Here is a 52504-nt window from a genome sequence, read left to right on the forward strand (position 1 = left end):
AGAACAAAGGGCTTGGAGATCCTCGAATGTGAGGTGCACCGTGCGAGGCACTGTTACTCAGCCCACGTCCAGACTGTAACTCGCCATCCACGGTATGTGCCTCGGTGCTTGGGAACCCAGCCCGGCCCTCCGCGGGGAATAAATGGTCCCCTTTTGTTTAGAACGGGCACAATCCGCCGTAGTTTAGCGGAATTAATCACAGGCACAGGCATTCTTTCCCCGCTAGTAGCAGCCTGAGTCATAAAGATGCCAAAGTGGCCACCCACTTATTGAATATATACAGCTAAGTGCTAGGCGAGCAGGCCCTGCCGGGACCCACTCCCTCAGCTCGGTGCAGCGTGGCATAAAGGACTCTCTCCACTTGATGTAGTGTCATTATGGGGGCACCAAAGACAAAGTTCTGGCCCAAAGATGTTACAGGGGAGGAATGAGCTGGCAGGCTCCATGAGATGGGCTTATAGGTCAGGCACGGGTTAGGTGCCCTAGGTGCACTTCCTGACTCTGCCACAGATGCCCAGGGTAACCTTGGTCAAGTCACTTAGGGTCCAATCTTGCAACTTTTTTTCCTGCGAGTGGAGTGCTGGGCCCCTCCTGAAGTCAGTGGGGGTTGGGAGTGAAGCTGCAGGATTGGGGCCTAGTCTCCTAGTTGCCGGCCTCAGACTTTACTGGGCCCTGGAGACTGAACCATCCCCCTTATGCTAAGGGCTGGTCTACGCTACAAAGCAAGGGGTGAAAATTTCACCCCCTGAGAGATGTAGCTAAGCCCACCTATGCCCCAATGCAGACAGCGCTTGGTCGCCTCTCAGGGAGGCGGCAGTACTCCAGCGACACAAGACCCCCTACCGTCACTGTAGTAAGTGTCTGCACGAGTGGGGAGGGGTCCTGGGAAGCTGTACAGCTCTGGGGACACAGACACTATCGGACTCCAGGCCCATCGCTGCTGATGTCCCGCTCTGGATCCCTTGTTTGGACCCCGTGTCCTGCGGCCCTAGCCCTCTTCTTCCATTCTTTGTCACCTGTGTGGCTCCACCCCCCACAGGAGGGGGCGGGGCCTTTTGTTACTCTGCGGGGCTCCGCCTACTGGCCCAGCGCTCAGCTAGGCTGACGCCTTTCACCTGAGCTGATGGCCAGTGGGTCTGAGTGTGAGTGTGGGGGGGGGGAGTGTCAGGCAGCAGGTCGCCCCATCGTAGGGCTGTAGCTCGCATTTCCCTGTGCAGAGCGGTCCAAGGAGGGGTTGCCAGAGAAACCACTTCACACCCCAGCTGCCTTTAATTGTCACATCTACCCGTGGGAGCCCAGACAGTACCCTGCTAGCAGAGTGCCCCCGGGACAGACTCGGATCCCGGTGGTCCATCGGTGGCCCCTCCCTCAGGGAGCCAAAGGAGAGTCACACCGAGCTGGTCTCAGCTGAGTGTCTCCTTACTCCAGTCAGGCTGCTAGGAGCCATGCTGAGCCAGTCTTTACTGGGACTGGCCTCCCTCTGGCTGAGCTGAGCCGGTCCTGCCTGGGAGCCGCTTCCTCTCACTGCGTCAGTAGACGTCACCTTGAACTGGTCTCCGGCCCGCTGGGAGTCCCCGGAGAGAGGAAGGCTGGCCTGACAATCTGGCTCAACCACCCCTTTGCTCAGTTTCATCCCATTAGGTCTACTTATACCCTTCGGATCCCCTGCGCCTTCCCTCTCCCACCTGGGGGTTTACACCCTTCAGCTGGCCAGAGCTGTAATTCAGCTCCTCCGTTCTTTCACTGTGGTTTTTTGCTATTGACAGAAATGATCCTGTTTAGCACTACCCTTCCTCAAGCTCCTTCCCCGCCACGTGCTTCATAAAGCCCGGCGGTTGGGCCAGCAGGCCATAGGGGTTTTATAGCCAACAGCATTAAGTATTTAACTGCTCAGTTGGGTGAGTAAATCAGGTTGTTTGTTTGCTGTACAATTAAAAATGAGCATTCTGGGCCTGGTATAAATGTGCGCTGGTCTAACTTTCCACTACAATTCTCAGGTCCACGAGGGGAGTTGATGGCTTGGGGGGGGATGTGACGAAGTGGGACTGTTCTTAATGTTTCCTCTGAATACTGTGTGAGTGCCTCAGTTTCCCCTATGCATTTCTTAAGTCTCTAGGTGGTGGGGAAAGGCCAGTGTGCATAAATCACTGACACTCTGTCTCCCTGGCAACAAATGGCCAGGGCCCCTTCCCCCCCTGCAAGGAAATAGCTAAAGGTGAACAAAGAGATCAGGTGACCTCCTGGCCCAGGAAAGAGACAAAGCCGGGAGAAGGAGGGGCTGGAGGGGGTTTTCAGGGTTGGAGCTACCTGGGGACTAGGAGTGAAGGCAGACGTGGGTGTCTGGCTCTCTGAACCCCATAATGGACCCAGCCAAAGGGTCCCGTTCGCCGCTGTACCTACAAGCTCTGTTTTAGACCGTGTTCCTGTCATCTAATAAACCTCTGTTTTACTGGCTGGCTGAGAGTCACGTCTGACTGCGAAGTGGGGGGTGCAGAACCCTTTGGCTTCCCCAGGACCCCGCCAGGGCGGACTCGCTGTGGGAAGCGCATGGAGGGGCATATGCTGAATGCTCCCAGGAGGTGAAGCCGTGAGAGCTTCTTGCCCTGAAGACGGTCTGCTCCGAGGGAGAGGAGGCTCCCCAAAGTCCTGACTGGCTTTGTGGGGAGCAGTTCCAGAGCATCGCCCGGGGACTCCGTGACGGGGGGGGTGTAGGGGGAGGGGTCTGGAAAACACTTTTTCTCCTAGCAAGCAATGTTCTTCCTTCTCTCTCTCAGGGTCCAAATGGCTCAATAACCTGCTTGTCTCTGGTTAATGGGACACAGCTGGGTAGTTTGTCTCAGGGCTCAGGGATTGTTTTACAACATGGATATTAACAGAGAAGTTTTCTTTGTTTGATTGATTGAATTTTTTTTCCATTTCAGTGAGAAGAATTTTTTTTTGTTTTTTTGTTCAGACCTTACCATCCCCCTGCGGAGTTTGCAACTCCCACTGCAAACCAGGGCTTCTGGGGTGAAAACCAAGAAGTGAAACTGGCCTGAAATGACTATCATCGTTTGCAGTGATGTTGTAGCCCTGCTGGTCCCAGGATATGAAAGAGACATGGTAGGTGAGGCCATTTCTTTTATTGGACCAACTTCTTGAGGTCTGGGGAAGGAAAAAGAGTTCTGTGAGCTTGAAAGCTAGTACCTTCCGCCAATTTTATTGGTCCAATAAAAGATTATCTCACCTACCCTGTCTCTCTAGAAATGACTAATCTGGGTCCTTGACCTGCCCGTGCTGAGTGAAATGAAGAAAGCCAGTGAACAGCATCAGTGCTGGGAAAGTACATTCCATTTAAAAAGAAATTCTTTCAATCGTAATAATACACGGTATTAGCTGGAACACGCAGATACGGCAGAGCTGAGAAGAGCCTAGTTAGATAGTGAGTGACTGAAAGGCTGGTCTTATATGGGTCAGGCCCTGGACTGGGACTCAGGAGATCTGGCCTCAGTTCCTAGCTCTGCTACTGACTCGCCCTCTGACTTGGGCAAGTCATGTAATCTCTGTTCGCCTCAATTCCACATCGGTGAAATGGGGAAAACAATTTTTCTCTTCTCCCCGCACAATCTCCCACTGTGTATCTCGTCTGTTTAAATTATAAACTCTTTAGGGCACAGGCTGCCTCATGCTACCTGTCTGTGCAACACCCTGCACAATGGGGCCCTGGTCTCCACTGGGGCTTTTTCGTGCTACTATAATACACATAAAGAGATTTTTTTTAAAACCTGATTTTATTACTTTAACCTCACACGGTGGCTGCATGGTTCCCTGCCAGCATAGCCTGCATTGCGCTGGCATGGGAAGATTGTAACACACACATACGAAGATTGTAACACACACACACAAAGATTGTGACACACACACACACTGTAGGACCTGTGCGCCACAAGGACAGCCTGGCTCTCACGCCAGTGTGCAGGCCCAAGGACTGTCCTGGGGTTGTGTAATATTGTGAAGTGGTGCAGTTGTTTCAGAAAAGACTCTCAGTAATGAAATCAATTGACTGTAGCACTCTCCACCCACCCTACCACTGTCTGCTAATAAGCTCAGCAGTGCTGTGAAGCCAAAACGAAAGCAGCCAGCTGGCTGGGCACATGCCAGCCACAACAAATCACAAGAAGATGCGGTTCAGTTTGCAATGACGAGGCCAGTGCCCAGTAAATCTCCCTTCGCCTGCCCTGTCCAGTTTGCGGGGGCAGCCGAGTTAATGTGGTCAACGGGTGCCCTGCGTTCCCAGTCTCACCGATGCACCCAAAGCCACTTGGGTTTGCAGCGAGCTGCCGACCCATGACTTAACATCGGACTCTCAGTGAAACATCTCACATAAGCATAGAAATGCAAGGTGAAAACCACTATTCTGAAAAAATAACAGGAGTACTTGTGGCACCTTAGAGACTAACAAATTTATTAGAGCATAAGCTTTCGTGGGCTACAACCCACGGCTGCTACTCTGAAACTATTCTGAAAGGCGTCCAGACGCACCGGCTGTTAGCAGAGCAGTTAGCAAAGCATTAGAACGCAGCAGGTGGCGCGTTTCAAGGGTTTAGCATGCGCTGCAGGCGATCCGTGGCTTCATGATATACAGGTGCTGGGGCCCTGAGCCAACCATGTACGCGTGATCTTGGACAGGGAGCTTGCAACCAGCACCTTTTGCATCGCTGGTTTCTATCCAGTGAACGGTGCTGACATATTGCACCCTGCAGGAGGCAGTGCTGAGACCAAACTCTTGTGTCAGATCATTGGCTGTTTTCAGCAAAGTACGTAAGCGCCTGCTTAAAGTCCAAGTGGCTTCAATGGGACTGAAGCCTGTTCTTAAAGTTAAGCATGTGCTTAAACGCTCTTCTGGATCAGAGATGGTATTGCTGTTATGAAGTGGAAATGATCGCATCAAAGCCCATAAGCATGAGCAATACAAACTCATGAAATTCTCCCAACAAAAGGTGAAGCTACTTGGAATTAGAATCTGTTGGTGTTTTGTGCCTTGCAAATGGGCGATTTGGCATAAACGAAACATGCTCCGTTTTGCAGACGTCTTGCTATACATGGGACACTTTCCCGCAGGAGTTGAGCTTAAAGGGGAGTCGGAATCCACCACTGTCACCTTGAATAATAAATATTGTTTGTAGCAAAGTAACACTGGAGAGTTCCCAGTACTGACCCCACACCCGTGTGAAATGCAGCAGTGGGACATCAGCAGGACGTGCCACTCAGCCAACCCCGGAAGCTCCCTCTTTGTCCATAGCGGTCTCCCTGCGTCCAGGGAGAAGCCAGGGTGGGTTCTCTGACCCATGGTGCCGTCCACCCCGGAGCCATCTTGCCCTGAGTAGTCACTCCAAGGGGGAGTTCCAGGAACGAGGCATCTCAGCCGTAGCCTGTCAGCAGCATCTGCGTCAGCACTGTAAGAACGGCCGTACTGGGTCAGACCAATGGTCCATCCCGCCCAGTGTCCTGTCTTCCGACAGTGGCCAATGCCAGGTGCTTCCGAGGGAATGAACAGAACAGGTCAATTTCGAGCGATCCGTCCCCTGTCATCCAATCCCAACCACCTCCATGAGCGGTAACCAGCCCCTTGAGAACGCTGGTGTCCAGGATAGCGACAGAGGTCTGATGAGACAAAGTCCTGGATCTTCTTTCCAAGGGAATATGTCCATACAGAGAGCCCTCTCCGCCCCCTTTAAAGCCGTCCAAAGGCAGAGTCAGCAGCTGGCTCCTGTGTTAACCACGCGATGCTGGGCATGGGGTGCAGACGGCAGAGCTTTTTGCTGCTACGTCTCTGGGTTGAATCTGGCCCCCTCTCAGCAGCTGCTAAAAGGGGTCGCCATCTGGTAGCTGCTCAGTGTGCAAAAGGGGCTGGTGGTGAGTCCTCTCATTAGTGCAAAAATGCCCACGTCCCCCCAAACAGCATGACCACCGGCACTAACTGTCCCGTCAGAGGCCAGGGATTGGGCCTGAAGACTGCACTCCCCTAAAGGCAGTCCTGGGGCAGACTTATCAGTGACTCTTGTTTATGATGGAGAGTAGTTTTAAAGGCACAAAGGGCAGCAAAGTGCCCAACTCCCAAGGGAAGCGCCTAACTCCTACCTGTGCCCTTGAAAATCTCCCTCCATGTTCCCTATGTGTATTCGGTAGCATCCAAAGACCCCAGTCAGGCCTCATTGTGCCAGGCGCTTCACAAACACTTAAGAAGGCTTGGTCCCTGCCCCAAAGAGTTTATGATCTGATTTAAGACAAACGCAACAAGTGGCTGCGAGTCAACAGGAGTGAGGGAGAGTGAGGGAATTGATGATGATGTTATTATGGTGGGAGGCACCAGGTGGCGCTGTTACATGTAGTTTTACAAGTTGCTTCCTTGGGGGGGAGTGCGAGCAGGGTTCACTGTTCAGTCTTTGAAGAAATGCTGCAGCTTTGCAGAGCCAATTGCGGTGGGGGGAGCAGTGGCAAGCAGCGTGGGAGTTTGCTCTCTGCCTTACTCTCTCTGACTAGATGACTCTTGAGGCACAGTCACTCCCTGAGACTGGGGCACTGGTGTTTTGGCTGAGGTTCCTGACAGAGGGTTTTGCCTGAATGCTGTTTGTGACCACCTCTGTTCCAGGACTGGGGTCTAGAATGTAAACAAACAAGCTGTATTCCGAGAGTGCCACTGATTTCTCCTCCAATGGGAAGCCGACCTGCCAGGTCCCAGCATCAGCTCCCGCTCAGCAGAGGGACAACAGTAAGATCAGGAAGCTGCATAGGTTAGTTACATGCACAACTTGATAGTTCCTAGGCCTGGATTGCTACAGAGGAAGCTTGCTGTATTGCTGCCCCCAGATTCTCTCTCATAGGAATTGCCATCGTGGGTCAGATCCAAGGTCCAGACACCCAGTGTCCTGTCTCTGACAATGGCCAGTGCCAGATGCTTCATAGTAGCAGATGTGGGATAATCTGCCCCCCACATAGATTTTAGCCTGAAATCTAACAGAGCTTGGCTTAAGCCCTGAAGCACAAGGTTTCATATTCATTCCAAAATGTAGTTGTCATTAATATAACATGGGATATTTTTCATATCCATATAAAAGTCTGATCCCAGTTTTGAATCCTAAGGAGTTTTTGGCCTAACTGACTTCATGTGGCAGGGAGTTCCCCAGGCTAATTACACATTGTGTGGAAAAAATATTTCCTTTTGTCAGTTTTGAATTTCCAACCTTTGTGTTTCATTGACAGGTTCCTCTTTCCTGTGTTGGAAGCCAGGGAGAAAAGAAACTCCCGGTCTCTCTTCTCTACCCTGGTCATTATTTCACACACTTTTATCAAGTCCCCTTTTATCCGTCCCCCCTCTAAGGGAACAATCCCAATCTTGTCAATCTCTCTTCTTTCTCTCACCCACACTAGTTTGACAGCAGTGTCATGGCTCTGGCTGTGACAGAGTTACTTCTGCACCAGCGTGAGAGGGGAATTGGGCCCAGGCAGTGTAACCAAAGCAAAACGGGTGGGAAATATAATGTGTTTGCTGGGAGATTCTAAATACAGAGCTGCAGAGTTGTGTTCGGCGCGACAGCTCTCTGGAGAGCTTTGCTGTGTCAGGGAAGAACCGCAGCCTGCGCCAACAGAGGCTGCAGAGAGCAGGCTAGCAGAAATGATCATTGCTAGGAGCCTTAGGGGAAAGCCTTAAAGTACGGGCTGGTGCCGAAAGAGGAAGCTCATCCACTGTTAAAATAGCGGTGACTGGGGATGTTGATTACAGAGAAGTGACTAAAGTGCAGTAATTTAATTCCAAAGGGGAGAGCAGAGCGTGTGATTCGGAGGGTAGGTTAACAACTGCTCTTTTATTGCTTTGACATTAGGCAGAAGGAAGGCATGTTTGAAATCAAGACTCTGGTAATGCCGGCTCGAGGCGGGCCCAGTCCAGGTGGGTACAATGTATGCTGCTGCACCAGAACCCCAGCGCACTTCAATCCTGACACACAGCATCCGCTGCTAACCCGGCCCCCTGTTATCCCAACCCTGGGCTTCTCCATCTCCACCTACCCGATAGCCCCTCTGCTATCCCAGCCCTGGGCTCCCCTCCACCCCAGCTCTGCCAATGCCCCTCAGTCCCAACCCACAGCATCCCCTGCTATCCCAGCCCCCTGTTATCCCAACCCTGGGCTCCCCTCCACCCCAGCTCTGCCGGTGCCCCTCAATCCCAACCCACAGCCCCCTGCTATCCTAGCCCCGGACTCCCCTCCACCCCAGCTCTGCCGGTGCCCCTCAATCCCAACCCAGAGCCCCCTGCTATCCCAGCCCACTGTTATCCCAACCCCAGGCTCCCCTCCACCCCAGCTCTGCCGGTGCCCCTCAACCCCAACCCACAGTCCCCTGCTATCCCAGCCCCAGGCTCCCCTCCACCCCAGCTCTAACAATGCCCCTCAGTCCCAACCCACAGCATCCCCTGCTATCCCAGCCCCCTGTTATCCCAACCCTGGGCTCCCCTCCACCCCAGCTCTGCCGGTGCCCCTCAATCCCAACCCACAGCCCCCTGCTATCCTAGCCCCGGACTCCCCTCCACCCCAGCTCTGCTGGTGCCCCTCAATCCCAACCCAGAGCCCCCTGCTATCCCAGCCCCCTGTTATCCCAACCCCAGGCTCCCCTCCACCCCAGCTCTGCCGGTGCCCCTCAACCCAAACCCACAGTCCCCTGCTATCCCAGCCCCAGGCTCCCCTCCAGCCCAGCTCTGACAATGCCCCTCAATCCCAACCCACAGCCCCCCGCTATCCCAGTCCTGGGCTCCCTTCCACCCCAGCTCTGCCGATGCCCCTCAATCCCAACCCAGAGCATCCCCTGCTATCCCAGTCCCCTGTTATCCCAACCCTGGGGTTCTCCATCTCCACCTACCCGATAGCCCCCTGTTATCCCAGCCCCAGGCTCCCCTCCAGCCCAGCTCTGCTGATGCCTCTCAATCCCAACCCACAGTCCCCTGCTATCCCAGCCCCAGGCTCCCCTCCAGCCCAGCTCTGACGATGCCCCTCAACCCCGACCCACAGCATCCCCTGCTAACCCACCCTGGGCTCCGCCATCTCAACCTACCCCACAGCCCACAGCTATCCCACCCTGGGCTGCCCCATCTCCACCTACCCCATAGCCCCCAGCTAACCCACCCTGGACTCTGCCATCTGCCGGGAGAAAAATTGTTCTCGTTAACCTCTGAGGACGGGACAAGAAGCAATGGGCTTAAATTGCAGCAAGGGCGGTTTAGGTTGGACATTAGGGAAAACTTCCTAACTGTCAGGGTGGTTAAGCACTGGAATAAACTGCCTAGGGAGGTTGTGGAATCTCCATCATTGGGGATTTTTCAGAGCAGGTTGGACAAACCCCTGTCAGGGATGGTCTAGAGAATACTTAGCCCTGCCTCAGTGCAGGGGACTGGACTAGACGACCTCTCCCGGTCCCTTCCAGCCCTACGATTCTATGATTCTGTGACTGACTGGCACAGGCAGACCGCTGCAGGCTAATGGTACATGAGGCTGGGGACTGCAGCACGCCAAAGGAAGTGGAGCATAAACTGAGCTTTACAAAAAGATGTTCACAAATTGAGCTCCCGGCGAGGGATCCCTGAGCACAGGAGCTGGCGTGACCTGACGTGGCCTACGGGACAGAGCCAGACACCACAGGCCTGTTAGATTTGCCACAGCTGAGGGCAGAGTACCGGGAAGCGTTCGAAGGGATCCCGTGGGGAAGGAGCGGGCAGCGCTCGGATGAAGCACGCCTGAGCTCTCTGAATGCTCTGAGGGGGAAGGAGTGGGGAGATGGAGGGCAGGAGGCACTCCGAGGGCAGGCATGGAGTCAGAAGGGATCTCACTCAGAAGCTGGCATCCCATTCACGCCTCCATGCAGCTGGGAGACGGCACCTCGAGGGGCAGAGGGGCGGGAGGCGGGGGAGTTTGGGACTCTAGCAAAGGGCCCTGGCTCTACAGGGAAAGCTGTTGCTGAGTGGTCCACCTGGCACTCTCAGGTGGGATGGGCCACAAGGGCTTTGGGGTAAGTGAAACCTCCCCATGGCCAAATTCCTGCCCTCGCTCAGAGCGATCTGGGGTTGATACAAAGCCCCTGGGAGTCACAGTCAGAGAGTTTCAGGCCAGAAGGGAGCAGCTCATCTAGCCCGACCTCCTGGACAACCCAGGTCACCAACCGCTCCTCCCCTCGCACCCGCACCCCAAGCCCAACAACCGAAGTGTTGCAGCCCCCAGGAGACTCGCTATTCCCCATGGGCAGAGATAGGAGGGGCCGAGGCGTGCCAGTCCCCAGGCCCCCGCACTAGCAGGGAAATGATGACATGAGATATACTGAGCTAATCCCGGCAAGTGACCCGCACCTACACGCTGCAAGGGAAGGCGAAAAACGAACAAAACCCCAGGCCAATGGGAGCCTTTCCGCTGATGTCAAGGCCTGCGTCTGATGCAGCCGTCCCCAGGGTGCGTGAGCACCACTCCTCCGGAGCCAGGCCAGGCTGCTGCCCGCGGTACGACATGCAGATCAAAGGCGTGAAGGCGCGTGACTCAAAGGGCAGAAGAGCTGCTAATCCAGCTCTCTCCACTCCTACGTAACGAGCCCCAGATGGGTGGGTGTCTTCCTCCGCTTGGCACCGGGAAGGCAGTGCCCATGGTACCCCATGCCCATGTTAGCCAGCACTTCTGCACCCCCAGGGCAGACCTGAGAGCCTTTTGTTAGCAGCGAGGGAAGCAGGGCCGATACAGTTTGATGTGGGGCACTGTGAATGGCTTCCTCTGACAGCTCTTGGCATCCGCTCTTCACCCCTGCCGCCGTCCAGGTGCCAAGCAGAGGGGGACGCAGACATCTGCAGCTCGTTACCTGGAAGCGGGAAGAGCTACATCATCCTCCCTGCTGCCCTTTCTTCCACGCACCCTTGCTCCTTTGATCTGCTCTTCATGCCGCTCCCTTGCTCAGCCGCGCATGCCTGCAAGGAAGACGGCATGGCACCTGACATAACACTATAGGTAGCTCCCTGGTGGTCAATAGAGCTATGCCGATTCACACCAGCTGGGCTCAGATCCTGCCCCCACTGAACTTCAGGGAAGTTTTGCTGTTGAGTTCAGTGGCCAGAGGATCAGACCCATGATAGCCACGCTAAGGTTAGCAAACATGTCCCAGGCCGTGTCTTCTCTACAGTAGTAACTGTGTGTGTATTCAGCAGGGACACGTGGCTGTGGGCAACATGGTTTCTTGTTGCCAGTGTGGACAGAAAACCATGTCAGGCAGCGGTACTTGAGGCATGTCTCTGCCTGGCTCGGGGAAGTTGGTTACAGCCTGCTTGTTCTCTGGCCTGATGATATCAGGGTTGAGGTCTGTAGCACTGACGGGACCTTCACCATGTTCCAAAGCCCTGGGCAGCCCCGTTATGGTCCCATCAACACAACCAATCAGAATGGGGATGTCTCTGGATCCGGGCCGGCCACGCTGTGAGTGGGTCGCCTTTCTCGGTTGCAACTGTAGTGTAGATGGGAGCTCCTTAAATTCCAGCCCAACACAAATGGGCCCTAACTGGGCAGAGAGTTCAGACGCCATGTCCCGTCATTCCTTGGCCCCTTGCTGCAGTTGCCAGAGGAGCTACTGGCCGACACCAGTTATAACTGGGTATTTTTTGTGCCAGGGTGGACGCCTTCTGCAGAGAACAGTGAGACCCAGCAAGCTTGTTCCATGCAGGCACCGCACAACAGCTATCAGGTAAGAACAACCTGTCAATCACGGGTAACTTGGCCTGGCCCCGGATCCGGGGCGGAGGGGACTCACGTGTGTGACATGACAAAGAGCAGTGCTAGGGTCTCTCTCCCAGGCTCTTCCCACATGGGGGGCTGGGGTCTTTAATGACCATTGCATGGTGGGTGGAAGTATCTGATTTCCTTGTGTCCCTTTCCTAGCTGCACTGGGCCCAGGGAATCTCCACAGCCCTGTGACGTTGTGCAGTCTATATGGTTTTATAAAAACATAATAAGAAGTGAATATAATGTAACTGGAATAGTTTTATAAAAATATAAGTGAATATAATGTAACTGGGATATGCTTCATGCAAAAGGTCTCTTGTAAGGTATCATTACAAAGCTTATAATCTACTGAGTGTGATCATCCTATGTGTAGAAATGTACCACTCTTGTATCTAAAACTAGAAATATGAAATATAACTCTGAGGGCCTATTGTAATTATGCAAAGTGTGGGCCATTAATAGTGGTTTGGAATCTTGATGACTCCCATTAACCAGGACCATTGTCTGCAGATAGCTGTGTTTACCTGTTAGTCTTCCTGTATATGTGTGTGCTGGCAAGTGGGCAATGAAGTCTTGCAGTGACATGTGATCATGTCACCTGACCTGGAATCCATCTTTAACCTGGTGCTTTTCCAGTGGGGCGGGGGGGGGGGGGTGGAAACCCAGGGGGACAAAGGGTTCCCGCCTTATGCAAAAGATATTTAAAGGGGTGGAAGAGAACAAAGGGGAGAGAGGAGCCATCATGAAGAATCCCTTAGCTATCAAGCAAGCTTGTTCCATGCAGGCACCGCACAACAGCTATCAGGTGAGAACAACCTGTCAATCACGGGTAACTTGGCCTGGCCCCGACCCGGGGCGGAGGGGACTCACGTGTGTGACATGACAAAGAGCAGTGCTAGGGTCTCTCTCCCAGGCTCTTCCCACATGGGGGGCTGGGGTCTTTAATGACCATTGCATGGTGGGTGGAAGTATCTGATTTCCTTGTGTCCCTTTCCTAGCTGCACTGGGCCCAGGGAATCTCCACAGCCCATCCTCCCTGCAGCCCCCCAGGCTGTTTCTTTGCCTGGGAGTTGCTGGTGCATTCGTTTGAGGGATACGGACCTGGGGAAGAGAAGCTTCGGCTCCTTCTGCTTTTCCCATCTGGGCGGTGGAGTGCGGTCGTTCTGCCAGACGCTGATCTGCTGCACGTTGCTCAGCTGCAATCCCCATCCTCTGCACGCCGAGGCCTAGGAGCTGCACGTAGGGCCGGTGGTGCTGGCTGTACCCAGCTCCGGAGTCAGGAAGGACTCAGATCCCTTCTCTGCTTATATCAGCTGTGTCCTGCTCAGCATAAACTAGAGCATGAGTCTCCATCTCCTCTGCCTTCCCTTCTCTCCACCCCCACCTTTCCTTTCTCCTGCGTGTGCACCTGATCCAATGGCAGCTTTCAAGTGACTTCAGATCAGGCCCTATGTCTAGGCCCCACCTCTCTCTAGACCGCCTGGAGTGTGCACAAGACGCTGCCTTAGGCATGTGAGGGGCCCTGCTGGAGGGGGTTTCAGTCAAGCCCGGAGGAGTTCCTTAGGGGTGGCGGGGAGCCAGAGAGAAGGGCTGCACTGGTAACTGTATCAGAACCGCATCCAAACACTTGTGTTGCTGTTCAACTCCGGAGAGTCCAACCAGCCGGGGCAAGAGGCAGCGGAAAGGGTGAGATTCCCCTTTCCTCTCACATGCTGCCTCCTGCTCCTTGTTACTAGCTAATACAGCTGTAGTGCCCCAGTCAGGATCAGGGCCCCTTTGGGCTGGGTGCTGCACAAAGATGGGGTAGACATTGTCCCTGCCCCCAAAGAGCTTGTACTCCGATGGAGGGCTCCTTCCCCATCTCTTGCAATGATTATTGTATTTTATTTATATGACAGTAGTATTTAAAGATCCACAGTTGAGATCTCTATTGCGCAAAGTGTTGCACAAACACACAGCAAGAGACACTCCCTGCCTTGAAGAGCTCACCATTAAAGCAGGATGGAAGGACCCCGGGACTAGAACCCAGGTCTGCTGAGCTCAGAACAGCGAATAGTCCCACAGTGCCATTGGGAGGCCATGCAGAGATACAGCCAGGGAACATTATGGAGAGTAGGCACTGCAGGATGTCCTGCCCAAGAGACCCAGAGTGACTGTACCTTGTGGCCCTCTGATTGGCCAAGCACCCTGTTTGACCCCAGGGGTTGGACGTTGTCTGGGCAGCCATATAGACGTTGGCCTGTTGCAGTGTCAGACTTTTGGGCTCTGGCTTATGGAACCTGGCGCTTGCGATTCCTCCAACTCCTGCCCGTTGACTCCTGCCCCAGTGGGTAAACCTCAGCCCAGCTACGACCGGTAGGCCAGACCGCCTCTGCCCTGGTCCCTTGCACATCTGCTGAATGCGTCGTCTTGCTGACATCTCCTGGCAGGTTCATTCCAACCCACGGGAGTTCCCGTCACGTCTGCATTCCTCTTTCGTTCAGCGGCGTGACTCTTCAGTGCCGGTCAGCTGGCCAAAGGCAAGAGAGACAAAAGCCCCACAATGTTAGGCCCATGGGATAACAAAGGGTGTTGCAAGGTGCTGGGGATTGGAGACAGGCTGGTCACAGAGGTGACATGAGTGATGTGCGCTGAGTGCGGCTAATTAGTGTGTATTGTTTGCTGAGGGCACAAATAGGGGCTCCCTGCAGTTGCAGAGGTGGGCACTGGCAGGGTGGATTCGCTGGCAGATGGGGGGATATTGTTTGGGCTCTGACTGGTAGGCGTTGGGCTGACCTGGGTGAAGCTGAGACAGGACTAAGTGAGGTGCTCCCCAAATTGGAACTAGGGGCTCCCTGAAATACTTCCCACCACAGCTGGCGAGACACACGAAGTTCCCTGGATAAAATCTGCTCCCCCAAAGGATGAGCCATAAACTAGGGGCACTCTGCCTCACGTCCACCCTGAAAAACATCAGTTCCACACTGATCCCCCAAGAGACTCGTCAGTTCCATACTGTCCTTCCCTCCACCCCATCAGTTCCCCACTCATCCCCCCCAACCACCAAGAGTCCAGTCAATTCCATGCCATTCTGAGTATCCCTTCCGATCTGCATTCGCTTACCCGCCTGGCCCTGTGGGCTCGCTTCTGTCTCTGATAGCTACAGCTCTCTGAGATGCTGGCTCTTTCTGTCCTGGCGCCCCGTGTTCTCTGACGCCTGGGCTCTCTGTGACGCACTAATTGGCTGCTGGGGTGCTGATTGTGGTGTCACAGAGCAGAGGGCTGTGGCTTGAAATGAGGAATGAGCAGCTGCTGCGAATGGGGAGTTTCCAGGCTGGAAGCAGCTCGAGTCAAGAGAACATTTTCCCCCAGTGTAATTTGCCTGGCCTGTTCTTTCCGACATTCCCTTCGCTGTTACTGCAGCTCTCCTGCCATTATGATCAGAGAAGCCACTGTGAAAACAACAGAGTGGGTTCCTGCATATTCCCTCCCGGCAGAGCCAGATCAAAATTGCCTCCAGTTTAGCCTGGTGGTTCTTGCTGTCGGCACTTCCAGCTCCCTGTGGGATCCGGGCTCTTCTTGCCACTTGACTCTGCAATCAGAACTTAGCCGACAGTTTTGCTGCTGGCGTGTGAGGGGAACAGATTTCTGGCTCTGTAGCCAGGCTAGCAGGAACGGTGCCTCCTGTGCGTCAGGAGGGAGCGGATCTCACCTGAATACATGGGGAGTGAGAAGGTGACGTTGTTGCCACTGCTTCTCTGTCAGGGCCTTTGCCTACCTGGCTAATGGTCACAGGCCCCCAAGACTCAGTACGGCCCAGGTCACCTGTCTGACTTCATTTGGCTGATCAAACAGATGGATTGTGGGCCAAGTGCATTCTGTGAGGGACCCACAAGATGGGAAGGCGTCATCAATGGCCATTTATATTGCGGCAAACAGCCATTGTGCATATGGAGGGTGCATGTGGTCTAAGTAGTTAAAGCAGGGGGCTGGGAGATAGGGCTCCTGTCTCTCGGAGAAGAGAGGGGCCTACCAGTTAGAGTGGGGGAGGGGAGCTGACAGTCAGGACTCCTGGGTTCCATTCCCAGCTGTGGGAGGAGTGTGGGGTCTAGTGGGTTAGAGAGCGGGGGGGGGGGCTGGGAGCCAGGATTCCTGGATTCTGTCCCCAGCTCTGGTTGGATGGACGATGTTAATAGGGAGTAGGGGAGAGAACTGGCTCCAGCCACCTGGCGCCAGGTATTAGGACAGAGCTCAGTGAGAGCTGATGGCAAAGACAGCTGAGAGCCCCAGCTGGGGTTAGAGAACGGTTCAGTCCCCTACTTACCTAGGGCATGGCGACACGTGCAGATGTAGAGCGCTGTGAGTTAAACCAGCCTTCGGAGAGCGCAGGAGGGAAAGCGCTGCAGTCTGTCCACACTGACAGCTGACAGCGCACTGGCGTGGCCACATTTGGCAATTGCAGCAGCATTGGGAGCAGTGCATCATGGGCAGCTATCCCAGCATGCAAGTGGTGCAACGTGGTTTTCAAATGGGGGGAGGGGGAAGTGTGACAGGGAGCGTGTTATGTGTATGTGTGTGGGGGGGAGAGAGTGGGGTTTGGGGGGGCTGAGAGCATGTCAGCATGCTGTCTTGTAAATTCAGACAGCAGCAGATCTCCCCGCCTCCCCCCCACACCTCTCTCTCTCACACACAGCATTCCACAGTAATGGTTGATTTGTCTCGGAGCAGATAAGCAGCCGGCTGTCAGAAACGGAGCTTTCAAACGGCACTTCCGCATTCCTGAAGTGATTCAAAACAATGACAAGAGTGGCCACTTGACTTCAGGGGATTATGGGACGTTTCCGAAGGCTGATCAGAGCACAGTAACGCAACATCTCGTTCACACTGGCGCCGCAGCGCTCCAGTGGGGGCGCAGCAAATGTTATTCCTCTCGCCGAGGTGGAGTACCAGCAGCGCTGTAGCCGCGGAGTCAGAGCGCTCTACGTGCCTTGCCAGTGTGGATGGGGAGTGAGCTAGTGCGCCCGGGGCTGCTTTATTGCGCTGTAACTCGCAAGTGTAGCCAAGCCCCTAGATATCTCTAGCTGGCTGACAGACAAGGCAGGTGAAGTAATCTCTTTTATTGGACCAGCTTCTGTCAGTGGAAGACACAAGCTTTCGAGCTTACACAGAGCTCTTCTTCAGGTGTGGGAAAGGTACTCAGAGTGTCCCAGCTAAATAGGAGGTGGAACAGATTGTTAAGCATAAGGAGTGAACATGTTGCAAGAGACCGTTCACAGTCAAGGGGCCAGTTTACACCCCTGCAGTGGTAGGACAAAGGAGGGTTAGTGGGTTACAAATTGTTGCAATGAGCCATAAATCCAGTTTCTTTACTGAGTCTGTGATTTTTAGCGTCTATCAGAGATAAGAATTTAAGCTCCCAAGCTCTCGTCTTTTGAAAGTGGCTAAGCTCTCCATCCTCATAGGAAACCTGTGCAGCATTGATCCTGGCCCCCTGCATGGTGGCAGGTGCCTAGGAGAAAGGCTCCTTGTGTTACCTCCCTCCCCCACTTGCTCAGGGACCCTCCCTGGGTCCAGCGGCTCCCACGTTCCTTCCCACCATTTGCATGAGGAGAGGGAGTTAATGTGTCTGGGATCTGGCTGTTGAATCCAGTGAAATATCCATCAAATGCCAGCTTCTAGGCTAGTGTTTTTCCCTGACAGCGTTAGAATGGGACGTGGCTCTGGAGAGTTTTTCATCCGCTCTTTGAATTTGGTTTGATGGCTGGTGCCCCTCGTCAGCTGTAAAGTGCAGGAATTAGAGGAAACCAGGGCAACCCCAAGGTGGCCAGCAGCAGTTGCAGAGCTGGCACCATCCAGCCCAGGGGCCACCCCGAGAGCCGTTTCGATGCTGGGGATGACAGCTTGTCCATCCGTCTTTCACTTGTCTCAGCCTAATGGATGAGGAGGGACGCGAGTGGGACCTGAACACTGAACAACCTGCCTTTCTACTGCCTCGCCGGGGCAGAATGGGCGTTTGGGCTGGGACTCAGGTTCGCCCCAGGGGAGGTAGGGGCTGCTTCTCAGGCTCGGGCTCGGGTCTCTTGGCAGCTGCGGATGGGATGTGGGGGAATGAACGGATGGGACCTGCCTGGACTGGGTTCTTGGGGCTATGGTTCCTGGGCCCCTTGCAGTGATGTTCAGATTCACTTAGATTATCCCGCCCCCTGGGGCGTGGACAGGGGTAAGGGCACTGAGGCTGGGGCCGGGAACAGAGCTGGGGGCAAGGCCGGGGTTGGGGCTGGGGCCGGAGCAGGGCTGGATGGCACTCCTGTCCCACCCCTGTGTGGGCTGGCTCAGGTCCAGCTGCGCTCCTCTAGAGGGGCGCACCCCACAGTTTGGGGACCTCTGATCTGGTGTAAAGTGCTGGCTCAACAGCTCTGGAAGTGATGGCCTCTATCCACGGCACAAATCTGAATGGCAACTTTCCCAGCCCTCAACCAGCCCGCACTCAACTCAACCGCAGCTCCCACTTCCAGCTGAGACGTCACCTGTCAGGCTGGCCAACGAGAGTTACAGCTCTCCAGGAAAAGGAGGGAAGTCGGACATGATCAAAAACAAGCAGTAAAAATTGAACCTCATATAGGGGCAGTAAAGGATGTTCAGGTACCATGGTGACGAGTGTGTGATAGAGAGAGTATGGGGTTGGATGGATGGCCAGATGGATCTATATGATAAGGATATATAGATCTATATGGGGATGGATGGATAGATATATGCAAGCCATTTTTATTGTGCTTTGCAGTTCACATATAAATAGCATAGGCCCAGACTCCCTAAGCAGTCCTTTACGTCCCTATGTCCCATCCTAGCACCTGAGGTCAGAGGCATTGGAACCACTATTTATTGGGCAGCATAATCCCGTAGGGATGGGAGGTAGGGCCTTCTACATTGTGGGTCCATGAGCTCTAACCCCTCTGCATATGCCAGGACGCACCACCCAGGCAAGGGTGCTGCTGTTTTGGTTTCTGTGCGAGATTTATGTCGTCTGAGCAGGGGTTGTTTTATTTATTTGACCATCGGGGGCTGTGCTTTGGCAGTTTTTCTCTTTCATTTTCCCCACCTGCTCTGTTGTTTGTTTAGTTCCTGGCCCTCTGGATATGTGGTAAGTTTTTAGTTATCGGGTCCCAGCGGCCCTTAGGCGCAGAGTGCCTGTGGCAGTACAAATGCATGGTGTTTATGATTGCTCCCAGGATTGGGCATTGTGTTTTTAGGACCCCAGCTGCTTTTTGATCAAATGCAGAACTTTGTAGCTTCGGTCATCCCTCTGGTTTCAGAGCCTCCCGCGTTCTCGGGATGGGAGATTTACCAGGGGCAAGTGCCCGGCTGTTCAGATACTCTCTTCTCCATGCGAGCACCTGCAGAGTGTATCTAGGTGAGATCTGCCGTGCGGCTCTGAGAGCACAATTTCCCCTTTCAGTCGCTGTGGGGTTCCCACTTTGAAAAAACGAAATGCAGCCCTTTGTCACCATCTAGTGGAAAACCCCAGCCACAGAAACACACACAGTTTGGGAGTGAGGATTTTTTTCGCCTGTGGGTGGCATTAATTTGTACCTGATGCCAGCCCTTGTCAGTGTGTTGAGGTAGATACAGAAAGCCCTCAACTGGAGGTGGTTTTGTTCTACAGAACCATTTTATCTTAGTTCAGTTTTTGGGCGTCCTGCCCTGGCCTCAACATCCCGACTGGAGATTGCTCAGTACTTGAACTAATGTCTGAGAATGGTGCTAGGGGGAGCTGTGCTTCCTGGAGGTGCCTATCTTTCAGATCGGATGTCAAACCAAAGTCCTGATCATTGACAGAAGTTATAGATTGCCTGACGCTTCAGAGGTGGAAGGATGGACCAGTGGTCAGGATGCTGACTTGGGAGACCCAAGTTCAATTTCCTTCTCTGCCACCGATTTCCTGTGTGATTAGCCACTCTGGGCCTCAGTTCTCCCTCTGTAAAATGGGGATAACAGCACCACCCAACCTCGCAGGGGCGGTGTGAAAATAAATACATTACGGATTGAGAGGTTAGATGCTCCAGTGATGGGGGGGGGGGGCAATCCAAATAAGTACCTAAAACAGATTTGCTCTAAGAATCAGACTGCTTGTCCCACTCCTCTAGCCAAGTTCCAACTTAAGTCATTGTCTTGCATCCCTAAAATGTCAGTTGCATGCAGTATTCTTCACTTCCCATCTTAAACTGTTGCAGAGTTTGGGTCTGTATTTATATTGTGGTAATGTCCAGGAGGCCCATTTAAGAGAACGGGGCAATTTTTGAGTGATCCCTCCCCTGTTGCCCAGCCCCAGTTTCCAGCAGTCAGAGGCTTAGGGACATCCACAACATGGGGTTGCATCCCTGACCATAATGCCTAATAGCCATTGATGCCCTATCCTCCATGAATTTATCTAATTCTTTTTTGAACCCAGTTATAGTTTTGGTCTTCACAGCATCCCCTGGCAGCGAGTTCCACAGGTTGACCATGCATGGTATGAAGAAGTATTTCCCTTTGTTTGTTTTAAACCTGACCCCTCGTTCTTGTGCTATGTGAAGGAGTAAATACTTCCTTATTCACTTTCTCCACACCAGTCACAATTGCATAGATTTCTATCATATCCCCCCCGTAGTTGTCACTTTTGCCAGCTGAACAGTCCCAGTCTTTTTAATCGCTCCTCATCTAGTCCTAACACAGGGACCATGTTGCATTAAATGGGTCTCTAGCTCTAGAGAAACAATGTAACATAATGGACTGAGCACTGGATTGGAAGCCAGGAGTTCCTGAGACTAACTGCCACTGCCTCCCTCTGTGGCCTTTGGTAAGTCACTTTGCTGCTCTGTGCCTCAGTTTCTCCATCTGTAGGTGGGATTATGTGGACTGACATTTGTGAGGTTATTATGACTATACTCAGGCAGTCATTGCCACTACAGTAGGATTCCAAAGAACACTTTTGCTACAGACCGTGACACCTGCTGTGGGGAAATAGCGTGTTTTGAAGAACGAACATTCGGCTGTCCCTGAAGTACATGAAACCCATGTCTGGCAGCCCTACGTGAGCTGAGGCAAGGAGAGAGAGACCACATGCGTCAACCTGCTGGTGCCTTGGCCAGATTGTTTAGAAATGAATTTGGAGATCAGATGACTTCTTCCTTGAGCATTAACTTCTGGGCAAACTCCTCCTAACCGTAATAGTGGTTGCTGGGCACCTTAGACAAGTCTGGGTCTGTTCTAAGCAGAATCCAGCATGATCCCATGCATGGGAAATTCCTCACTGGCCACAGTTCAGCTGCTTGGCTGACTCCGCGGCTTGGCTTCCCTTCCCATGGGAGGGATGCAGCGCTCTGGAGGTAACCGAGCACCATGGGTAGCAGTTTGGTGCAGAGCTAAGCCAGTGCAGGGAGGGTGACAGTACAATGGGGTCTAACGCAGTGCTACTGCAGTGCCCTAGGGATAACATTCAGCAGAGCTAGAGTAATGGCTGCCCAGGGAATAATGCAGTAGCATGAAGCTAATTCGTTGTGCCATGGGGTGTAATGCAGTGCCCCAGTGGTACTGCAGCACCTTGGGGGTATTGCAGTGCAAGGAATGGAGGGCAGCGCGAGGGGTAATTCAGTACCATGCGGGCAGTGCAGTGCAGTACACCTGGGGCGATGCAGCGTCACAGAGGTGTCGCAGAGCCTTGAGCAGTGAGGCAGTGCAACAGAGTTAATGCAGTGACACTGGCGGGGATCAGTGAAAACATTCTTCCTTCCCATTTGGGTACTGCGCTCCGTCTCATTGCTGCGATTCACGAGCAGGCTGCGTGGAGACGGAAGACAATGTGTTGGTACCTGAAAACAGTCTGCTGCCCTCCCCCATTCAGAACACACTATGAATAACCGATCGAGTAAGAAATATACCAATCTCGTCCCTGCCAGCGTCAAGCTCTGTCTGGCTGCCAAAGCTGCCCCTTTCATTCTTTGCTGCTGTCTCTGGGAGAGCCACATCAAAAGACGCAGGCTTGGCTACGCTTAAAAGGTTTATCAGTGTAACTATATCAGTATAGCCATTCCAGCAAACCCTCATACGGGAGATCCAGTCTATAGTGGTAAAAAAAAGTCCTTTCGCCAGTATAGCTTATCCCAGTCCCCTGCGTGGAAATAAGCTGGCAAAACGACATTTTTGCTGCTATCACTGCACTTATGATAGAACTTTTATTAGCACAGTTGTGTCAGCAAAAAAATCACACCCCTAACTGACAGCTATGCCGCCAACCCTTTTGAGAGCAGCCCAGCCTTTAGTGAGGGCAGGAGCACAGGTTGTAACTCCCACGAATGTAAAGGCAATTACAAAGTACAGCACCATGAGCCTCACTCTGATGCCATGCATTTTAAGAACAATGAATGGCACCATGGGACATCCTGGGCCCTGGCTCCAGCAATCGCAGCATGGTGAAGAGAAGCCATGGGGAACTTGAGAAATACTTCAGGGTTTCCAACACCTGTAACAGCAACAGAGATGTTTTCTCTAAAGAAAAAAAAAGCGTTTCAGTGGCAAAAGTTGGGGAGGATTGACATGATCCTCTGCAGAGCTGAGAACCTAGACACCAGTGAGCTACTCAGGAGCCAGAAATGAAACTGATTAGAAACCCAAAATGAAACCAGGAATGAATGAAAAATGAATGGTTTCATTGCTCTAACTGCATGAAGTGCAGAAAAGTAAAGAAACAGCATGGACTGTGAAAAGTGAATGAGTTATTACAGATGATTTGTGTGTGAACGGTCTCTAGCATTGTCACATACAGAGATAAGCGCAGGATAAATATTGACAAGGCAGGGAAGGGGGGAAATGAATGCACACTTTTGATCATATTTGCTGTCTGGACTTTTAAAGGTATACAATGCTGGTAAAATGTGATTGAAGTTATCCTTAAGAGGGAGATGGGAAGGGGCAATTTTAGGAACATAAATATAGCTTGGGAGCTGAGCGGTGAATATAAAGACCAGCAAGAAAGTTTGCTACTGGAACAACAATGGAAGGTTTTAAGATAGAGAGACACTAGGGTTGCCAACTCTGACTGAAGCTATTCCGGGAGATTTTTTTTTTTTTTCTCCCCATGTCATAATGTCATTTTCTTAAAATATCCTATTAAAATCTCCTGGATTGCTTTCAATAGTCACTGGGAGATGGATGCTGATTCCAGGAAACTCCAGGCCAATCCTGGAGGGTTGGCAACCCTAAGAGACACAGAGAACGGTCCAAACTCCCCATGGAATACTACTGTGTTGGAGGATCTGGTTACATCTTGGTAGTGGTCAATATGGTTAAAACACTGTCCAGCCTTGCAGTGAGATGGGACCAAACTGTGTTATCAGACGATGCTAAAATTTCCAACTTTGCAACCAGCTCCAGCAATGTGTTTTTGTAGTGTGTACAGGCCTATGCGCATAAGCACACCAGGAATTCCCTGTGTACCACGGAGCCAAACACCTGGTAGTGTTGCCATATGAAACTCAGCTTGCCCAAGGTTAAAGGGTGAAATCAGTGAGTATGGACCGGATAGTGAGCTAATTCAGACACATGAAACCTGCTGTATGCAAATCCAGGTATGCCTTTCTCCACTTCTGCAACTATCTAAGCTCAGCGGTACTCAGACTTCAGGAGCCAAAGGAGTGATCAACATTACCCAAAAGAGCCAGCCGTGTGAATTTTTTCACTTACTATTTTATATGTATATAATGTACATATTATTCTCACAGCAAAATGACTGACCAAATATTATTATTTTATCAACTACAATTGGTTAATAACAAAGTAAAAGCATCCTGATTGGCTAATAACTTAGATTGGCTAATAAATCACACAGAGCCGCATGAGACACATTAAAGAGCCACTTGAAGTTCACAAGCCTCAGTGTGAATATCACTGATCTAGTTGATTGATAGTGATTAGTCGGTATAGACAAGGGCAAATTATATTCAGCATTGTTTGTGGACAGGGGCGGCAAGTTGTATGGGCCCGTGGTGCCCTTGCTCCAGCAAATTCAGGGCCCCAGGGGCCCAGCTCCACCAATGTTCGGGGCCGGGTCTCTCCCCCAGCCCTGCCTGCCGCCCCTGCGCGCCTCCCCTGGAGCATCCCCCGGCCCCGCATGCCACCCCTGCGCATCTCCCCAAGCGTCCCTGCCTCACCTGCGCCCTGGGCAGCAGGTGGCTGCCCCCGGCAGCTCCACACTGCACTCCCTCGCCGGCCACTGCCGGCTAAGGGAGCGGCGCCGGCGGCAGGCTGACTGCTGTGCCTGTGGAGGGAGGTGAGAAGGAGGCGCAGCAGCATATCAGTCCCCCCCCCCACCCCCGGCAAGCAATTCCGAGGGGACTTATTCTGTCTGGACCTCCTGAGTAGCAGCCTGGGGCTTGGGTGAGTGTCGTGTGGGGGGAGGGAGCTCGCTGCTGCCAGTGAGGAGAGGGCTGGGGGGAGTCCTCCTCTCTGGCCCCAGCCCTGGGGCAGCCTGCCTGCTGCACCCCTAAGTTTGAACTCCTCAACCCTGGCCCAGCCCCACCCCAGAGCCCTCACCCCCCCAACCCCAACCCTCTGCCCCAGCCCTGAGCCCCCCCCCGCACCGTGAACCCTCATCCCCGGCCCCACCCCGCAGCCCTCACCCCCGCACCGCAACCCTCTGCCCTACCCTGAACCTGCTCCCACACTCCAAACCCCTCAGCTCCACCCCATTAATTTTGTGTAACAATAATCAACAGTGGATAAATTCTTAATAAAGTTACCCAGAAAAAAAGAAGAAAAGGGCAATTCATCAAGTGACGGCCTGAGTTCGACCCCCAGCTCGCAAACTGAAGTTATACAAAAGAAAGATGCGGCAAATCTAAAAGATAAGAGAAGGAGTTTTCATCAATCTTGGCTATCAAGATTTACATGGTTGGAGTCCAATAGCGAATTAGACAGAGCTTTTGAGGGTTATTGATCCAAGAATGCTGGGTTGTTTCCGTATTCAAAAGAGTATTACTAAAGTTGATATTCTTAGTTAAATACATTTTTCTTAGGATAGTGATGTTGTGCAATATAGGGAAACTGTTACTTTTCCAGTCCATTTTTACATTATTTTAAAAAATATATATCAGCTTACAAGGCAGCTGTGGGGGTGGGGGTGGGGGAGGACTTGGACCCATTCTGGGCACCACCAAAAATTATACAAACCTGCCGCCACTGGTTGTGGGTAAAGTCTACTGGTATCTGAGTTTACCCACCACTTGCTAACATGATGCTGACCACAACTTGTCCATGTCTGCACTGATGAGTCAGACCTGGCCAGCATCATGCCCCCTAACATAATAGTTAAAAAACATGGTTAAATACAATCTAGTTTCCTAATAAAGACAAGCCTACGTTGAATTACAGTTTTGCCCTTTCCCCCAGCCTGTAAGTCCCCAGAAAGAATAAAATAGAAAAGTGTGAACTACTTTCCCCTTCATCTTAAGGGAATGTTAACTATGATTACATTAACTTGATCTGCAAAGCTTTTCTGCGTTTGTCAGCTCATGTGACTCATGGTTCATGAAGATCGACTCCTGCTTTATTATTTTTTGGTCAAAAAACCTGTTTTAATGATTTTTAAATTAACAATAGAGGCTCTGATGCCCCATCCTGGATAAACCCCAGTGAGAGCGATTTAACTCCAGCCTCTTGCTGATTTAACTGATCAGCATGGTAAGCAGATGCAAAGAGCCTTCCCTTCTCTATCACACTCTCTACATACACGGTAGTTTGGTTAAAGTTGTTACATTGCAGCCTTCCAGTACAGAGTGGGAGGGGAATTAATGTCCCAGACGCCGATTACAGTCAGTGACTAATATATCCGAGGGGGTTGTGATGTCACTCTTTCACAGAAAATGAAGTTATAGGAGCTACTGACACAGCAGGTGTTTTAAGGGTATGTCTACACTTCGAGATGGGGGTGATATTTTATAACGTAAGCTCTTTGAGGCAGGGATTACTCTGTGTTTGAACAGTGCCTAACATAGTGGGGTCGGGACCTCGATTGGTCTCTAGACACTATCATAATAAACATGATTGATAATGGTAGAGTTGTCAGCTAAAATGTGCTGGATTCGTACTGGTCGGGATGTGACATTTTGGATGGTTTGTACAAAATAGGGTCCAACAACAGGGAAAATCATTTACTGTGTCTAATGGAATCTGTCATCTGCATATTTTCATGGCTCTTACATTTTGTGCCATTTAAACTCAGGACTGTCTCACTTGCCATTGGAAGTGAGCAGAACCCACGCTCTGGCCTGTGCTCCGCAGGTATGTCTACACTGCAAGTGAAGATGTGATTGTAGCAAGGGTAGGCATAGATTGTAATGCAGATGTGGTGGCACAGGCATCACCACGGACTAGCCTAACCGGGGTGCCAGGGTATGCATTCTGGTTGCTAACCCGTGCCACTCCAGCTACTCTATTGTTACCCGAGCTAGATTAAAACTAGCACCGGTATGCCTAGCTGTGCTATCACCACACCTTCACGAGCACTGTTGACCTACCCCACAGAAGAGCAAGTGGAATGAGGTAGAAACAGAGTACAGAGGAGCAAGATGGGTAGAGATGGAAGGAAAAGAGATCATGATGAAGAGAGACCGGAAAAGAGAGGTGAAAAGTGGGTATTCTTAAACCCTCACAAACCAAAAGAAAGGGGAAAAACCTTATCCAAAGTAAACATTTGACCCTGAAAAGGGATCCATGCCTCAGGCGCTACAAAGTCTGTGAGGATCTTTGCTATTGACTTTAGGTGTAAGGAACTCAGATACCATGGTGCTGGGCAGCAGGATAAAAGATCGTAGATCAGGGAAGAAACCACCCTCTCCAACCCATCACCAGCCCAAGTCCCCCTGGCATAATTCCATCTATCCCAGTCCTATTCCCAGGGCTGGGTGGTCCCATGGCCAGACCCCCAGGGCTACGCTGATCTCCAGCCCCAGGCTGGTCCCGGCTCCCGACCCCCAGCCAAGCCATGGGGTAACGTAACGACCCCTCTGACTCCCTCTCCCCTGAGGCCCCAGGTGCACGTGGTTTTCCTGGAGCCACGTGCTGCGCTGCTCCTTTACCAGCCCCCCATCCGAACCCCATCGGAGCGCAGCCGCCTATTGGATACATTGCCCCTTCTCCCCAGCGGGCACGACCTCTCGCTGTAACGCGCGCTCCAATTGGTCAGTGGCAGCCCCGCGCCGATTGGTGCGTATTCCGCACTCGGAGACCGGTGATTGGGCGGCTTTTGGGCGGGCGGGCGGAGCTAACCGCGACGCGGGCAGGGGTTGGTCCGGCGGGGCGAAGGGGGGCGGGACAAAGCATAAGCTGGGGGAGGTTGGGGGGAGGGGCGGCGCTCTCACTCTTTCGCTTCAGTCCAGGGCACAGTCGAGTCGCTGCTCCTGGCGCTGCCTGTCGCACACGGACCCAACCGACCCGGACCGCGCGCCGGCCCGTGACGCCCCCGCCGCCATCATGGTGAAGATCGCCAAGGTGAGGCCCGCGGAGAGCGAGAGGCGGGGAGGGGCGCGCGCTTGCCGCGGCCAGGCCCCAGCCCGGGGAACGGAGGGCCCGAGGCGGACCCTTCCAGGCCCCATCCTTGAGAGGGGAGAGCGGCGGCCAGGCTCCCGTCGGGTCGCGGTGCCGGGGGGCGGTTTCTCGGCTCCCCCCGGCTCCCTGAGGGGAGGTGGTTTCTAACCCCCCCTCCCACCCCGAAGTCAGCAGGTTTCGCGCGGCCTCTCCCAGCCCCCGAGGCCGGGTGCCGCATCCCGGCTCCGCGACGGGCCGCAGGACTCGGGGCGGTTTCTAGGCCTCCTTCCGGCCGTTGGGTGGAGGGTTTCTAGGCTCCCCTCGGGGCTCGCGACGGAAGCTAGAGGGTCGGGGCGCGCGCGCGGAGGAGGGGGCGGGGCCGGCGGCTCGCGCTGCCGGCTGGGAAGGCCTCAGGCTGCGTGCGCCGCGTGGGGGGGCGGCCACGTGGTGTCTCCGGAGCAGCAAGCACGCGGCGCGGGCCTGGCTGTCCCACATGGTGCAAGGCCCTTTGTCGAGTCCTCCCGGGACTCGGGCGGCCAGGGGAAGCACTTGAGCGCTTGGACTTTCCGCGGCCTGGTCGCAGCGCTGACGGCTCCTCCACGAGGCGGGTGGGGGCTCCTCGATCAGCCCGGCTCTGTGTGGGCGGGAGGGCGGAAGGAAAGTCAGGTTTTAGGCGTGACTTTCCATAGGAGAGGGATGACCCCCCCCCCCCAATCGCTCTGCTTGATTAAAGGTCTGCACGTGTATTAACGTTACAGACTGAGCAGGTTCCGGAAGAGCTCCGCGTGGGACAGAAGTTGGTCCAATAAAAGACATTCCCTCACTCACCTTGTGTCTCAGGTTCACGTGCAGGCATTTGAGAGGATCTGAAAAACGTGTTGGTCGCTGCCGGAGGCATGATGCAGTGTGACAACGACCAGCAGATTTCTCAATTTGATATGAAAGTAGTGGTGCCATGCAGTTGTATTAATTGTGTGTGGAAGCACAATTTGGAAACAGTTTTGTTAAAATGGGATTTGGCTTAAAATTTTACGGCTTTGGTGTATTTTACATTCTTTTATAGACATTTTTGTAAATTGGAAGATTAAATGGGCGAACTTTAATGTATCTTCATATTTCACATTTCTTCTTTAAGAATCCGAAAAATCAAGCCAAACAGAAAAAAGTGGCTCCTCCTCCCCCAAAGGATGTAGAAGATAGTGAGGAGGAGGACTCCTCAGAGGAAGAGGACAGCAGTGAGGAAGAGGTGATCATTTTACATCTGGATTTTTTTTGCTCCATGTTACTTTGGGAATAAATTATTCATTTGGGAAACACAACCCAGAAGCCTTCGGTGAATGAAATAGGGGAATAAATGCAATAAGTGATGAGAAAATACCATAAGTGATGAGACAAGGAACTAGCAGTAGCAAGTAGATATTTTGAGTGTAACTAATTAACTTTCAAATGTGGCACTGTAAAGGTTTGTCCCTTGCGGAAAGGCTGGCTTCTTGAACACTAAACTAATTGTATTCTCCTTTCTATTCCTCTCCCATAAAGATAGGGAAGAATACGCAAATTAGCTAACTGGGCATTTCATCAGAAACCAAGTAGTTCTGTCAAAAAGGGCACCTATTAATACTCAGCTCTTACCAAGGGTTCTTAATGGTGGTTTCTTTTTATACTTGGTTAACCCACCCCCTCCAGATGTCCTAGTTCTGGAGGCAGAGAGGGGCCAAAAACAGGCGTAGAGGTGGCAGAAGTTCATATGTAGTAGGGAGACTTCTTATATATGTAAACGAGGGACAGTCCTTTGGTTCCCGGTGAGCTGCCAACGTGGCTTTACAATTTGGTCATGCAGCCTTTCTAGGCACTCCAGCAGAGAGGCTAGTTGGATGAATGGTTGTGGTGGGTTTAATTTAATCTAATTTAGGAGTTGTGTAAACTCATTTGACTTGTCTGTTTCTCTAAGGTTGTTCCTCAGAAGAAAGTGGTAACACCAAAAGCAGCAGTTACACCTGGCAAAAAGGCTGCCACTCCAGCCAAGAAGGTAGTTGCCACTCCAGCCAAGAAGGTAGTTGCCACTCCAGCCAAGAAGGCAGTTGCCACTTCAGCCAAAGGAGCTAAAAATGGAAAAAATGCAAAGAAAAAAGACATGGAAGAGGAGGAGGAGGATGACGACAACAGTGAGGAGGATGAAGATGACTCTGGCAAGTCAAAATTCACTTTTCTGTTAAATGCTTTGCCATCATCGAACAAAATTACCTCAACCTGAATAGCTCCTATATGTCCATATCGCAACCAGTGTGCAGTTCAGCACAACTGGCAGTTTTTAGTCCAATGAGGCACAGGGTTTGTATAGCAAAGGTAGGGAGTAGAGAAGTAGCAGAGCTGTTTGGGGGAAGCTTGCATGGGCTCCCTGTCGTGCATGGTTCAAGCCATTGATTAATTTAGGAACATCTCATAGAGTACATGTTTTGAGCAAACCTGAATTAACAGTATAAATCGGGGGTGGGCAAACTTTTTGGCCCGAGAGCCACATCTGGGTGGGGAAATTGTATGCAGGGCCATAAATGTAGGGCTGGGGTAGGGGATTAAAGTGCGGTGTATGGGAAGGGGGTGCAGTGTGCAGGAGGGGGCTCAGGGCAAGGGCTTGGGGTGCAGGAGGGGTTTGGACTGTGGGCTCCGGCCCGGCACTGCTTACCTCGAGAGGCTCTGGGGTGGCAGCGATGCTAAGGCAGTCTCCCTGCCTGCCCTGGCCCTGCACCACTCCCGGATGTGGCCAGCATGCCTGGCAGTGGCTTGTGGGGTCGGGCAGGTGGCTCCACCGCATGCCACCCTTGCCTGTGGGTAGCACCCCTGAAGCTCCCATTGGCCGCAGTTCCCCATTTCCGGCCAGTGGGAGCTGTGGGGGGACAGTGCCTCCAGGCGAGGGCAGCATACGGAGCCCGCTGCTCCCCTCCCCCAGGGGCCGCAGGGACGTGGTGCCAACCGCATCTGGGAGCAGCCCGGGGCTGGCAATCCCGCGGGCCGGATTGAAAGCCCTGACTGGCCGAATCCGGCCCGCAGGCTGTCGTTTGCCCTCCCCTGGTATAAATGCTCATTTATAGCATGCAGACTAGTGAGTGATAAACTCTTGTTACAGATGAGTCTGAGGAGGAAGTAGCAATGCCTGTGACGCCTGCAGTCAAAAAGCCTGTACTGGCAAAACCTGTGGCAGTATCTGCAAAACAAGAATCTGACGATGAGGATGACGACGATGAGGAAGATGATGATGAGGAAGACGATGGTGTGTAGGCTACACTGGTTATGGGAAGGCTTAGAGTATATAATTTTGATCATTATTAAATGCACAAGTTTTTAGTTGGCTTGAACCCACAGAGGCTGACATGGCACTAATAATGTACTGAGCTCTTTGTATTATTGAAACTAGTTTGCTTGCCTATTTCACATACAGCAGATCTGATTTTATAAGGCCATTGATGCATACAAATAAAACTAAGGAGTGTGTTGGAGTTTAACAATTATTTCCTATTGCTGCTTTCTGTGGGCGCTTGTTACTACCTACTGGACACTACTGATGGTAATAATATTAGAGTAGCACTTTAGGATACGTCTACACTGCAATAAAACGTCCACGGCTGGTCTGTGTCAGCTGACTCGGGCCAGCCACAGGTGTTTCACTGCAGTGTAGACATAGGCTAAGAGACCTCAGTCATGTCCAGGATCCAGTTGTGTTAAGCACTGTAAAACACACATTGAGTCCCTGCCCCAAAGAGCTTGCCAACTGAAATGGACAAGACGAAAGAGTGAGAAGCATGGCCCGTTTTACCAGAGGGGAAATGAGGGTGGTGGAGATTCCTTGCTCAGTTGCACAGAAATTGAACCATTCCCAAGAAAGATTGTTTGCTTTGATGTTTCAGACTCTGAAGTTGAGGCAATGGACACAACCCCAGCAAAAGGAAAGAAAGCTACTCCAGTGAAAGCTGTTCCAATGAAAGCAAAGGCAGACTCTGAGGATGATGAGGACGACGACGACGATGAAGATGAGGACGATGATGAGGATGACGACGATGAGGATGAGGAGGAAGGTGAGCTGAATGTTCTATTCTTGTGTAAATCCCTGCTGCTTAGTAATACACAGAACTCATCTATAGCAGCAGTAGGCAAGAAGTGTGTCCAACCCTGTCTTCCAAAGCTGGAACTGATGAACACTCACTGAAATGATGTGAGGAAAATCACAATGAAAGTTTCTCAAGATAGTCAAGTACTGATCCAGCATGACGGAGGGTGGGGGTGTCACTGGATGCCTTGCTTATTTTTATTCTAAGATCCTTCTAATGTATTTTCCTGTACCACAGAATCTGTGAAGGAAGTTCCTGGAAAACGAAAGAAGGAAATGCCCAAGCAAAAAAGTGTTCCAGAAGCCAAGAAAAAGAAAACTGAAGGTATGTAGTATGGTGCAGCCTGAAATGTGAGTGCAGCTAAAGTCAGGGCTTCCCTTACTGCAGTGCTCCAGAGAGAATGTTCAAAATTTCTTCATTTAATGTGGGAAGGTACTAGCTGGGGAACTTGCCCTATGGGGTTTGAATCTTTGGCTTTTATATGGTGCTACCAGCACAAATGATGAATACTTAGGGACTTAATACTGAAGTCTGATGTGACTTTGATATAAACTGATGTGCCGTAGTCCTAAATTGCTTCCAATTTGGTCATCCTTTAATTTGCCTAATTGAACTTCACTTTTTCTTAAAGAAACTGCTTCAGCTTTCTCTCTGTTCATGGGAAACTTGAATGCCAGCAAGGACTATGAGGAACTGAAGACTGCTATCAAGGAGTTCTTTGGCAAAAAAGACCTTCCAGTTCTGCAAGTCAGAATTGGTGGTTCCAAGTAAGCTCTTCACTATAATTCTGCTGCCACTTTCTCTTCATATGAAGCTGTAAACTACTGGCACAATTGGGAGGCATAACTGGGACAAACAAAACGTTTCAGTGATCACTGGATAGTATGTGGAACTGTTTAGACCAAGTTCAGCCTTATGCTATTCTGAACAAGGTGGAGCACTTCCTCTCAGGACTGGTAACTGCTTCAGGCAGCATGTCCATACCAAAGAGGAAGGCTGCAGTGTTCATTTTATGTAATTTACGTATAGCCCTTTTTTGGGCAGCTGAGTCTAAGCTATTCTACTTTCTAAAGAGCTATTTTTTGAGTGTCTTGGGGGCAATTTGGTTTCATTTTTCTGAAAATATTTAGTACTGAACAGCTAATTCTTACTAGTTCTGTGACTTGGGTAAGTGTATCCATTTGGCAGATGTTGAAAGAGGTTAAGTGACCCTCCTGGGGAGGCACAGGAAACCTGTCATGATTTGAATTCAGGACTGCTTTAAAGACATAAACCAGCATACCTTGTAGCTGAGATGTAACTCCGCTTGATGCATTTGGATCTCTAAATTTGAGTTCCAGTCTGAAAACTTGCTGTCTTAGCAATATGATAGATTCCTTGTTGAGGAGCACAGCTCTTCTGACTACCCTATGGGCTGGTCCACACTAACCCCCCCCCAGTTCGAACTAAGAATAACGTAGCTGAAGTCGAAGTATCTTAGTTCGAACTACAAGGTACTTACCGCGGGTCCACACGCGGCAGGCAGGCTCCCCCGTCGACTCCGCGTACTCCTCTCGCGGAGCAGGAGTACCGGTGTCGACGGCGAGCACTTCCGGGATCGATTTATCGCGTCTAGACAAGACGCGATAAATCGATCCCAGAAGATCGATTGCTTACCGCCGGACCCGGAGGTAAGTATAGACGTACCCTTAGTTGTGTAAGGTTTATATTTTAATGGCTTCCACTGTAAAGCTGCTTCAATCATTAACTCTTTTTTTTGAAGGCAGCTCTTAGGGTATGTGTACACTGCACTCTAAGGCTTTGTCTACACTGGACTTTCGTCGGCAACACTTCTGTTGTTCAGTGGTGTGGAAAAAAACCACACCCCACCCCACCCCCAATGATAAAAGTTTTGCCGGCCAAAAGTACCGATGTGAACAGCTACCGCCGCTCGTTGGGGGTGGGAGTTTTTTTTTGGTCGGGAGAACTGTCTCCTGCCAACAAACAGCGGCTATGCTGCGTGCCTTTTAGCGACACAGCTGTGTCACTAAAAGGTGAGTAGTGTAGACATAACCTAAGTCCAGCCCTGATTAAGTTTTGAGCCCAACTTCCCTTTCCATCCACACACACATCAGTCTGACTCGTATCAGCAAGCAAGCAGGACTTCGATCCTAGGGGGGCCCCACTGTGATTCTGGTCTAAGCCCTCGTCATTTTGCAGTGTGGATGCAGCTCTAAGCTGCAGGCCCAAGTCAAGAGGTCTGTGCAGTGCAGGGTGGGTGCATTAGCATGGCTGTGAGACCTGAGTCCAGCAATCGTAGGCTCAGGTTTACAGTGCAGTGTGGGTTTGGAAACATCAGCTCCATAAGCTTGGGTTGCACAGACCATGGTTTATAATGCAGTGTAGACATATCCTTATTGACCACACTTCCACAATGTGTTCTGACACGAACGCCAAAGTTCAGTGTAGATATTAAAGTCTTCCTTCTTTCAGGCGGTTTGGCTATGTAGATTTCTCATCAGCTGAGGATCTGGATAAATCCCTGGAATTTAATGGAAAGAAATTCATGGGTTTGGAAATCAAACTGGAGAAAGCAAGGAGTAAAGAAATCATTAAAGAAACAAAGAAAGGTATGAAAAAGAACGAAAGTTAGTTATCTGCTAGATTTCCAGGTAATGCGTCATGTTAAGCAAGCCAGTGACTGACTGACTCTGCTACTGGCCTGTTCGGTTTGGTGATTGTAGTAATACCTGCAGAAATGGTTAATGGATTAATGATCTGGATTGTGTTTGGGGGAATGTTCATATTACCAGCATGTGGTAAAGATATTTCTACTTTTGGATGTAGAGCCCTTAATGTGTAAAATTATAACTGTTCCTGGCACAAATATAAAATACCAACTTGACTTGTGTTTTGGTGATATAATTGAATTACTTTGGCTTTCCTGGTGCTGGCATTTTGTTCAATGTGGTACAGTGTACTAGAGAATCTTAATTTTTTTGTCTTTCTGTAGAGAGAGATGCCAGAACACTCTTTGTTAAGAATCTGCCTTACCGTATCACTCAGGATGAATTGAGAGAAGTATTTGAAGAAGCGCTAGAAATCAGGCTAGTGGCTGGCAAGGACGGGAGCAGTAAAGGGTATGTAGTTGTGATAGTTTAGGGTTTTTTCCCAGGCATGCATTGCCTTTTTAATGTAGACTGATGTCTTTTTGCTAATTAGAAAAGTGAAATTAAATACTTTGTCCTGAAAGCATTATTTGGGTTTTAGCTTTTTGTGCTTATTCAACACTCCTCAAAGAAACAGCTTGTTCATCTGCTGTCTTTACTGTTTTAGGATTGCCTATGTAGAGTTTAAAACAGAAGCTGAGGCAGACAAGGCACTAGAGGAGAAGCAGGGCACTGAAATCGAGGGACGTGCCATCATCTTAGACTACACAGGAGAGAAGAGCCATCAAGAGACACAAAAAGGTATTTATACAGCACTATGATGTGCTAAAGGTACCTGATAGCCAATCCACAGATCAGCTTTACCAAGACAGGGGATAGGTAGGCTGTGATGCTATCACAAGCAAATCAGAGCAGTTCACAGGGAATCCTTTGTATTTCTTCCTCTTTTCTTTCTACTTTCAATCCCATACACTTCATGCCATTTTATATAGTTATAAAAGATCACAATGGCTACCATTCTAATTTGCATATTAGTGGGAAAGAGGTCCATCAGTTCAGACTTGAGTCAACCTGCCCCTATCATGCTGGGCCTTGTGAAACAAGTACCTTCATTCTCTAGACCTTGACCTAGAGAGAGAGAGAGAGTGTGTTCATTGGTGAATATTCTTGGATTTGAGGATTTGTTTTGAAGGCTGTTAATCCAGCAGCACCTTGCACAAAGGAGCACTTAAACCATTCTTAAATCCTTCTGGAGTTTTAAGTTACACAGCAATTCTCCAGTTCTGAACAATTTAGCTAGTCCAGGTACCAATTACCCTGACATACAATACACTAGATGCCAATTAAGCATATGAAGGTTATTAGTTTGTGCTTGGGAGTCCACCTTTTGCACGGTGACTGAAGCAGATACCGTAGTGGAGCAAAGATACATAATCCTGAAAATACCCCATTCCCTCTTGCTCCTAAAAGCTCTGTTGGTTTAGTTCGGAAAAGTCTGTCTGTAAATGTGCAGTTCTAAGTTGTCTTCCTCTTTCCTGATAGGTGGAGAGTCAAAGACCCTAATTGTGAACAACCTCTCATACAATGCAACAGAAGAATCTCTTCAAGAATTGTTTGAAAAAGCCTCTGCTATCAGGATGCCACAAAATAACCAGGGCAAGCCTAAAGGGTGCGTAAGGGTGGAGTTGTATTTCCTCCCCCCCAAAAAAACTAACTAAACCTTAAGTGATCCAGCCCTGTAGTAAAGATTTGAATATTGGCAGCATGACTTGTTTCATGCTATTTAGGACCCATATGGGAACAAGTCTCCAGTCTGATCTGAATTTTTCTCTCCACCTAGATATGCATTCATCGAATTTTCCACAGTTGAAGATGCTAAGGAAGCTTTGAATTCCTGTAACAACACAGAAATTGAAGGCAGAACAATCAGACTGGAATTCAGCGCACCAGCCGGACAGAAAGGCAGTGGTAACTCCAGAGGAGGATTTAGTCGTAAGTGCCCTGTGCTTTATCCTGACCTACAGAGGTTTTGAGACTTTGATTCAGCTATATTTCATATACACTTAATTCTGTTCCCCAAAAATCATTTGACGTGGACAAATGGTGTGGAAAAGACCTGCTTCTCAGATGCTAGGAACAGTGAACAGCAGCAAGAGTTAAGTTTAAGAGGTGGATATGATGACTGAGATACTGATGAAATAATCTCAAAATTCCTTTGGATAGTAAAGTACTGATCAAGCTGTGTTAATTGTAGTTATGATTATGCCTTCATGACTGAACTTGTTTTTTGTGAGCATTTCTGTTGTCTAACAGGACAAGTTTTTTCCAAGGTCAGAAACAAGGGCGGGGGAATTTCTTGGCATAAGATGCTAATATCTTTCCCTCTTTTAAAATCTTGAAACAAAAACACCTTAGCTGTTTGCATGTCAGTCACTTAAATGTTTTTGGCCTTTCTATTTTTGTAGTTGTGGCCCAGGAAAGCAACCTTATAATGTTGGTGCAGATAATGGTTTTTATCTGACATCTCAAATTAGTCCACAATGTTCAACTGGCTAATGTCTCCTTTTTTAACATAAAAGGGCTTGATGTATGCGTGGCTGGGAACCTGGCTCACATATCTTACTTAAGGCAGAAACTTTACAAAAGTGGTTGATCTGAAAATGGATTCTCTTTGTTTAGAACAAACCAAAACGCTGTTTGTCAAAGGCCTTTCTGAGGACACCACAGAGGAGACGTTGAGGGATTCGTTTGAGGGTTCTGTCAATGCCAGAATAGTCATGGACAGAGACACTGGCTCATCCAAAGGGTATGTTAAATTCTAATCTGGAGATGGTATAATTCACTTCCTGCTGGAAGAGGTCTAGATTAATCAATTGAAATCCTAACTGACCTCAAATTGGCGTTAATAACATTGGCAACTAGTTGCTAAGAGGAAACAGGCGTGCAATCTTGGATATTCTATTACACCTGTGAACAGTAAAGGTGTAACAGCCTCCCTTCTCAATGAGCTCCTTCCTGCCGTAAAATCAGTGGCAGCCTATGGATTCGCACGAGAAGAAAATTAAGTGCTCAGTGCTGGCATATTCACCTTCTGGCTTTAGATGAGTGATTAGCCAAGGCTGTGGGACACTGTGGATGTGTGTTCTTGTGTAACAAGCTGTGCTTAGTCCCGTGAATGGCCATGAAAAATGGTGGTGTAGATCTTCTGCTCTGACTGCCAGTGGGCCAATATTAATAGTGCAAACAGATCCTCCATGATGAGGTTTTATACTCTGCTGCTCCCTCCTCACCCAGTAGCTCATACAGTTTCTTAAATTGAGCCTCTTATGGGATATTTAAATGTTACAGCTTTGATTGCTGGGCCGACATTAGACACACAGTAATTTGGACTGAAGGTGTTGTGAAGAAGCAGTATAGTATGGAACTTGCAGCAAGAGTGCTAAAAGTAAAGGAGGCAATGAGCAGGTTACACAAATAATGCACGTTTAAAGTGGGCATGGTGTTAACAAGCTAGAACTTTGAAAGACTAAAGCTTATAGGATGGTGGGAAGCCAAATACAGTGGAAACACCACCCCTTCTCCCTCTCCCCCTGCGTGTTCTCTTTTTAATTGCATACATTACGGTGTAGCTCTTCAGTATGTGTGGTATTCTGGTGAAGGGTGGAACTGCTGCGTGGCTCACTTCAGTGGAAGGTGAACTCTTGTCTTTTCACTACCTTGCATAGATTTGGGTTTGTGGACTTCAGCTGCCCAGAAGATGCTAAAGCAGCTAAAGAAGCTATGGAGGATGGAGAGATCGATGGAAACAAAGTGACCCTTGACTATGCCAAGCCCAAGGGTGATGGTCAGCGTGGTGGTGGATTTGGCGGTGGATTTGGCGGACGCGGAGGAAGAGGAGGACGGGGTGGCAGAGGTGGATTCGGTGGACGGGGTGGCGGCAGAGGATTTGGAGGTACGAAGAAAGTATAACCAAAGCTTAGCATATTATCGACTTCAGTCTTTGTCTTATCTAAAATGTTGCCTGACTAATCCCAGGCCAGGCACATCTTTCAGATTCTCAGAGGTGGCACATTAGAATACTGATGTGCTGTCCATGTACTAACTTCTGAGTCAGGCTAAACGCAACGTTGGTTCCTAATCTCTTCAATTTCTTTCCAGGTAGAGGAGGTGGCTTCCGGGGAGGCAGAGGAGGAGGAGGAGAACACAAGCCACAAGGGAAGAAGATAAAATTTGATGACTAAGCGTTCCCTTTTCCTTCCTTCCCCTGCTATCTGAAAGGACTCTGGGGTTTTTATTCTGTCACCTTGTTTTGACACGGAGCCTTCTGAGGACATTCCAAGATGCAAAGCAGTACTGTGAGCCACTTGGGAAAAGTAACTATCATTTCAAAGAGAGCGGCAGCTTGACTGCCTGGCTATTCAAGTGAACTTTTTAAAGAAATGAGTGCTAGATGTGGGAGTTTCCCCTTGTCTGTGAGTTGTCTTGAATTTATAACGTTTTACCCCATGTACAAAAATATTTTTTTCCCTATAAATTTCCGTAGGTTTTTTGCTGTAAAAATGCAGACCGTTTTATCATTTTTTGTGCTTCGGCACCCTGTCTCAGACAGATTAAAGGGCCTGAACTGGTGCATGTCTTCCTGCCATTCTTCATCAAGTGCTGATGAGTTAGCAATCTGGGACAGGAAAGCAAGCAAGCTCTAGATTAGAGCCCTGCGTGGGACTAGTGTAGGATCCCTGCAGCGGGACTGGGATCCTGCAGGACCCGCTGTCATCATAACAAGAGTGAGTGGGACCACGATTAAAAAATAGTCCCATGCAGGGCTCTACTCGGGATGGACATTTGAACCTGTTTATATGTAGCAGTACTAGTTTGTCTTAAGATCTCTGCTGTGCCACCTCTTGTTATTCAAAGAGTGCGCACTCTAACTCACCATAGAACGGCTGTTCCAAATCACATTCCTGTGCTCGCAAGCCTCCAAAATTGCGAGTTGCTGTTTGGAAAGCATATAGCAGCTCCGTATATAGGATCACTCTGATGGTAGGATGGACAGGTCTAAGATTTAAAAACTACTGCCTGTGAAAGAGGGTGGAGGGAAATACGATATTATGGCTTGGGCAATCATTTAAAAAAAAAACAAAAAAAACCCTACATTCCTGATGTGAAAGAGCCCAGTGGTGTTAAATACCCAGATCACTTGCTTTAGCTCTGTGCCCCATATGTTGTAGTCAGAGTTACAGAATCTCAACTCATAAATGAAAGTTTCTAGCCCTCTTGGTTAGGAAGAAAACCTAAATATACACTGATGGAACTTTGTCTTCCCAAAACATTAACCAGCTTCATTGCTTTAGTTCTAACTAATGCCTTATATGCATGTCTGTTTTATTGCTGATGTATATGGGGCCGGGAATTAGGACTTCCTGCCTGGAGGGAAATGTGGAGGAAAGGAAGAAAGGAAACCCGGGTCTGCTCCCATGACTCAAGTAAACATTTCACTAAATAAAGCTTGACCAGCTAGACAGAGCACATCAATTACACAAATCCGACTGTTCCAAGTTTACATGTCATGTAGTAATTAAGCTAACTGTCTAATGGAATATATCAAAACAGACAAGTCAGGGAGAATTTTAGAGGTTTCCTGAAAGATGCTATTCTCTAAAGTAACAAAACTCCAAGAAGTATGAGCCTGCCACTTCTGTCAGTAAGTCTAATTCCTGCTGTAGACGCTTATTCGAACATATGTCATGGATCTCTTACCTTCTCCAGATGGTGTGCATAACAAGTCATCCTTTATATTCCTTTGAATGCCAAGCTGATAGAGCTGAACTGTGTCTGCCTGACACTAGACAGTGGTGAAATGACTGATTGTAATTTTGTAGTACGGCAGTGTGTAGAGGCCCCATCAGGCATTGTGGAGCCATTGTATTGGGCACAGGATGGAGTAAAACTACAGCTATTCCAAAGTGTTCAACATCTGCATAGATAAAGACAGGCTAGGAGAAGGAAATCCCCATCTAGGGCTGGAGGCCTAGTGCATAAGCATTTTGCCCATTGTAACAGGAAGTCTGACACATTTCCATGTGAACACCAAAAGGCATTGTATTTCAGTGGTGTGAGCACATGAGTATTGGAATCTGATTTTCCTCTTGTCAGCTGTAGTTACACCTACATTTCCTATGTAGCCTGGGATATCACTTAGCCTGTGTGGATTTTCTCTCCTAGAAAACTAACAGCTGCCTCTTAGTAATGTCAGATTACTTGGTACAGTACAGATTTTTTTTTTAAAGTGATGTATTTCCACACTTTTGTCTTTAAAGGCATGTAAGTACCAGCTCTTAACTCTCCCACAAAAGATAACTAGATGTGTTACACATGTATCTCAAGAGAGCAATGGAGACTAAATGCAGCATAGATTCTTGGCCCTATAAGTTGGGTAGAACATCACATACCACAATAATCTGCTGTATTCTACACAATCAAAGGTTGTAAAAAGTGGCTTCTATGTGTGTGTTTGGGGACCTCCTATTCTGTGCAGCACTGCGCACCTAAAACCCGCTGCAAGGCATCTTCCTTCTGGGACAGCTTGCAATGCCTAGATGTTCTAGTTACTTGAAAGCTCTTTGTGAGGCTCATCACTAGTATCTGTACATCTGTTAGTGAACTTATTCCTAGTGATGCTGGGAAGTGTTTACATGGGGGGAAACTGAGGCACAGACACGCCCTGAAGAGAAGCAGGCCTTTTGTCACTATGCCAGATGGAAGACTTAGGAGGAGCCAGGAGCAAAATCCCCATGAACTCCAGTGTGTTGATGTCAGAACTGCTGTTTAATAGGAGAGGCTGTTTCAGTATTAAAATGAATTAGATAACGTGCTATTGTAAAAATATTCAACTACACTAGGTAAAGGCTGTCTTGCTGTGTCAAATCTTCAACTTGCTGGCCTAGAATGGGTTCCTTATTACACCTGTAAGTACCCAAGAATGCTTCCTTTCTACAGCCTCGGTGCAGCTGAGCACAGCAATTCCCACTACAATTGCATCTTGGGATATGGCTCTGAATGAGAGCTAGGTGGTGTAGGGTGACATACAAGTCTTGCAAGCAGTTTAGAGGTCCTTCCTTCCTGTCTTCATTTGAGGGTGTATGGCACAAAGTTCTTTGAGTGATAGGTGAAAACTTGCTGTGGTGGGGTGATCCAGGAGCTTGCAGGCCAGCCATATAAAAGGGCAGAGCATTTCCAGGGGCAGATCTATGCTATACACTGGTCACTACGTCACTCAGGGATGTGAAAAATACAGAGGGATAGCTCAGTGGTTTGAGCATTGGCCTGCTAAACCCAGGGTTGTGAGTTCAATCCTTGAGGGGGCCACTTAGGGATCTGGGGCAAAATCAGTACTTGGTCCTGCTAGTGAAGGCAGGGGGCTGGATTCAATGACCTTTCAAGGTCCCTTCCAGTTCTAGGAGATAGGTATATCTCCATATATTATTGACCCCCATCGTGCCCCTGCCTAGACAGTGTTATGTGCTGACATTTGCTCCTACTTCTCGTGGAGGTAGTTATTAAGCTGATGGGAGACCACTTCACCAGACATGCGCAGCTGCACTGATGTGAATTTCTAGTGTAGACCGTCTCTAAGATCTTCCCCTCCCCGGAGTCGGCAGCTTCGAGGGGCCAGGGGTTGTGCACAAGCCAAGCTGTTGGAGCAAAGGGCCTTTCTGAACACTTGTGCCTAACGTTACAGCTGTACCCCCTGCACAAAGGGTGCATCTTGGAACGTGGAACAGATGACAGCCTGTCTCTTCAGCCTTGCAGCTGTCCAGCCCAGGAATACATCCCTTTCCCTTTATGAGATGAGTGACTGCAACACATGGATCTGTACAACCACGGTCAAGGCAGCGGCTGCTAAACTTCTGTATCCTGCAAAGGGACAATGGTGGTAGAAACTTCCCCTAGTAACTAAGCTCTAAAATGTAAAACAAAAGCACATGAGAAATTCCCAGACTAGGATCTTAGTGCCATTCGGAACATATGATGTGGGGGTTTTACACCGTGGCTTGATTTGATCTCTAACTTTTTAGAGTGAGGTTTTACGTGCTCAAGGAGAGTCTCTTCTATACATAATCTGGAGCGCTATGCATGTCCTTGGGGAGGCGGGGGAAACTGTCGTACTGTTAGATCAGGGGTAGGCAACCTATGGCACGTGTGCCAAAGGCGGCCCGTGAGTTGATTTTCAGTGGCACTCACACTGCCTGGATCCTGGCCACCGGTCCGGAGGGCTATGCATTTTAATTTAATTTTAAATGATTCTTCAACATTTTAAAAACCTTATTTACTTTACATACAACAATTGTTTAGTTATATATTCTAGACTTATAGAAAGAGACCTTCTAAAAACGTTAAAATGTATGACTGGCATGCGAAACCTTAAACTAGAGTGAATAAATGAAGACTCGGCACACCACTTCTGAAAAGTTGCCAGTCCCATTCGCTGGCAGCTTAGAATGGAGCTAAGATGTCTCTTCACTTAAACTGCATCTCAGGTGTGACGGTTAGTGCGGGATCATGGCAACTGTGGCAAAAGTAAGTGTCCGCCTTTCATAAAGACATTCTGTAGAGCACTGGAGTACCTCCTGGCCCGGCTGTCACTGCTAAAAGTACTGCCCTTGAAATGTACTAGAGGAGCATGGCAGGTCATTCCTTGCCTGCTGCTCCGCTGCTTAAAGCCGCTGCATCCTTTCTTGCTTGTACCCCCTTGCGAGGCAATGCCTCTGCGAGTGAGTGGGGGCACGGGCTGGGAGTTATCCTGCATTTATTCCTACTAGCTAACGTCACGATCCCTACTAATAAGCGTTATGGGACCTTATACAAGAGGAGCTGCAGATGGTCACATGGAAGCTCCCTCTCCTTTGTTGCGTGTGGTGCCCATAGGTTCCAATTAAAATTGGGCTCATTGGACGGGGTGCTGTGCAAACACAGCAAAAGGCAAAACCTGCCCCAAAGACTTTAGTTCCTTTCCAAAGCCCAACCGGGGCCTTATGAAGTGCTCACTTATTTTTCCTGTCTTCTACCTCACCGGTACACAGAACAGTTCACAAAATTAAAGCAGCCAGGTTGTAACTGCTCCTTGTCCTAGAAGGAAAGCAGAGACTAGAAAGCACAGGAGTCATGGCAGCTATTTTAAAGTCGTTTAACCAGTACTCCCCAGCCCTGCTAGGAGGATTTGGTGAATATGGTTTAATTTGGGCTTCAGCCATTTTAGAAGATGTGTGGCTGCTTAGAAGCAATACCAGCAAATGGTTGAAAAAGCTCTGCTGCTATTCTCTGTAAGAGCACTAGATGGCAGCATTTGCTTTTAGCAAGGCAGGAAAAAGATGCTTAGGGGATTTTTGGCACATGTGAGATTAGCTTTGAGGAGTGGAGAGAAATCACTTGTTTTTTTTGCAGGAGGTGGAAGGGGTTGAAAAATCCATTCCCATTAAAATACCAGCAAGATTGCCAACCCCAAATGCTCAGAAATCATGTCAATGTCTCTTAAAATCACCAGATTGTTTTAAAAGCATGAGATTAAACAAATGAATTTTAGATTCTGTTTAAGAACATAAGAATGGCCATACTGGGTCAGACCAATTGTCCATCTAGCTCTTCCAACAGTGGCCAATGCCAGATGCTTCAGAGCAGGCAATCACTGAGTGATCCATCCCCTTTCTTTGCCTTCTTGAAAGCCTTTAAGGGGCTATATTTTCCAGCTTTTTTGGGCAACCCGGACACTTACTATTTTGATTAAATGAAAGCTGAAATTCTCAGGTACTTATCGAACTCCGGGAGCTGATGCTTTAAAAAACCCACCAAACGGTATGAGCCAAGAAACAGAATCACGAGAGCTAGGAAACGTTGGACATCGTCAGAGCAGACGGCATGAAGGAACCAGCTCAGGTTACAGGCCTCTGCTATGTTTGTCCAGTTAAGGGGCTGAGTTTAAAACACTGCTACAAGCAATAGGATGCGTCTGGGCACTTGGGTAGGGTGGAGGCTTGGCAGAACAGGGTTTGAAAGCAGGGCTGTACCTAAGAATCGACAGACTAAGCAGGGCCAGCCCACAACATTTTGGCACCTGAGGTGGGGAGCTCAAATGACGCCCCCAGGTCCCCTCGCTTGGGCCAAAACTTGGAAAGGTCTCAATTCTGCCTTCTTCCTGTTCTACTCCTCTCACGGTACTGCTCTGCTACCTACCCCAATAAAGAAGAACTAACAACTTAAAATGCCCTGTTCAAAAATTTTAAAAAGAACAGGAGTACTTGTGGCACCTTAGAGACTAACAAATTTATTTGAGCATAAGCTTTCATGGGCTACAGCCCACTTCTTCAGATGCATAGAATTTGTGCACCTATATTCCAGAACAGCCTTTGGAGTTGATCCTGCTGAAATGTATCTTGAAAGGGCTTTCAGTTCATCACCTAAATCACTCGCATCAATATAGCGCATGTCATCATGTGTCAACACTGTCTCTAGTGCCCTGCATTGCTGGTGTAGGTCTTCTTCAGGTATAGTGAGGAGTCTTGGATTATCATACAACATCCCAACTATACTGCTGTGTTCCTTGAGCTGCATGAAATGTTCTTCAACCGACTGTATTGCACAATCTAGCACCTGGTTAAAGAATTCAACTTTGAATTGTTGTTTGGGGTCTCATGGGATTATCCTGTGCCGCGTAATCAAAATGTCTTCTTCTTCGGTGACTCTTGTATTCTTGAATGGGTGGGAAAATAGCTTCAGTGTGAAGTTCCTCTGCCAACTTCTGTGCACTCTTCAGAACATTTTGAAATCCCTCATCTGACCGGTAAGACTGTAGGTATGATTTTGCTTTGTCCACTTGTTCCATTGCTCCAGATATTTCAAGGTCAACACCTTGGAGTCTCTTGCTTACAACATTTATTTCAAACAGTATGTCATGCCACAACACTAAGCCACACAGAAATTTGAAGTTATATATGTTTCTAGTGATTCCATTTCCCTCTGCCTTGTTCTCCCACGAACAGTTCCTGACATAGCATTATCCTCCATAATGGCAACTATGGCATCATCTATCTTCCCAATTTGGTGTTTGATAGGCTTTATTGCCTCCACTCGACTTTCCCATCGTGTGGCACTCAGTGGTTTCAGTGTCAGAGAGGATGTTCCCAGATGTTGGATGAGTTGATGCAGAGAAAAATACATAGATGCTTTGAATTACATTAAAAAATTCAGTAGCCTCACTAGAAGCTGATGCTGCATCACTGACCACCGAGTTCAATGAATGAGAACTGCATGGGACAAAAAAAGCTCGAGGGTTTAACTCTCAGATCCGTGTCTGCACTCCTCTGTTCTTTCTTCTCATGTTGGCACCATTATCGTAGCCCTGACCTCTCATGTCAGCTATCTCGCAATTCCTGTATCTTCCAGCTTTTTAAGAAGCACATTTGTCATACCAGCTCCTGTAGTATCATCAATGTCAATACATTCTAGAAAATGCTCTCTGACAGTCACCCCTGCAGGGACATTTTCACTAGGTTCTGTTGTTGTTACAAAACGCACCATTAAAGTCATTTGTTCCGTATGGCTGATGTCAGGTGTGCAGTCCAGAATAACAGAGTAATATCTTGCTGACTTCAGATCTGCCACAATCTTCTCTTTGACTTTTGTTGCCAGTAACTGTATGATCTCATTTTGAATTGTTTTTCCAAGGTAGTGTTGTGTGTACATTTCTTGGGTGGTGATTCTTCTTAGATGCTCCTGGAGTACAGCATCAAACTCAGCCATGAGCTCCACAATTTTAAGGAAGTTTCCATTGTTTGGCACATACAGCTGATCTGAAGTGCCATGCAGTGCTAGGTTTTGGGTAGCAAGCATTCTCACAATGGCAATGAGCCTTTTCAGAATATTTTGCCAGTAAAGAGACTCTGATGCAATCTTCTCTGGATGCTGATCATCTATGGTGGCCTTTAACCTTAGTCTCATCTCAAGCTCTTTCCACCTATGGAATGCTCTCTGGTGATTTGCTGCTTTCTCATGGCATGCCAGATTTCTAGCCAGATTTTTCCAGTCCTTTGTTCATGTAGAACCCAATGTGACTGGAACATTAGACTGGAAGAGTTTGTAACAAAAACAGTATGCAGTATTCTGGGTTTTTGAGTACATAAGCCATGGCCTCTCCACTTTGTCACCATTGGGGATTTCACGCCAGTAATGTGTTGGATGGAAAGTTCTATTTTCATTGTCTATGGGGAACATAAAGTTTTTCACTTGCTGTGGCCCATGCAGTACAAGGAAATCCCTCAGGCTACTGCTCAAGTGGGTCCACAGTCCTGGATCATCTAGACTTAAGGAACTAAACTCAGCAGCAGCTGTTTCTTGCACCTCCACCACATTCTTCTCTGATCTACACTTTTCTTCAGGAATGTGCATGGTTACATCCATTTGAGATGGAGATATGGATGCTGCAGTAGCTGCCAGGTCACCTGCACTCTGACTAACTGGAAGATCAGGCATCTCCTCACCACTCACATCCTCACTGGGGCCGGAGGGCTCACCGTGAACATTTGTGTCTATGTATCTCAGCAGAGCTCCTTCCTGCTTAGATAGAAAAGCTTCCTTTGCTTTCTTTCTTTTTCTGAATGCTGCCCCAGAGGGACATTTTCTTCTTTCACTCATGACTGCTGTTCTGTGCCAGCTATAGTGGCTCTCAACACTCAATTGAAGGGGACAAATAAGCAGGCTGGTAGCAGGGCCTGAGTGAGGGAAGATATCAGTGTCTTAAGGGCCTAACTGGCTCCTACAACTTCAGTTGACCGCCTGTTCTCCTCAAGTGGGTTCAGGGAAGCAGCAGGAGACAGGAAGCTCCCTGAGAAGCTGGTGTTGATCAGTCCAGGCTCCTGGGGGTGCTGGAGAGGTACATAAGAGGCTCCTCCTCTCTCTCTCTCTCCCTGCAGCTCCTGCTGCTTTCTGTTATTCCCTCTCACCTTTTCTCCTGCCTGCCTGTTATGTCTCTTGTGCCCTCCTTCCTCCAGCACCGCACTCCACCATCTCTGTGCAGCTAGAGCAGAGAGAATACATATGCACCAGCAGCAGACACAATTTTCTACACTCTGGGGCCTAGTGGCACCCCCCCACAGTCTGGCACCTGAGGCGGCTGCCTCAGTTTGCCTCATGGTAAGGCCAGCCCTGCATAAGGTTGCGTCTATGCTACAGCTGCACTTCTCTGGCGCTGCAGCTGTGCTGCGGTAGTGCCACGATATAACCGCTCCCTACATTGGTGGAAGGGGGGGAGTTTCGCCAATGTAATTAATACATCTCTCTGAGAGCTGGGATCTAGGTGGACAGGCGAATTCTTCCATCTATGTAGCCACGGCTGCACCAGGAGCTGGGTCAACCCAACTATGGCACTCAGGACGAGAAATTTTTCACAGTCCTCAGCGATTGCGCTAGGGCAAGCGAATTTTTAAGCGTAGCCCAGGCCTACCTAATACAAAGGGGTAAGCATGGGGCCTTGACACTGCTGGAATGACATCAAGAGAGCCTCACGGCAATGGAGAACCAGGTTCATAGTATTTACTGATCCTGTCTCAAACAGGCATGGCTCTGTCCACAGCGACATTGTTCTAGTATGTTTAAACATGAATCCCAGAGTGGGCGTGGTGGCCAGGTGAGAGGAGACTTTTAAACCAGCATCCACGCTGAGGGGTGGAGTGTGGGATTGTGTGAGAGCTGCTGACTCCAGAAAGGCCAGTGCCTCCTCGGGGAGTGGAGCTCAAGGATGAAATAAGGGGTGTGGCTAAGGACCGGGACGTGTTCTATTCTCTGGGCCACCGTAGACTGGCTGCGTGATTGTGGACTAGTGAATTAACAGCCTTGGCCCTCAAGACAATGTGAACAAAGGAGATGATGTGACCACTGCTGTTATGGCCAAGTATGTTGTTTTACACACCCGGTGGCATCTCTGGGCCTCAGTTCTTCATTAGTAAAATGGGGATAACTTTGGGCCGGGGACTGTCTCGCACTGTGTGTGCAGCACCCAGCACAATGGGGACCAGATCTACTGTAATCGAACTAACGATACACATTCATGCCAGTTTGGGGCTCGACTAGGTTGTTCCTGGTGCAGCAACTGCTACTCACAAGCCCGAGGTTTTGGTTCATAGATTTTAGCAACAGAAGGGACCATGCTGGGTCTCCAGTCTGGCCTCCTGTGTAACAGGCCAGAGAACCTCACTGCCTAATTTCTGCAGCAAGCCCATAGAAAGAGACAGCCAGCGTTGATTTAAAGTGCCAGAGACGCCACCGCAGCCCTACACTCACTACTACATAAGTGGCATTTAAGGCGGGTCTCTCTCCTGCTCCTTTCAACTCCTGGCTGCTGCTTTATAACAGCTGCTCACTGCGCAGGGGCCGTGCAGGCTGAAGTCCAGCGCAGGGTGGGGATTCTGCATTCTAACCACCTGCCTCGTCCCTACCTTCCAAGGACACCCAACCACTGAGCGTTCACAGCTGCCTTTGCAGGCGGGAAATGGCCTTAAGGCGTGATGTGCTCAAACCAGGCGGGCCCTGCCAGGCTTGAGCCAAAGAGCAGCTGCACCTGGCTAAACTGCCCACGTCACGGTGGGGTCCGAGCTGCCCTGGATCCCAGAGCGCATCAGGGAGCTGAATCCGCTGCAATATAGACACCGATTAATAGTTCTCCTTAATGGAATGTTCCTGATCACCTGAGTGCAGCGAATGGGCAGCGTAGCCATGTTGGGCCCAGGATATTAGAGAGACAAGAGCTTTTACTGGCCCAATTTCTGCTGGTGAGAGAGACAGTCCCTGGGGGGAGGGGGGTGCTGAGAGCTCAGTCAGGGCCCCATGGACTGCAGGGCCGAGCCCGGAGTTCCTCCCCAATTCCGCCCTTTCCCCCGTGGCCCCACCCCATTCCACCCATGGCCCTGCCCCCATTCCACCCCCCCCCCACTCTGCCTCTTTCCCCCAAGTCCCTGCCCCCTTCCCACCCTGAGACCACAAAAGCTCTGTGCCCCCACTGCAGTTCAGAGCCATGGCAGGGAATGAGAGCTCCTCCAGTCCTGGGGCAGTGGCAGGGGGGAAGATTTTTGGGGGGGGCCCAAATCTGCCACTGCCCCTCCCCCACTCCAGCGGCACGAGGTTTGGGGAGGCCTCCTCTGGCCTCCATTACTTGCTGTGTACGTCCATCAGTGTTTGTGGCTTATGTATGATCCCTGGTAATAAACATGCTGCAGTGGACCCATGCTCTGCGATTCGCCTGATGCCTGAGCCAGACGAGAGGCCAGTATCTGATGCTTCTGAAAAACGCCAAAAGAAACCACAGAGGAAAATCCAGAGTGTGCTTAACCGATTATGCCCTTCTACTCAGGGCACAGGTGACTTTTGTACTGCTGGGAGCATGGGGGTGCCCCTGCCTTCGTCAGTGTAATTAGATGGCACAGCAACCCTTTACGATACCAGTCGGGTGCCAGGTATACCATGGCTCCGAAGCACGTACTGCTGGGCCTGTCTGGCTCACTGGGGCCCCTCTGCCCTGGCTGCTTGCCCCGTCGCTGCTGTTCCCCATAAGTCCCACGCAGACCTGGTCCCAGCTGCGGGTCTGACAGCATACCCTGCTCCACCGCGGGTCCCGGGCTTCTGCTGCAACTTACTCTATGCAATTCCCTCGAGGTTTCTTCCTGCTGCTTGCCACACCATGGCTGCTTCCCAGAAGTGCCCCGTCCCGTCCTGGCTCGGGGTCTTTTCATGGAGTTTCTGCCCCCTCCTCCTACCTGGCCAGCAAGGAGCGGGGTCAATGGGAATCATAGTCTCCTGCTTGGCAGATCCGGCCGTTAGTCCGCTGAGCCACTCCCCCAGGGTGATGCTAGCAGCTGCTCTTCTGCATCTGTGCAGGTTTTAGGTAGTGGGGCCACCTTGTTCTGGAAGCAGATATCTATGTTCCTGGCTGGGAGGCCAGGTCCTTGGGCAGATACTTGGCTTAGCTCTGCTGCTGTGATCCACCGGGGGTTGCAACGCAACTGGGGCTGCCTCCAGCTCGGCCCTGCTTCTTTGAGGCGCAGCTGCTGGGGAGCTGCCAGGAAAGCACAGGCCCAAACCCTGTCTCCTAGGAGATAAAGTCTCTCCCCTCTTTCCAAGGCCTCTTTCCTGCCACGCCCCAGTTGCATGGAAGAAGCTGGCTGCTGCCTTGCCGTAAGGGGCTGCCCTAGAGATTCCTGGGCTACACTCAGGGCTCTGGCCCCTCAGCAGCAGGAATGACCTGGCATGAGGGGGAGAATAGGATGGGGCAGGGACAGCAACGGCCAACAAGACGGGCCTTGGCAGGGAGGGCGTGTCCACCAAACAGCCTGGCTCTGGGGCCAGCCAAGGAGAATAAGGAGTGCTTTGCCCCGCTAGGTTGTGGGTTCGAGTTGATACTGCCTGCTATTGCCAGGTGAGGGCTGCTTGGCTTATGAGCACTGAGGGGATGGGCACTCAGGCAGGCGTCCATCCTATAGCACAAGAGCCACCTTTGCCCTTGGCACCAATTTGCTACCTTGTGCCTGGGCTTGGTCAAGGGCTGAATGGCCAATGGGGACTAAACGCTTCACAGCTGGGCACATGGGTCAGGGGTGGGCCATGGGCCCAGCTGCGTGTCGCTCGCTTCAGCGGGGTGCCCCGAGCAGGGGTTAATCACCAGCCTCCGTGCCCCTTTCACCAGTTTCACTGCAACAAAGGCGATTTCAAGGTGAAACCAGGTTTTCATTCATTTCTGCTGGAAACCCTGGGAGAAAACCAGCACCTCCAACCGTTTTGCCTCTTACAGGTGTGGTTTGCCCCCTCTCCATCCCCCACAGTGCCGGGGGATTGGCAAGCACACGCCAAAGCCAAATTCCTTCAGGACAGCTCCCTGGTGCCAGCTGGTGGGGCACGTAGCGCTGAGTGCTTCCCTGCTGGCGCCGGGCCTCACACCGCGAGGGCTGGGCTGGGACACTGGGACGCAGCTGGAGTGCACCAAGTTCAACATGGGCTTGTCCTCTTTGCTGGAGAACGGCCCTTTCGTTGGCTCAGGTGCAGGGAAAAGGTGCCAGCGGCAGGTCTGGAGACCAAAGATCTCGCATGAGCCCTGCACGAGATACAGCAGGGGCAGGGCCCCTGACCTCCACACTGCGCCTCCAGATCACCCCGAGGGCCCCTTTCAGCTGAGGCTGCCAAGTGATGTGGCCACGTGTCCCTCAGGAACCAGAGTGACACCCCCCCCCAAAGCTCCTTTCACACAGCCCTGGCCTGATGTATGCTCACAGCACCCACGCCCTGCGCTAGCTACCCATCCCTTTCCAGGCACTGCTCCAAGGGCTGCTCATGGTGACAGAGCCAGAATACTCTTGAGACCGATTGTGGTTATAATCTCAGTACAAGGCTCAAATAACGTCTGCTAGAGGCAAATCTGCCGGTAAAGGAACGTTTTTATTTGTCTTGCTTCTTTGTGTTCCCGTTTAATAAAAGAAAACCCCCGTCAATTCCTAATGGATGCCTCACGCGCCGCGTTCCAGCGTGGCACACGGCTCGGGGTAAATTGAGGGCTGAGCAGCAGAGGCGGAAACTGGGGTGCTGATGAACTTGTGTATGAGGCACTGGAAATGCCCTGGGCCCTCGGAATTGCTGCGTGTGTTGTTTGCAGGTTTCCAGCGGCAGGGCCAAACAGTGGTGCTGGAACAATTTTTACAGTGTGGGGTGCTGAAAGCCAGTGGTCCCCAAACTTTTTACCTTGCACCGCCCCTTACCCTGGCTGTGCCCCCTCTCCCCAGAGCTGGCTCCGGGATGTGGGGGGGGGCAACGCAGACAGGGGTAAAGGAGCTGAGCCTGGAACCACAACTGGGGGCGGGAGCAGAGCCCCAGGTGTGGGTCCTGCAGCCGGGACCCCCCCCCCAAACACTGGGGGTTCTGCAGCACCCCCTGCACCGGTAGTTCCTGCGCCTATGGGGCCAAACAGTGATGCGCTTGATGCATTTCAAGAGCTAGCAAAGCAGGCTCGCGGAGCTGATACCAGCGTATCGATACAGACTGGAGAGGCGCTGGCTGGTTGGTGCAGGGGTGAGCCGTGAGCTATGGTGGAGGGAGGATTCTGGGTCAGGCAAGTCTCTGGCGGGTAAATAATTAACAGCTTCCACATATACTGCAGTCGCCTCATTGCCCCTGGAGCCGAACTGGCCTTCAGCGGCAGGATCACTCCCTTCAGAGCTTTCAGTGGGTTCCTGCCTGCGGGTGATTCTACAGCTCTCCAAGAGATGGCTGGCCTGAGCTTTGGTTAGGCGCACCCTGTGTGGAGAAGGCTTTCATTACACAGACGGGGCTTAGTGAGGTGTCCCGGAGCATCCCTGATGCTATGTTCTGGGAGGTTTTTGCCCACTGGGGGTTAGGTTGGGGCAGGTCACCT

General features: G+C 50.4%; 1 protein-coding gene and 4 non-coding genes across 5 annotated transcripts; all 5 read left to right on the forward strand.

The window, feature by feature from the left end:
* Positions 1-27168: 27168 nt before the first annotated feature.
* NCL (nucleolin) lies at positions 27169-38694 on the forward strand. The gene is made up of 15 exons (XM_065410625.1): positions 27169-27278; positions 28450-28560; positions 29266-29503; positions 30439-30582; positions 31217-31384; positions 31655-31741; positions 32049-32184; positions 33890-34026; positions 34410-34536; positions 34733-34866; positions 35608-35734; positions 35906-36057; positions 36745-36871; positions 37791-38017; positions 38224-38694. Exons 1-15 carry the CDS (start codon positions 27261-27263, stop codon positions 38304-38306), a joined length of 2016 nt encoding a protein of 671 aa, XP_065266697.1. The 5' UTR covers positions 27169-27260; the 3' UTR covers positions 38307-38694.
* On the forward strand, positions 31493-31572 carry LOC135884194 (small nucleolar RNA SNORD20). Its single transcript, XR_010561687.1, has one exon. It is a non-coding gene; the product is annotated as a small nucleolar RNA SNORD20 (small nucleolar RNA).
* LOC135884192 (small nucleolar RNA SNORD82) lies at positions 31910-31978 on the forward strand. Its single transcript, XR_010561685.1, has one exon. It is a non-coding gene; the product is annotated as a small nucleolar RNA SNORD82 (small nucleolar RNA).
* On the forward strand, positions 36236-36304 carry LOC135884193 (small nucleolar RNA SNORD20). The gene has a single exon (XR_010561686.1). It is a non-coding gene; the product is annotated as a small nucleolar RNA SNORD20 (small nucleolar RNA).
* Positions 37060-37197, forward strand: LOC135884187 (small nucleolar RNA SNORA75). Its single transcript, XR_010561680.1, has one exon. It is a non-coding gene; the product is annotated as a small nucleolar RNA SNORA75 (small nucleolar RNA).
* Positions 38695-52504: the final 13810 nt, after the last annotated feature.

This window comes from Emys orbicularis, chromosome 9 (genome assembly GCF_028017835.1).
Source record: "Emys orbicularis isolate rEmyOrb1 chromosome 9, rEmyOrb1.hap1, whole genome shotgun sequence".
Taxonomy (NCBI): Eukaryota; Metazoa; Chordata; order Testudines; family Emydidae; genus Emys; species Emys orbicularis.

Coding starts and splice junctions, on each gene's coding strand:
- NCL (XM_065410625.1), top strand. Junction 34,537..34,732: donor AAGGACGGGAGCAGTAAAGG/GTATGTAGTTGT, acceptor TTACTGTTTTAG/GATTGCCTATGTAGAGTTTA. Junction 36,872..37,790: donor GACACTGGCTCATCCAAAGG/GTATGTTAAATT, acceptor TACCTTGCATAG/ATTTGGGTTTGTGGACTTCA.